The 68,635-nt window shown below is 44.2% G+C and overlaps 3 protein-coding genes and 1 pseudogene across 5 annotated transcripts; 2 read left to right on the forward strand and 2 right to left on the reverse strand.

Moving 5' to 3' along the window:
* The first annotated feature begins 474 nt into the window (after window positions 1-474).
* PLAAT3 (phospholipase A and acyltransferase 3) lies at window positions 475-30,642 on the forward strand. Of its 3 annotated transcripts, none has more exons than XM_064492229.1 (5): window positions 475-532; window positions 1,261-1,326; window positions 15,130-15,232; window positions 18,009-18,277; window positions 30,368-30,642. In XM_064492229.1, exons 2-5 carry the CDS (start codon window positions 1,312-1,314, stop codon window positions 30,467-30,469), a joined length of 489 nt encoding a protein of 162 aa, XP_064348299.1. In that variant the 5' UTR covers window positions 475-532; window positions 1,261-1,311; the 3' UTR covers window positions 30,470-30,642. The 3 variants fall into 3 exon arrangements, with proteins under 3 accessions (XP_064348299.1, XP_064348297.1, XP_064348298.1); XM_064492227.1 differs by lacking the exon at window positions 475-532 and adding an exon at window positions 601-778; XM_064492228.1 differs by lacking the exon at window positions 475-532 and adding an exon at window positions 888-1,030.
* Window positions 28,835-28,944, reverse strand: LOC116155515 (small nucleolar RNA SNORA11; annotated as a pseudogene).
* Window positions 30,643-36,996: 6,354 nt separating the features above from the next.
* Window positions 36,997-47,000, reverse strand: LOC135322635 (phospholipase A and acyltransferase 5-like). Its single transcript, XM_064492226.1, has 4 exons — window positions 46,635-47,000; window positions 45,980-46,073; window positions 45,050-45,158; window positions 36,997-37,245 (listed from the first exon to the last, which is right to left on the reverse strand). Exons 1-4 carry the CDS (start codon window positions 46,885-46,887, stop codon window positions 37,126-37,128), a joined length of 576 nt encoding a protein of 191 aa, XP_064348296.1. The 5' UTR covers window positions 46,888-47,000; the 3' UTR covers window positions 36,997-37,125.
* Window positions 47,001-51,984: 4,984 nt separating this feature from the next.
* LOC135322636 (galectin-12-like) lies at window positions 51,985-62,001 on the forward strand. The gene is made up of 10 exons (XM_064492230.1): window positions 51,985-52,028; window positions 52,695-52,900; window positions 54,603-54,691; window positions 54,823-55,036; window positions 55,792-55,911; window positions 56,499-56,537; window positions 57,151-57,177; window positions 57,407-57,495; window positions 59,620-59,770; window positions 60,221-62,001. Exons 1-10 carry the CDS (start codon window positions 52,004-52,006, stop codon window positions 60,365-60,367), a joined length of 1,107 nt encoding a protein of 368 aa, XP_064348300.1. The 5' UTR covers window positions 51,985-52,003; the 3' UTR covers window positions 60,368-62,001.
* Window positions 62,002-68,635: the final 6,634 nt, after the last annotated feature.

The raw sequence follows: 68,635 nt of genomic DNA on the forward strand, positions 1-68,635 counted from the left end.
GACATAACCACAGAACAAGCAGAAGAATTAAAGCTACATAAGACCTTAAAATATATTCACAATGTGTGTCATTTCAATATTCATTCATTTACAAATTGGCGTATATACTGTTAATTTTCTTTTTCTTTCATTGTTTTATTCAGGCAGGATTCATGCAAGAAAAGGCAACTTAGTTTTTGTGTGTGAGCTTTATTTTTTGCTACATTGGTTAATATAAAAAGTATGAATTAAATGTTTTCTTATCTCCTGCATCCAGGGGTGAAGCCATGAAATTCTCAGATAGTAATCCAGAACAACAGATTCTATTCTTAGAAACAAAGTGAAAAGGGACCAAATTGCCAGTGTGTTTGTGATCTTAAAGGACATCTAGTGGACTTTTAGGTTTCCTAATAAGGACAGTACTGCATTTTGACGAGGTTAGTTAACTTGAGTGGAGGAGACAGACAAACTGACTACACTCCAGTGTGATGTGTATACACGATCTTAAATACTGAGCGCGCTGCAGGACCGGTGTAGACTGGCAGTGGAGGAGGTGGACCTGAGCTGGGTTCGGGGGCGACTCGGGGCAGAGGAGGGTTTGAAGGGAACAGGGGGCATCCTGGCCTGTGTGTCCTAGAGGCTGGAGCAGGCTGTCCCTGTTGCCCGGGACAGGGAGCTCTGGGAGACTCTAATTAGTCACATGGGGAGGGGCCGGGCGACCTCACGCTGGTCTGAACTCTGCGGCCATTTAACCGGTTCCCTTTGCCGTGGAGGTCGCGCTGCCTCCCAAGTCCACAAGGTGGGTGGAGCGGTATTTTTCGGGACTTAAGGAAGGCTTGGGGTGGCTCTCCGGGTCCCCGAGGCTGCGTGGGGGATGGGGAAGCTTGGTGAGGCGGGAGACAAGAAGTTAGGCAGCAGCTGCAAGCAGCGTCGCCTTCAGGGGCCCGGGAGGCAGGGCGGGGCGCGCGGGCGGCTCGGCTGGCTTTCTGGGGCGCCCAGGCGACACCGATCGCTCTCCCCGGCGCTGCGCCGCCCGCCTCTCCGGTGTCGGGTGAGCCTCCCTGCCCCCTTCAAGGGATTCATCCTTTCGAGGCCCAGTGCAGGGATAGGGAGAGGGGCGGAGGAACTCGCAGGGAGTGAGGCAGTTGTTCCCTGAGGGGTCGGAGACCAATCGCGCTCGGTCTGCCCACCAGCAGCCAGTGACCCTGGGGTCTTGGGGACGCTGTTTCCCGTTAATGACATAGCGAATCCCTGCTCCCCCTGCTTCACGCATCTCCGCAGCTGATAAAGCCAACTCCTGCCTGAAATTGAGGATCGACGTCACCCAAGAAGATGCGCGCGCTCATTGTAAGTGTGGGGCTGTCGTGGGCTAGGGGTGGGGACCGTGTTTCAGTAGGCACTCGCTCCGGAGCCCGAGTTATCACTTCAGAGAGAGGATCCTTGAGGATGTAGGGGCCACCCCTTGGTCAGCCGCTGGGCATCAGGTGTCAGATGTGGGTCAGCTGGAGCCCTTTGGCGTTGTCTCAGTATCAGTACTTGTGTGGGCAGGTTTGGAGGCCACCCTTCCTGAAACAGGCCCACGGGAGGGCAGGACCTACAGGAACAGGGAGGCAGCAAGGGGAGACTCGCTCCTCCAAGACCCTGTGCTGCCTTCCAGAGTCAGACCAACACCTTCATGGGCTGCACTGGTCTGACCGCAGGTGCCTTTTCTGGTCTCAGCTGAGGTACCTCCTGACCAGCCCTGCCAGCAACTTTCCAGCTCCCACTTTTCCTATTTCTAACCTGTGATGTGGTTCAGAAATCAGAAAGGGGCTTAGTCAATGTGCCCTTTCAACCCAGCAGGACCCGCTGCAAAGAGGTTCTGAGCCCTTGCTTTTGAGGTTGACCCACCTGGGATTGTGTTCCTGCTGAGCCAATAGCTGTTGTAGTTTGATCAAATTTCAGATCCATTCTGCTCCCCAGAGTGAGGGTCATATGACTTAATACTTACGAAGTGTGCAGAACAGTGCTTCATACACATATTAAGTGCTCAGCTGTAACTCATTATTATTATTATTTCTGTATTATTATTATCTCAATTCATGTAAAGGGCTTCACACAGTGCCTGGCATTAGGGTGTTCTTGGCATATTTGATGCCTGGATATGTCATTTAAACATATCCTTCTCTTTTATCTAACAGCAATATTTTCAGTAATAATCATGCAATGAATTGTAACAATGGCCAGAAAAGAAAGTAAGTTTCTTCTACTAAGCCTTGTACATGAAATTATGCCAGTGAAAAAGTAAAAAAATGAAAAAAAAGTCAATGTTAAAATAAACAGAAAAAGAGAAAATAGTCATGGATTTATATTTTTTAATTGCATTAATGTATTTTGGAAGAAAACTTATTCTTACATATATATAGGTTGGTCACAGTAATGAATAATAAAAAAATTACAGTTTTTGTTTTGGAATTTAACTTCTGAAGTTGTCCTTGACTTTGGAAAAATTCATCTTCTTTGCATGTTCATTTTCAACATTCAGTCAAGCTGGATCTGTCAGTCCATGTTTGCTCACAATTGATTGAAGAATACCTTTTATTAATTTTAACTTCAAAAGCTTCTCTCATATGAAACAACAGATATACAAATAGAAAAAGCCTTAACCATTAGGATAAGTTTGTCAGAAACCCATAAAAATCCCTTTTCATAATAAATTCCTGGAAATGCAATAGTGCCTATGTCTTTAGAAAAAAAAAACACTGGTTTTTTAAATGACTCCACATTTGAAACATTTTCATTAAAACATCTTCGCCAGAAAATTCATCATAACTTTTTATCTCATTTGACAAAATGCTTTCAAGTTTTTCTTCTGCAAAAATCAGAGAAAGTGACTGATTGATGGTGAACTTTGACATTTACTTAATCCATTGCTTTGGAATGAGAGTCTAGTTCTTGGTGAAGCTGATCCAGACTTTTCAACCGTTTTCTTTTGGTTTCTTCTGGCCCTGGGCGAGCAGACTCTCTTCTGTTTAAACACAGGAAAATGTAGGACCACAGGGGTTGGTGGCCCAAGCCCTGTGGAAAGTGAACTTGAACCATTCTGGGCCGTTCAGAACTTACTGTTGGAACAGACACATGTAGCTGAGTCTGTGTGTGATGGAGGTTGACCATATCACTGAGTGTTCTCTGATTAAGCTTCCAGGTAGAAGACTAAGTTTATCAAAGAATGAGAAATGAAAATGTGCTAATTTAAAGCTCACTTATATATTATTATTATTGTTGTTGTTGTTGTTGTTGTTGGTATATATATATTAATTGAAGTATAGTCAGTTTACAATGTTGTATCAATTTCTGGTGTACAGCATAATGCTTCAGTCATACATGAACATACATATATATTCATTTTCATATTCTTTTTCACCATAAGTTACTACAAGATATTGAATATAGTTCCCTGTGCTATACAGTATAAACTTGTTGTTTATCTCACTTATATATTATTAAATCTCAACACTAACTGCATCTGTTAGAACTTAGACGGATACCACTAATATTGTTTAAAAGTGTTGGCACATGGTGATGAGAACAGCAGACTGACTTTTGATGTCTTATTATTGTTTTAAAATTCTCTGCGGCAACTCCCCCCTATTTGCCTGCACCCAGGGTATTCAGCCCCCACACCCCTACTCTGGGTGTGCCAATGCTTGGCACTCTGGGCTTGACAAATGTTAGCTGTTGTTAAGGCAGCTCCCCGAACTCCCTGGGATGGAGAGGAAACTGATGGGCCTGCTCTGATCTCTGATTCTAGAGGACTTAAGGACTCCTTAAGGACTCCTTTAGGACCCTCTAAGTTGGCCGGATGTTTTGACAGATCTCTGTGGGGCTGGTTAAGGTGAAAGGACGGGGGAGGAGAAACGGATGGTTCAGGCGGGGCAGGGGTTCAGCCGCACTGTGGAGAGGCCCCAGGCTGGGCGGGGCTGGGGAAGGAAGCAGTGCGCTGGTCGAGGCTGCAAATTTCTGCTGAGAATGTTGCATGCACCGAGCTGGCTGCTCAGTCTGCGGGCTGGGCGTGGAAACCGACCGCTACTTCCCAGGGGTTCAGCTCAACAATCACAGTCACTGGAAAAGCAGGGCGGTGGCCGTGTGGGCAGCGACACTCTCCTGGGACCTCGGGAGGGGACGAGGAGGCATTGAGGAGGTGGAGACGTTGAGGGATGTGTAGGAATTTGCCAATGAAGAGCCAAGGGAATTTGAGGCCAAGAGTACAGTGCTCTAAAGGCAGATCTCACCATGTGGGTCGTTATCAGATGTCAGTACCTTTGTGAATTCCTGGGTGTAGTGTCCTGGCCTTTGGATTCAGGCAGACCTGGAGCATAATCCCAGCACTGCTTCTCGGGCAGTTCTGAGAACTCAGGCAAGTTACTGACTTGGAGCTGTTTTCTGGTTGGTAAAAATGGGGCTGGTGTAAGGATTCCAGATAACTGGGGAAAACCCCGAGGAGTGCTTGGTGACGGAGGTTGGGGTGGGGGTTCCCAGATGAGTTCAGGGGGAGTCCTGGCTCACATGGGGTGAGGTTCAGCATGGAGAACAGATATGGGGCTGGGAGGTCAAGAGCCTGAGAGGGCGGATGAGTTTTGACTCCTTTTTTCAGGATACTCATGATCTTTGGGCCCCTGGGACTGGACCTGGTGCCCACTGAAGCTGTCCCTGTCCCACTCCCACAGGCTGACAAGGGAAGAGGTGATGTGTCAGCCCAACCTCTCCTCTGCCTTCTTGCTGGGCCTGAGGCTGGGGAGTCTGGCCAGTCTGGCCTCCCAGTCATGCTCCCTGCACCCGCCCTGCCTGGGGCATGGGGTCTCAGCTCTCTCATAGGCGTAAGTGATTTTAAGCTTTCACGCCCATCATCTCATTTGTTCCTCACAAAGGCCCTTCTGGATGGGTCTTGACAGCCCTCTTTTACCAGAGAAGCTGAGAGAGGTTAAGTGATTCCTGAAGGTCACACAGCAATATAGCAGAGAGGGCTTCAGACTCAGGTGGACTGGGCTCTGCTTCCGGAAACGCAGCCTCTGACAGTGGGCTCCTTAGAGGGTTTCTTTTCTTCCTAAAACCTTCACACCAAAATTCTCAACTCTGCTGGGAAAACCCCTTCTGAGCGCTCACCCTGGACTTCAGGTTTTGTTTTTGTTTGTTTTTTTAACCACAAGCTTCTAGATGTTTTCTCCAGAATATCAGAACCGAAGCGGGTAAGGTGAGGGATTTCCACATTTACCACAGCATATAATTTTGGGACAAAGAGAACTTGCTCTCAGGCTGGGTTTTACCACCTCCACGGTGTCTTCCAGCTGGTCCTGGAGCTGTCTGTGACATTTCCAAATCAAAAATAATAAAAACAAAGAGGGGAGGGGAGGGCTTAGCGGTAGAGTGCACGGTAGAGCGCATGCCTAGTATGCACAAGGTCCTGGGTAAAATCCCCAGTACCTTCATTAAAACAAATAAAATAAACCGAAGTACCTACCCCTACAAAAATGAAACAAACCCCACAAAAACCAAAGAACAGTGCTAGCAAAAACTGCATTTACAGAACACTACCCATGTGATTTGCTGAGTGGTAGGTATTAACTTATCTGAGCCTCAGGACAACGTGGTGAATCAGGTACTATAATTATCCTCATTTTAGAGCTGAGGAAACAGGCTGGAAGAAGAGGGGTCACTTGCCCAAGGCTACCCAGTAGCAGAGCCCGAATTCGAATCCAGGCTGTCTGGCTCTGGAGCCCCTAGGCTCTCATCCACATCTTGTTTCTGAAAACTCAGTCCATCCTGATTGAAACACCGAGCAGTCATGCTCATGAGACTCCTTTGTGTATTTTCTGTACGTCTGAAATATTTCATTAAAAAGAATAAAATTGCAAACCTCTGATGATGAGGCCAAGCGAGGCTGAGCGTGGGTGGATTGGAATACTTCCCTAGTGGCCTTGAATTAGAGAAAAACATTCTTTCGTTTTTTGTTTCAACCCTGGGGTTGAAAAATTCTTCTGAATGTGACTTTACTTTCTCCTGTGGTCCCGTCCGGGGCCCACAGCTGAGGATCTCGCCCCAGATCAGAGTTGCAGGAGTGGTGGCTTATCACGCAGGGGCAGATAGCCAACTCTGCTGGCCGGCTGGGCTGTGTCCTTTCTCCCTGTGGTGGGGGACGAGGCTGGGGTTCAAGTTCCTGCTTTGCTACTTCCAGGCTGACCCTGGGTAAGTGACCTCATCCCCCAGCCTCAGTTTCTCCACCTGCAAAATGAGGTGTGACTGCCTCTCTCTGCCTAACTCTCTCCCCGCTCATACCTCCTCTCTTGTGGTTCTCACTCTGGGCTGCACAGTAGAATCACCTGGAAGCTTTAAAAAAAAAAAAAAAAGCCAAGCCTGGAGTCCACCCCGGGGTTCCTGCTCCTAGCACAACCCCAAGAGCACCCAGAGATGCCTCCACCCTGTGCTTTTTCTTCTGTTGCCCTGCGTCCCTGTTTACCTGTCTCCACCTATCCCCCTTCCGGCCACTGCCTCCCTGCCACCTTCACTGATTTCGGTAGAGTGTGACAGTTAAGAGCGAAGGGTCTGGGTTTGAATTCTGTCTCCACGACATACACGTTCCCTCTCATCTTTCAAGACTTCAACAAAAATCTCCAGTGCCGCCTTTCCTAGTCTCATCGCCAGTCCCTCTCCTCCCTAGATGACTTATTTACTAAGGCTTTAAAAAAAAATCCTGTCTCTCTCCCTGATACTGAACAAAAGCTCCATGAAGGCAGAGATCTTTGCTTTGTTCATAGACACAGCCCAGGTGCCTGGGGGCGGTGCCTGGGGTCAGCTCTGTATGCTTCTGTTGAGTGAATGAGCAAATGAATGAGTTCCTTGACCCTCCTAGGCAGAGGTGGGCATTCCCAAGGTGAAGAGATGCTCAAAGTGTGTCGTTGACCACTTACACCACTTCTCTGGGGGCATTTGTAAAGGGCTGCACGCGTGCGCATGCCTCCTGTAATTTGTGCACAGGCTCAAGTCAGAGAACCACAGCTGGGTTCAAGTGTGGAGTCAAGAACCCAGTGAGTTTTAGAACACAGAGTCAGAGCATGTCGCATGCTTAACTGCTGCTGTCATCGGCCTGAACTCCCTCAGTGTTTTGCCTGTGCCTCTCGCAGAAAGAACACTGATCACTTACATTTAGAAGAGCTTAAAGGTACTACACAGGTGGAATGAATAGGTGGACATTATTTGTGATAAAGAAAATACAGTAGCAGAATAGCAGAGTCTAGGTGGTGGGTATACAGATGTTTACTTAAAAATGCTTTCAATTTTGAATGTTTGAAAATTCAAACTGTATGTTTGAAAAACTGTCATAATAAAGTGTTGGCAAGCACATGTTATAAACTTAAAAGTGTTCATTGTAGAAAAGCTGGAAAATGCAGAAAAATAGAAGGAAGCAAAATAATCACAATAACCACCCATAATTCTAGCACCTGGAGGGAATCTCTGTTAGGATGTTGGTGTATAGCTTGCTAGTCTTTTGCTGTGTGTATTCATTTTGTTACATAATAGCAGTTGTATGGATTGCCCCAGATTGAACACACTGATGTTTGTCAAGCCTTACTTTGTTTTTTTTTTGTTTTCGGATTCTCAAACAAATATATGTGTATTTAAAACATTTTGGAAAACTAGAAAAGAATTAAAGAGAGAATTAATACCCCAAATTCCACCACCGAGTAATAAACACTGTTTACGTTTTGATATATTTCCAGTTTTTTAATGCATTGATTTTATTTTTTGAACAAAGCTTAGACAATATACTGTTTTGTGTGATACAAACTACTATATATAAAATAGATAAACAACAAGTTCCTGCTGTAGAGTATAGGAAACTATATTCAATCTCTTGTAATAAACTCTAATGGAAAAGAATCTGAAAAAGAATATATGTATACTCAGTTATAACCGAATCACTTTGCTATACACCAGAAACTAATACAACATCGTAAATCAACTGTACTTCAACACAAAAAAGCACTGTTTTGTGTAAAGCTTTTTAAAAAAATATTTTATTTATTTAATTTATTTTTTGTTTGTTTTGTTTTTTGTTTGTTTCAGGGGGAGGTAATTAGGTTTATTTATCTACTTTTTTTTTTTTTTTTTTGGTGGATGTACTGGGGATTGAACCCAGGACCTCATGCATGCTAAGCAGGCACTCTACCACTGAGCTATACCCTCCCCTACTGTGTAAAGCTCTTTTTTCTTTTTTGTAACTTTAAAAAAATTTGAATTATAGTTGATTGTAAATCTTTTTTATTAAACATTATATTATGGACATTTCTTGTCCTTAAGTACTCTTTTAAAATATAATTTTTGTTTTTTTAATCTCTATTTTATTTATTTCCTCCCTGATCTTTATTATTTCCTTCTAAAATAAAACTTTTAAAACACAACTGTATAGTTTATAAGTACATAAATATGGCAAGATTTAACTAATTCCTTTATGTAGGATATTTAGGTGTCAAATGTTTTGCCATTAGATGTGACTTTGTGATGGACATCTTTAGTAGGCATTTCAGATGATTTCCTTAAGATCTATAAATAGAAATTGAGTCAATGGATATGAATATTTTTAAGGTTAGTGATACAAGTTGCCAAATTGTCTTTCAGAAAAGTAGTACTGATTTATATTCCCATCTGCAGTGAATGAGAGGGTCTTTACCCACATCTTTTCCTATACTTAGTATTTTAATTTTTCCCCAAAACCCTTTTTAAGTTACACTTATTTGATTACTGGTTAGATAGAATATGTTTTCTTGTATTAGTGGTAATATGTATTTCTGCTTTTAAAATTATTTATTATAACCATGTCCATTTTTTTCTATTTTGGTGTTTAAATCTTTTTATTGATTCGTAAAAATTCTTTATATATTAAAGTTGTCATTTTCTTCCAGTTGGTCATGGTAGTTTGTGGCGTTTTTTCCAATGCACAGAATGTTCTGGTCTAGCTCTTTTTGTTATAAGTAACAAGTAGCCCACTTAAGCTAGCTCAAGTAAAGAAGGTTTGGTCTAAGGACACATGTTGGGAGGTAAGGGAATTCTCTTGAAAATTTAAGTACAGGAGCTGTAATAAGGTTAGGCCTCCCAGGGGCTGGAGCTGGGAGGCAGTTCAGGGTCACAGCAGCTCTAGGCACTCAGCAGCTGGAGTTCGTGCATCTCTGTTCCTGTGAGCCATCCTTCTTGTGACTAGGCTGGCTGTTTTTGATGTGCCCGCTTTCTTCTCTGTCAACAGGGGTTTTCTACTTGGTCAGAATGGATGTTCTCTCTTCTCACCATTGGTTTGGTCTGTGATTCACTGAGGTCTCTCTTGCCTCGTCTGTGTCATGACTTTTCAGTATTAGCTCCTACTGCCAAAAAGCTTTTTTTTTTTTTTTCCCCCGTTACTTGGTTCAGATTTTTGAGAGAGAGAGAGAGAGAATTTGATTGGCCAAACTCTATTTACTTTGGAGGATCATAGGATGCTGACCTGCTTGGGGCCCAAGCCCAACTGGCAAATGCGGGGATGCAGTGGTCACATGGTGTAAAAATGGCTGCCTGGGCGCTGGTATTGTAGGTGGTCATTTTCTCTTAAAAGGGAGTATGAACATAACAGGCAATGACAGAAATTTTTAATCATAAGAATTTTAACATTTTTTTCAATTGTAAAAACTTTTAGTCTTTGACTTTTATCTTTAGAATGTCTTTCTCTATTCCAAGACCTGATACATATCCATCTATGTTATTTTAAATTTTATTTTATGGCTTTATGTGTTACATTTAAGTGTTACTGATTTTTAAGCATCATTAACATGGTAATATTTATAGGCTCCAGGTGGGAGATGGTTTCAAGAGGTTTTGGGGACAGATAATGTCCACTTTTTGCAATTAAAAGAAAACTGCAAGCTTATCAATATGAAGGATTTCTTTCCCATCTCAAAATCTTTTAAAAGTAATTTACATTGGTTAAAAAAACCAATAAAATAATGTAGTATAAAATGTAAAATCTCTGAATCCCAACCCCCAGTGTATATAATATACAACAGTTTGGTGTATTCTCCTTAGCTCATTCATAGTGTATAATGCATCGTACACTAATGTTTTTTAAGCAAAAATGGGATAATAATGGGTTCCAACTTACTTTTTCCTATTATTTCTATGTCTGCTCACGTAAATCCATCCTGTTCTCTCTATTGGCTGTACATAGTACAAATATAAGATTATTTATGTAATTGGTCCCTATTAATGTTTTTTAGGTTGTTTTGCCATTATGAATTTCGGAGGCCAGATATTGTTCCCCAGTTTGCTTGCTAAGGAAAATGGCTGTTACACAGCTCTTTGTAGCTCTGCTTTTGTGGAGAGGATAAAGACTTTTTGTTCTGAAATCCCGTGGGTGCAGAGTCCCAGCTTTGCCATTGTGGTAGCCTGTGTGATGTAGGAGAGCCCTGGTTACTGTGCTCTGGAGAGTTTCTGGCTTCCTGCTGGCCCACCTCGTTCCTGGGTGATAAACCACTTGGCAACAAGATACACTCAGATTTCTGGGACTGAGGAGCAAGCTGAGTGAGGGAGAGTTCACTGTTGATCCTTTCATAACAAGAGTTTGGCAATTTTTTTCTGCAAGTGGCCAGAGATAACTTTACTATCTCTGGTCTCTGTTGTAATGACCCAACCCTAGCCCTGTGGAGAGAAACTAGCCTCAGCCACAATGTCAATGATGGGTATGGCTTTGTGCCAATAACACTTAATAGATACTGATGTTTGAATTTCATATAATTTCACGTATCACAAAATATTCTTTGTTTGACTATTCCCCAGCCATTACAGAATATAAAAATCATTCTGTGTTTGCATACAAAAATAAACAGAGTTACAAATTTGGCCCACGGACTGTAGTTCTCATACTTCTAATTTGAAAACATGATTTCTTGAGTTCTTAATTTTGATTCAGCTGAGTTGGCCCTATGTATCATTAAGTAGTTATTTCTCTAGTTCAAGTGTAGTGATAGAGTTTGAATTATTCATATCCTTGGTTCATGGCACCCTGTCCTCACTGGCCCCTGCAAGACCTCTTGTCTTCTGGGTTTTAAAATTTTTTTTATTTAAAAAGTTTATTTTATTTTTTTTTAAATTTCTCTTTTATCATCAACCCTTACTCCATCTTTCCAATGGCTAGCATCCTCATATAATTAATATTTGTGCTTTAGTTTCTAAATTTAATGTGTGTTCTTTAGATTCTTTTCTTGTTGCTTTTTTTATTATTGTTGTCTGTTTATTTTTTTAAATCACTCTGGGTGATTTTTTTTTTTAATGAAGGTACTGGGGATTGAACCCAGGACCTCGTGCATGCTAAGCATGCATTCTACCACTGAGCTATTTCCCTCCCCCTTCTTGTTGCTTTTTTAAAGTTATATTTTCTGGTATGGTTCTTATAAGATATGTATTACTGGTTTGTGTGTGGGTATCGTTAATTTATATAAGTGGTATTTTGCAAAGTTCATCCTCAGTTTTCCACTCAGCACTGTGTCTAAAAGATTATCCGTGTGGTCATGTGAACATTGATTCCTTGCTTCTAACTAGTGCACAGGGCTCTGTGGGCAACTCCGCCACCTTCCACTTCACTTTTTAAAAGAAATTTCCTTGAGCGGTGTCATGCTTTAAGCTAGTGCATATTTGGAAATGTGTGTCTTTTGCCCTTACAAGGGACAGGCAATATGATTCAGTATTAAAAAATTACAGCTTTTTTGCTTTCAAATTATAGATAACCTTAAAAAATTTTTTTCTATTTTCTATTTTACAGAGGTACATACAGACTGAACCCAGGACCTTGTGCATGCTAAGCAGGCACCCTACCCCTGAGCTATCCCTTCCCTCTGTAGATATCCATTTTTTAAAAAAAATTTTAAAAATTTATGTATAAAAAAAACCCTGGTGTTTAAAAAATTAAGGTCTAATTTACCCCTTTTAGTGTTCAGTTCTCTGAATTTTGATACACACATACAATTGTATAACCATCATCACCATCAAATACAGGGCAGTACAGGAAGTGTAATTGCCCTGAAATTCCCTCATGCTCCTTTGGGGTCAACCCCTCTCCTCACTCCCAGCCCCTGACAATCACTGATCACTTTGCTGTCCTATAGCGATGTCTATTCCGGAATGACATATAAATGGAGTCATACAGTACCTAGCTTTTTGGTATGGCTTCTTTAACTTTGCATCAGTATTATAAAGTTGAGTTTCTCTGTCGATAATTTTGTTGACATCTTATTACTGATGTTCAAACTGTCTCCTTTTCTAATCGGTATCTTCCCTGAGGGCTGGGTCTCTGCCTTCCCTTTATGTCCTTGCTTACTCATTGAAATCCTCAGTTAAATTCCCCTTTGCGGAGCCTTGAAGACCCCTAACTCACACCAAACAATTAGTATATATTTTTTCTTTTATTTGAGAAAACAAATGGGATTCATAATTTATGACCATTGTCCGTTGTTCTGAAATAGGTTCTCAGTAATGTCTGGGTGCTTTCTTTTGGGAAGATAAATTATAATTACTGAAATAAGACAACATGGTTTATCTGTAAAATTCCTGTGAAAAGAGTGTTTTCCTGCCACAGGGGATGTTTGTTTGCAGTTTTAATGTTTCTGTAAATAGAAATGAACTGCCATCGACCCTGCTTCATAGCCATTGCAGGGCTGTGATCGGCTAGTCCCACTGCCCGTCATTTTTATCCCAGGGGAGGCCATACACGGGGGAGTCCATGCTCCCTTTGTTACCGGAGATTAGGTTCTTGTCTCACTCAGAAAAGAATTCAAGAGCGAGCCATAGTAAAGTGAAAGTAAATTTACTTAGGGAGAGCCACACTCCTTAGACAGAATGTAGAGCCTCAGAAGGCAAGAGAAGCCACCGAGGTGTGGGAGTGGTTAGCTTTTATGCACTGGGTAATTTCATATGCTAACAAGTGGGAGGCTATTCCAACTGTTTGGGGAAGAGGTGGGGATTTCTAGGAAATGGGCCCAGCCTAATTTTGTCCTTTTCAGGTCAGCCTGGGTACTGTCACGGTGTCTGTGGGTGTGTCATTTAGCATGTTGATGTGTTACAGTGAGCCTATAATGAGGCTTAAGGTCTACTGGAAGTTGAATCTTCTGCAATCTTTGGCCAAGTTGCCTCTAACCAGTGTATGTCCTATCCTCAATTGCTGTGTCATTCTTTTAATGGTTATTCCCTGCCCTGTTCCCTCCTGTCTCACCTCTTCATCTTTGATAGAATCTCTCTGTCAGGCTGACAGAGTTTGGCGGTGGGATGTGGGCAGATCCCTATGAGTCTGTCCCCTAAGAGCAGGTGGGCCAGAGCCCTGGCCCCACCTCTTCACTGTACTGAAGGGTGAGCAGCAAAGGACAGAGGGACTCGAACAACCTCTGATGGGCTCTATCGATAGGTGCTTTAAAGTGGTTTAAGGTTGGCTTGGATGAAAGATGCTCATCACCTCTGATTCTGGTCCAAGTTGGAGTGCCCCTTCAACCTGCAGCATTGGGACCTTATTACATTGAATGAAAGTAATCTTGAACCGCCCCTGACTTTTCTCAAGCTCTGGCCATTCTTCCCGAACAGAGTGGGGCTCTGAGGAGCCTGAGAGCATCCTTCGTACCTTCCCCTGCACATACCCACGTACCGTCACTTCCACACAGGCTCGCTGTGTTATTATTTATATATATATATATAGTCTTTGTCTCAGGTTCCTGCCACAGCATTCCTAAAATCTGAGTAATTTCCTGAGTGGTAGAGGTGAGAGGAATGTCTTTTGTTATTCAGAATAAGCCTTTCCCAACCACATTGGAGTTTATACTAATAAATTGATGGGGGCTCAGAGCCAAAGGAACCAACCAGGTGACCAGAGGGCTGGAGGTTGCCTCAATCACCAATGGCCAATGATTTAATCAGTCATGGCCTATGTAAGAAAGCCTCCATAAAACCCCTAACCCGGGTGTTGGTGAACACTCAGAGGTGCTGGAGAGGGGTGCGCCTGGAAGGGACATGGGAGCTCCGAGTCCCTCCCCCCGTGGCTTGCCCTCTTCGTTTCTTCCATTTGGCTGTTCCTGAGTTGTTTCTTTCTTTTATAATAAACTGGTCATCTAACAAGTAAAATGTTTCCCTGAATTCTATGAGCCATTCCAGCAAACTAAGAAAGGAAGGGGTTGTGGGAATCCCCAATTTATAGCTGGTTGGCAGACACAGATAACCTGAAACTTACAATTGATGTCTGTAGTGTTTGGGGGGGGTGTCAGTCCTGTGGGGTCTGCACCAACTCCCGGCAGTTGGTGTCAGAACTGAGTTAAATTGTGGGACACCCAGTCAGTGCCCACCGAGGACTGAATTGCTTAGTGTGGAAACCTCACACATCCAGGATCCAAGTGTTGGTGTGAACCCAGAGTAGAGTTTTCCCTCACTTGTCTCACACTCATACACACACACACACACACACACACATCCTTGGGATGAGCAGCCTGGCAGTCTGATACCAGTTCTCTGCCAGACAGCCTCCTGATTTGACAGCCTCTGGCAGGGTCCCCAGGTGGGCAGCTTCAGTCAAATAGCCTGTGGTGTCTGCCTGACAGCGAATGTGACGCTCAAGACACTGGGTCTGGGACTCAGGCAGCCTAGTGTCCTGGCCATGTCACTCATGGGCTGTGTGGCTTTGTGAAAATTCTTTTGCATCTCTGAGTCTTGATTTCCTCATTTATAACATGGGGTTCACAGCAGTATCCACCATATAGGGTGGTGGTGTGAATTTATTGAGCTATACCTGTCAAACACGTAGCACAGTGCTTGGCTCAGAGTAAGCGTTCAATAAATAATATTCCTAGAAAAAGTAACAGTGAGGCAGAGGCCCCAGCTAGTGAAGAAGCGTTTTAGGTTCGCACTTTGCCAATTACTACGACAGGTGGACAGACTCATCCCTGAAGGTCTGGGACCTGGGCTTGTGAAGTCGGATTGCCGTTGGATGGGCTGGGCAAGGCTCAGGAATCCGTCTAGATGAGCTGAGAGCTGGAGGCTGCTGAGCTGCACCCTGCTAGCCGAGCCCTGCCCCTGGTTCCAGGTCTCTTACCACCTCTAACAGCCCTGTTCTCCATTTTGCAGCCAGAGCCCCAGCTTGGAGACCTGATTGAGATTTTCCGCCCTTTCTACAGACACTGGGCCATCTACGTTGGCAATGGATATGTGGTCCACCTGGCCCCCCCAAGTAAGGGTGCCTGGGTCCTCTGCTGTGCTGGGGCTGAGAGGAGAGGGAGATGGGGGAGCTGTGGGTGACAGGGGACTCCAAAGTTCTTCTCACTCCCCAACTGGTGGTTGGTTCCTGAGTGCTACAAGAAGACAGCTGGGTGTCGGGTGATGGTTTTCAAACTCTGCTCCTTAGAACCCAGGGGTTTGCAGAGAAACTAAGGCGAGCTTCCAAGAAGGCAGGTCTGCTTTTGTGTATTTTATATGTTATGACTTTGTATAAAACACTTTCAATCCTTAAGCATAAAACTCCTGGGAAGAGCACAGGTGTTTGGGCTGCAGACCTGGCTGTGAATTCAGTTTCACTCTCCAGCCTTGGTTTCCTTATCTGCAAACTGAGGCTAAGAACACTTGACTTGGAGAATTGTGAGAATTCCTCACCCCTTTTCTCAAACTTTTTACTTAAACTGAGATATAATAACACTAATAAAGTGCGCCATATAGTCAAGTGTAAAGTCAGTGGATTAAAAAAAAATGTATCCATCCACGTGACAATGACCCCTAAAAGGCTCCCCGCTCCTGTGCCTCTTCCATGTCGTCTCTCCCACCCCAGAGGCAGCCACTTTTCTAGGTTCTCTCACTGCAGGTTAGTTCTGCCTGCCCTAGAACTTCAGGGAAGAGGACTCACACAGCCTGTGCTCTTTGGTGTCCGGCTCTTTCACTGGGCCTGTGAGAGTCGTCTGTGTTGTGAGTAGCAGTAATTCTTTTTCATTGTGGTGTATCTTCTGTTCTGTGGATACACCTCAGTTTGCTATCCATTCTTCCGCTGATGGACACCCAGATGGCTTCTAGTTGTGGGTTGCTCTGAGTGCCATCCAGTGATTACTGCAGAGAACGTGGATGGATTTGAAGAAGTGCATCCCATCCTTCTTGGAGCAAAGGAAACAAAGCCTCACAGCTGCTCCCAGAGGTGTGACACCAGGGAGGCCCAGTGGGTACACTGGCACAGCCCTGGCCGAAGCTGAGAGGCTGGGAGGGGCAACAAAGTTCCAGAAATGAAACTGCCTTGAAGAAAGGTATTCAAGGGTCAACACAAGGACCAGGATGGTGGGGGAGGGAAAGCTAATGCCAGCACACGGACTGGGCATCTCTCTGGAGCCCAGCCAGCCTGCCCTGTGCAGGGAGGGGCATGCTTTGGGTATGAGGGCTGGAAAAGTGGGTGTGCACTAAAGAGGCAGACCCCAGGGGACATCATGAGGGGAGGCTCACTCTCCCTCAAAGAGCCTCTGTAGCCCTGCTGGGATCGGGAAGCCTCAGGGCTCTTCCCAGCAGGGGAAGCACCCTGTTACCCTGGGCAGGACCCAACTTGGATGTCTTTTGCTGACCAAGAATGGTAGCAAACTAATGACTTCACCTTCTATTTACTGAGAAGTCAGAAGTAACCAGAGGCAGGGGGGAGGGTATAACTCAGTGGTTAGAGTGCATGCTTAGCATACGTGAGGTCCTGGGTTCAATCCCCAGTCCTGCCATTAAAATAAATAAATAAACCTAATTACCCGCCCCACCCTCCCAACACCCACACACAAAAGAAGTAACCAGAGGAGATGTCATCTTCCCCATCCCTGATCAGCCAAACCACCAATATCTGCCCCCACATAATCTGCCTTTTCTTCTGTTAAAATGCAAAAGTACCCCAACCTTTGTTAAAAAGCCAGCCCCTGTGTATGGGCTCTGGCCCCCTCCCCTTACTTTCATAAGCACTTTGCTCCTCAAACTCCCCTCTTTCTTAGGTATTGCTGCTCTTGGCCTAGAGATCACTGTAATATCTCCTGTTAACAAAACAAACAATGCCCTCCTCGATCTCACATCTTCTCTACTTAACTCCCATGGAGCAGATCTCTGGTCTACCACGGCCATTGGCCACCGCTGGTTCCTCACTTCCTTCCTCTCTTCTCTTCCCTCCACCTGGATCTCTTATTTACCCCCTCCCAGAGCAGCGGGTATCCAGGCTCCCATCAATACTACTGATATTCTGTTCACAGCTTCCTTGGCTTTTCTGTAGCATCTGACACGAGTGACCTCTCTCTACTCTTCTTCTGGCCCCTGCCTTTCTTCCTCTCCCACTGGAGACCAAGACTCCTTCTTGGTCTCCTGTGTGGGCTCCTCCTCTCCTGTATCCCCAGTCCTTACTTTCTCCAAGTGACCTCATTGGGTCCCCTGACTTCCAACACCTTCTATTTGTTGATGTCTCCCTAAGACCATAACCTTATCGTAGGCTTCCCTGCTCAGCTTCAGACTTGTATAACTTCTTGACTACTTGGCATCTTCACTTGGGTGTCTCATCGGCATGTTGAACTTGACATGCCCCACATGGAGGGTTCTGGTGGACAACAACATCCAGTTGCTTACGCCAGAAATCTCAGTATCATCCTCGGTCCTTTTCACTCCATGTATAATCCATCAGGAAATCCCATTGGCTTTAGCTCCCAAACCGACCCCCAATCTGGTCACTTCTCAGCGTCTCCGCTGCTGTGCCCTTCGATAAGCTACCATTGTCTCTCTTGCCTGATGCTACTGCAACTTCCGGCTGGTCTCTCTGCCTCCTGCCTACTTACTGTCACTCCTTCCTTCCCTGGGCAGCATGATCATTCTAAAGTATATATCCGGTTATGTCACTCCCCTCCTTAAAATGTCCACAGGCATTTCCATCACACATTGAATAAAATTCAAATCTGTGCTCTAGCCCCTGTGGGCCTGCCCAGGACCCATCCCCCTGCTTCCTCTTGGTGAATCCACAGGTGAAATCCCGGGAGCTGGTGCGGCCAGCGTCATGTCCGCGCTGACCGACAAGGCCATAGTGAAGAAGGAACTGCTGTACGACGTGGCGGGGACAGACCAGTACCGGGTCAACAACAAGCACGATGGCAGGTACCCGCCGCTGCCTCCCAGCAAGATCGTCCAGCGGGCAGAGGAGCTGGTGGGGCAGGAGGTTCTCTACAAGCTGACCAGCGAGAACTGCGAGCACTTTGTGAACGAGCTGCGCTACGGCATAGCCCGCAGTGACCAGGTGTGTCCCCGGTGTGTCCGCCTCCCCAGTAACCGGACCGCCTCCTCAGCTGACCTGGGCATCTGTCGGGGCGGGGCTGGGCTGGGCTGGAGACAGAGGCGCGAGCAAGACCAGATAGCAGAGGCAGAATCCCTGCCCTCGAGGACGACACGGTGGGGTGGGGACGGGGGTGGGGAGCTGGGCGCTGCAGACCAGTGCGGTCCCGGGGCGACGTTCGAGGTTGGGAACACGGCCATCACCGTCAGCCGGCTTGCCGAGCCCTCCCTGGCCGCCTGGCCCTGAGGTTGACCCTTCCCACAGCCCCAGAGGCAGGATTCATTATCCCGCTTTACAGATGGGGAAACTGAGGCTCCCAGAGCTTAAGTAACTTGTTGGTGGCTATTCATTTCATCAAACAAATCTGTGTTCTCTTTTCCTGGGAGTTGTCTGCGACTGTGCTGTCACGTTGCAAAGGTGGGATGTGAAGCCCAGGTCTGCTTGACATGGTTCCGGTGCTTATAGAAAGCACTTGCTCAGCCCTGCTGAGACCCCAGATCAGGCCAGGAGGCCCCAGCCCAGGCAGTTGTTTATTTACTTGCTTGATTTTGGCCATGGCCCCTCTCTTTTTTGAATCTCTTTTTCTCCTGGGTAACTAGTTTCCTTCTCATTTTCTCTCACTTCCTCCCCTGCCTTTCTGCCCCTTTGACACCTTTTTTGTTTTCTTTTTTTTTTTGGTGACAACATAGTCTGGAAAATTTCTTAGCTGTCTGTTGATGCAAAAGAGTGTGACTTTAAAAATTTTTTTTCTTTCAGTGAATGGCAGGCAGTTAATTTTTATTACTTTTAAATTTTTTGAGGTCTGGTCTCTTCTTCCTCGGTCAGTGTCGGGCTCATGAGCATGGGGCCCTGGAGTCAGGGAGACCTGGGCTGGATCTGGGCTCTGCCTTTGCCAGCTTTATGACCTTAGGAGATTTATTCAAGTTCTCTAAACCTTGAGAAAGCACCAGTGATAATACTGATCTTAGAGGGTTACTGCGTGAATTAAATAAGAGCATCTTTAGGCACCCTAAAGGTGCCAGCTCAGAAAATGCACTTAATAAATTATAGTAGTAGCAGTAGTCAAAATTGCCCTCATCTTCATTCTTTTTCTTGGTTCATTCTCTGTTTTGTCCACTGGCCTATCGGGGCCACAGTGACTTGATGGGGAGGACATATCACTTTTCTCTTCCTAAAGCTTTAGTCCGATCCCCCACCCATCCACCCAAAAGAGGCAAAACCATGACAACACAATAAAACAGTATCAACAATTCTATTGGACCCCCTTCACAGTACTCACAGTAAATGAAACCAGAGCACACTACAAAACAAGAAGAGGGGCCATCTATACTGTTTCCCAAGATTTCCTCTCTCATTTCTTGGCCGACATGAGGGTTTCTTAGCCTCAGCACTGTTAATATTTTGAGCCATTGACAAGGTAGATAAGTTCTCTCTGTTATGACTTGCCTTGTGCATTGCAGGATGTATAGTAGCATCTGTGGCCTCAGTGCACTAGATGCCGGTAGCATCCGCACCGCTAGCTGTAAGAACCGAGATGTCTGTAGATAATACCAGATTTCCCCCAAAGGGGAAACCTGTTCCCACGTAGGTGAATCATGATGATAATACACGCTGTGGCCAAACTAAAATGTAGCTTCCATACTTGTCCCGTTCCACTGGAGATGGTGGGTTTAGTGGGTGTTGGACAATGTCTAGCACTAATTTTCTTTGTAATCACCGTCAAAGCAGTGACCTTCTTTTTCATTTAACTCAGGAGGACATTTTTGTGTGTCTTTAAAGAATCTGCTTGGCCATTATGTTTATTTGTGTTTGGCTCTTTGAAGTCGACTAGATTTTCTTTCTTTCTTTCTTTTTTTGTAGCTTAAACAACAGAAATTTATTTTCTCATAACTCTAAGGGATAGGTGTCTGAGATCAAGGGGTTGGCAGAGTTGGATTCTTGGAAGCACACTAGATTTTCCTCCAACAGAAATATTTGTGACTTACCTAACTTTCCAGATAAAAAGGGAGGCAAAGCAATGGATTGAAACTAAAAGGTAGTTTGTGCTTTACATACCTAAAAGTATTCTTAAAAAGTTTCTCCTGTTTTCCACCTACCTAACTAAAAATACTCAGGCTTTGAAAAATATATACTTAGTAAACTTTCGTAAATAAGCCTTCATACTGAATAGTACTTAAAAAAAAAAAAGAAAAGCAACTGGGAGCTACACTCATGCTGAAGTCTACTCTGTTTCAGATAAAATATTAAGATAAATAGAAATTGAAGATGTGGACAATGATGATGTATATATTACACAAACCTGGACGAATTGCAGAGTATTATTTTAAAATGACTGTAAATATTAAAGCCAAATTTCTGTACAAATATTTTATAGCCATTCTTATTTTGTAAACTCTCTTAGGCTAAACTCAATTGCTTTCTGAATAACGTTACTCTTATATTCACTTAGAACATTGCTGAAAGTAAAGAAAGCACCTTAGAATTTCCTTTTCCGCAGAAACAATTCCGGGACTTAACTCAGAGGAGCTGTGTAGCATATGCAACGAATTGTCTGCAGTCTGATATTTTCAGTTTGCCCATGTTAAAAAAAAAAGATGGATTTCTTAGCATTTTTAATGATGGGGAATTTTTCTCTTTTTTAATCTTCTTATTGAAGATCTGGGACACACGCCAGGTAGCCTATTTCCATGATCAGAACTCCTGTAATTTCAGGAGTGGCTGGGCTGACTCATCGGCCTTGCAGCAAGAAAAGTCCTCAATGGCATCTGAAGGTAGCCCTGTCTCTCCTGGGCAGATCATTCTTTCCATAAAATTTGCACTATCAGGGCTAACTATATACTACTTTCTTGGATTCAGTCGCACACTTTGACTCCGTACAAAGCCTGAGCACAAACAATGAGGCTATTGTTGTTTTCCTTGACAAAGTATCTTTTGTATGAACTGGCTGCATCAGCGTTTCTTCTCACACTATGAGGTTCTGTAAAGAACTGGAGGCTTATTGTTCCTACTCCATTATCTGCAAACCATTTCTCCCACCCTGACACATAGCTTAGGAAAGAAAACACTGGCTACAAGTGGTTCTATGCAGGGTCCCTAGCAAGAACGCAACAGAACCATGGTTGCCACAAAGCCAAAACTAATTACCTTTAATTTAAGAGGAAGGTCTAAAGACTGCCTGGCAGTCAAACCTTAGGTCAATAGCTTCATTCAAACCTTTGTTGCCATGCGTTCTGCCGCTAAGGACACCAGTTCTGGGTACCTTGTGATGTTAGTTATGCTGGTGTATTTCCTGGCATTTCACACGACTATGCTGGACACGTTTATGGTTAGAGAGGACTGAGTGGTGCCAAGATATATGTATTTTAACCATTGAAGCTTTCCAAATTCTTCTCTGTGTTGGTCATGTGGGAGTTTTGCAGCCACAGCATATACAACCTAGGCAAGCTTTGCGTTTAGGGTGCCAAGAGCAGCGTTGGTGGTGTCGTGTAAGGATGTGGGTTTTGGGTACCAAGTCCACCTTTTCACCCTTTTTATGCTTGAGATTTTTGATACACTGTCTTCGTTGGATTTCTTGGCATAAAATGATAAAGAATTTTTTCCTTTGCTGTTCTTGATTCTGCTTAACTGCCTGGCTTGGTTTAAGGGTGAGATTTCTTGATCTATGTTCATGACACTCTTAGTGGGAAAAAGTAAAGTTTTGCTGATTTGGGGCACTATGCTTTCATTGGGGACAGTCGCTCTAAGTTGAAGAGAGAGTTTGTTCTCCCTTTGCATTGTCACAGGAGCTGATGTTCCCAGAGTTGGGGCCTGGGTAATGCTAGAAGTAGGAAGAGGCTGAACTTGCTGTTGCTTGCAGATCTGAATCGCTGCCACTCAGTTTTGTTACCTTCAGTGTTGCTGCTACGCCTGATAAGACATGAAGGGCTGAAATAGTGGATGTGGGGACATCGTGGCTAAGGGAGTGGGAAGGAAGCTGGGGAAATGGCCATTGGATACATTGGCCTTTCAGCCAGACTGCAGAGGGGGCAACACAGTCCGTTGGGAATGGTTTCTAAGCTTCGGAATGCATCCTCACCACTCACTAATAGAGGCTCTTTATCTGCACTGAATCTGAAGCTCTCAGTGTTTTTGGAGCTCAAGTCCATGGCTGCCATGTTTCAGTTCCGTGGCAGACTGTCAGGTCTTGGAGTTGTAGATGAACAGTGCTGTGTACCTCAAACGTACTTGAGTGCTGAGGTGAAGGAAGAGCTGGCTGTACCAAATCTAATTCTTAAAAGCTTATTAAAAGTAGACAAATCCCTGAAATCTGAAACACCAATAGCAATGCTAGGTGCACTTTTAGGCACTTGAGATAAACCAGATTGAAGATCAGAGGTCAAAGGCAAAGGGGAATGTTCCAAACAAAGTGGAAGAGGAATCTGAGCTGTGTGTGTGTGTGTGTGTGTGTGTGTGTGTGTGTGTTTGTCCTCTCAAGGCAATTGCCCATCACTGGACAAAGCCAAGCTACCACAACAGTTGCTTCTGTTAGATCTGAGCCAACATAGTTATCTGTATAATAGGTTAGCAGCATTTTCTTGCAGCTGTTTACTAGAATGCTTGTTTGTCTTCCTAAAACTTCCTGTAGTCTATACCCCCAGGATGGGATGGTTTCATCATCACCTTCTTGACTCTCAAGTTTCGTAGACATGGTGTTGATGTTTGAAATTAGTGGGTACAATAAAGTTTTGTATCAGGTTCCCAGGCTTACTATTTCTTTGTCTTTTGTTCTTTCTGGAAAAGTTTTCAAATTTAATTTTTAGTTTTTCAAGGTTATACACGCACACAATTTGCAAAGGCAACCAGCACCAAAGACTTACAATAAAACACAGGATTCCTTACCACACCTCTCTCTACTCCTCCCAGCCCCCATCCCAAGAGGCCACCACTCTTCCGTCTTTTAGTCATTTATTTTGGCATTTACCTATCTCTGATTTTCTAAACAATATGAGGTTATTACTATTATCTTCTTATACAAAAAATTTGGATGTGCTCTTTTGACTTCTTGTAATGGTAACTGAAGATTAAACTGTTTAATACTGTCATCCCCTCCCCCTCCTCATTCAGTATAATTTCATAGTATATATTGTTTATTAAACTGATATTCAGTGTTTGTTTTATGCCTAGGCAAATTTTGCTCACGGCTGAGTGAGTGTTGTGGTGTATTAGGATAGTTTCCTTCTTTTTTGGGTGGCAGGGTTGTTTTTTTCTCTTGAAGATAGCTATACCTCCTTTCATTGCTTAGTTTTCCTTACACCTGTTGTCAGTTCTTCCTACACTGTTCAGTTAGCTCTCAGTACAGTTTTCCACAAGAGAAATCACATCAAATAATCTAGCAGATCTAGTATATTTCCCTTGGACACATCCGTCCCAGAAATGGCCATTCTGCTGTCTACACTGGTTGGCCCTTGAATGACTACATGCTTCACCCTAGGATTTCCCTTTGCTGTCACCCTTGGGATTTCCTTTGCCTTTCTCTTGGATTGGGTTCCCTGGTTCCATGATCTCTTAGTTTCTTATTTCTTCGCTCTTTCTCTTGTGCAGGTGGACCATATCCCCTAGAACTTGCTTTAGGATATACAGGATAATGGTGCCAACAGGTCAACTCAACATGCCAGGCTCTCATCTGTTTTGGTTACTGTATGAGTTTCCTACTGCTGCTTTAACAAGTTACCACAAATTTAGTGGCTTAAAACAACACAAATGTATTGTCTTATAGTTCTGGAGGTTGGAAGTCTGAAGTGGGTCTCACTGGACTAAAATCAAGGTGCCAGGTGGACTGTGTTCTTTCCTGGAGGCTCTAGGGGAGGCTGTTTTCTTGTCTTTTCCAGCTTTTGCTGCCTGCATTCCTTGGTCTGTGGCCCCCTTTCATCTTCAAAGCTTGAAATGGCTGGTTGAGTCTTTCTTACGTTGCATCACTATGACCCTGACTCTTCTGCCTCCTCTTCCATCAGAAACTTGATTATATTGGGCCCACCTGGAAATACAGGATAATCTCCCTATTTTAAGGTAAATTGATTAGCAACCTTGATTCCATCTGCCATCTTGTAATTTCCTCTCACCATGTAGCATAATATACTTACAAGTATTAGGCATTAGGACATATTATGGAATCAAGACATGGATATCTTTGGGGGCTATTATTCTTCCTACCAGTTACTCTCTACACCTGATACAATGTTATTGTTATTGTCCAGGGATGTCCCCTTGTTTTCATTCTAGAAAGAGCCTCTTCTTTTCTCTCCTGTACGGGAGCATCACCTTCTGTATCTCATGTCTTCTTTCTTGGTTTACTCCCTCAATTTGGTAGGACCTTCTTCCATAGCTTCCTGAAAAAGGATGCATGGAAGGTGAATTTTTTGAGTCCCTGTATGTCTGAATTATTTTTCATTTTGTCCTCCCACTTGATTTGATAGTGTGATTTGATCTGATAGAATTCTAGGTTAGAAATTGTTTTACTTTAGGATCTTGGAGGCATCATTCCATTGTTTTCTTGCTTCCAGCATTACCGTTGGGAAGTATGAAGCAATCCTGATTTCTGGTCATTTCTCTGTTTCGTGTTTTTCTCCCCTGCTCTAGCAAGTGTAACATCTTTTGTTTACCCAGTGCTCAAAAATTTCACAATAATGTGCCTTGGCATAGGTCTGCTTTTATCCATTAAGATGGGCCTCGGAGCACCACTTCAATCTGAAAGCATACAGCCTTTGGTCCTAGTAAATTTTCATGAATTATTTCACTCTTGATTCCTCTTCTCTGTGTTTCTTCTATTGTCTCTTTCTGGAATGTCTATTCAGATGTTGGGCTGCTTGGATTATTTTTTCATTTTTATCTTTGGCATCTGTTTTCCATATCTTCATCTTTTTTGCTGTCTTCTGAAAACTTTATTTTCAACCTTTCTATTGAGTTTGTAATTTCCATCATATTTTTATTTTCTAAGAACTGTTTTTCTTCTCTCAAAGTTCCATCATTTTTAGTAGCATTTTGTTCTTTTTTTTTTGACTGTTTTAAAGATCTTTTTGTGTGTGTATGAGAAGGAAGAATTTGGGCTGGGCCAAGACTGGGCCGGTCTAACTCATGGATTTTAAGTTTCACTCTTGCCAGACTAGTTTCAGGTTACTGGAAATGACTTTGCTTCCTCTTTTTGGACACTGCCTAGCTGTACGCACCCTATTGGTTGATGGAACCCTATAAATCCTCATCACACTTCCTGGAGGCGCTCAGAGCTTCGGAGCTTAAGCCCCACTGAGTCCGCCAGCGTAATAAGCCTGAGTACTCCAACCCTCCAAGTGGTGCTTGTTTCTTGGCTGGCCTGCCATTTCTGTAACATGTGTGTGTTTGGGGATATTTAATATTTGCCAAATATACAGCCATAAAGAAATATAAAATAAAACATGTTCAGAAAGTGCATGCAAAGAAGAGGATCATTATAAACGAGCCTACTAATTACCCTTCTCATTTTGTTGCTGAAAGATCGGCCCCTGTCCCTGACGAGTCAAACTGAAACTCAAAGACAGAGTCTTAAGAGTGTGAAGGAAAAACGGGGCTGGTCTAACAATATAACTCACAAGTCTAGGAATGTGAAGGAGATGCTGGACTGGGCTGGCAGGATAACTCACAAATCTGAGTATTGGAATACTGATCTGAGTTCTGCTAGACTAACTTGTAAATCCAGGTTAATTAGTGTTGGTTTGCTGTTCGTGTTTTTTGCTAGCCAGCTGGGTTTTCAAAGATACATATCTGGCTTTAGAATGTTGGTTTGCTGCCTCCCTGCCTCCACTTTTGTGATGATAATGCTGCTAAAGCTGTTCCATGCCTATTGGCCGAATACCCCAAGCTTGTACTTTACCCTATAAAACCTCATGTGCACATCTTGAAGGTGCTCAGAGCTTCGGAGCAGAAGCCCCTCTGAGCCTGCCGGCGTAATACATCTGAGTACTCCAACCCTCCGAGTGGTGCTTGTTTCTTGACTGGCCTGTCATTTCCGTAACAAGAGCATAGAAGAAAATAGACAGCTTTATTGCTTTGCCGGGCAAAGGGGACTCACAGCAGGCTAGTGGCTTCAAAACTGTGAACCCACCTTGGGGATGGGGCAGGGTGATTATGTAGCCATAGATGAAACAATAAAGCACCGATAACAATCAACAGAATTATTTTCTTGTCATAAGACTGAGAGTGGTGTCATGATGTCTCCAGGCGACCAATTCTGTAGAGGCCAGCAGTTGTCACTTTTTCAATCTCTTTATCTCCTAAGTACCTAAGGCGTGGTCTTCTTGGTAATTCAGGCTACTTTCTTAAGTTCCATGACCTTCTCCCTGGATAATAACTCAGGAGCCAAGTATGACTATTACTTTCGATTTACTGGAATAAAGCAGAAACAGTAATAGTAATAGCTTTATTTTTACAACAGGCCTGGAGCTGTGAGTAGCAACCGGTCAGTCGGGTCAGGTGACCGTTTCAAGGGCAAGCATGAGAATGCACAATCAGTTAGCCTAAAGGCGGCCATTTTATTAATCCTCCTTCAGTTTGACCAGTGGTTCACATACAGTTTTCACTTTGAATAACATACATCCATGCCTTACCTTCACCAATACCGAAGCAGCAATAATCAACAATATTTTAGCTCTAAGGTGCATCATCTCACTTCGACCTTATAGCAGCCCTCTTTTACGGATGAGTCAACTGAACCTCAAAAAGGAACCAACCTATCCAAGGTCACACAGCAAACGAGAGCCTGGAAGCCTGCTTTTTAATTCCCTTGTGCCCAGTAGTCTCCTGCCCACAGGCAGAAAAGATCTCGGCATTCTTCTGTTGAGTTCTACCTGCCTTATCTGCTTTTTCAGGCAAGCTTTCCTCAGGCTAAATCTAGCTCCTCCCAAGGCAAGATGAAGTATCTGATGCAGAGGACACAACAGGTCCAAACCAGTCATCTCGGTGGTCACTCTGACCTTTTCTTTGCAAGAGGACTACCCGCTCCCCCTGGTTAAACAGAAACTTCCAGAGCACCCTCCTACAGCGAAGGCCCAGAAGGTCAGCAGCCCTCCCTTTCCTCAGCCCTCCTCCCTCAGATGGCTGACCTTCTCACTGGTACTACTTCTTTATAATATTGCGATATAAAAACCAAACCAAACCTGAGCCTTGGGTATGTCTCATCACCATGGAAACGACTGCAAGCCTGAGTGCCTCCAGGAGATGTGGGTGCTGCTCTTCCAGTGTCCATGGAAATAAGGGTCTGGAAACTGGACAGAGCTAAAACAAGCTCCTGTGGGATTAATGGCAGTTTTGATAATAAACACCATGTTCAGCGTCAGATTATGTCATCAACAGCAGCAACATCAATTTATATTTTCAACTTCTGACACCTTGCTGGCTCGGCATGGAGCATACCAGCCAAATGAATGCCAGCTCATATTGTCCTACCTTTGTGAAGGGATGTTTTAAACTCTATTAAGGTGGCTCAAAGAATGTGGTAGGGAAAAAAAAAAAACATAAACAGTAGTAAATTTCGAGACATTCTGTAGATGCATTTTTGTTTCTGGGAATGGGAAACCAAAATTTTCCTGAGACTCCACTATTAAAGCCATAAATAAAACAGCCCTGATTCAGCTGCTTGGTTGCTGTGCTTACACGGCTGAAGATCGTATTTTATGGTTACTTATGACTACAAATATGTTTTCTACTGTTGAGAATTTTTTGGTTCAAATCATTTGTTAGAAAACCATCACCTTATATCATACTGTTTGAGAGGATGTCCGTTTTGTAGAGCAGGGATCCTACACAGTCAAATCCATTGGGGTCCTTAGAGAACCTTTTATCTTTTAGGGTACTTTTTGCTTTTATTTGCCAGTGTAACTTAACTATAGTGGCTTGCAAATTTTATGACCTAAAAAATACATTTTACATCATAATCCAACAAACACACACACACATATATATGTATATTAACTGAAACCAAAGTTTTGCCAAAAATGTCTACCCTAACCCTGAGTTTTCTGGTTTTTAAGACTTCTTCTTGAGCAGTTTTAGGTTTAGAACAAAACTGACAGGAAGGTACATAATGTCCTGTACACCCTCTCTCCACACACATGCATAGTCATTATTTTTATTTACCAGATTTGTACTTTTTTTTTAAACTAAGGATGAATGTACATTGACACATCATAATCACCGAAGTCCACAGTCCACCTTAGTTTGGACAAAAGTATAATGACATAAGTCTTCATAGTTATGTTATACAAGGAATTTTCACTGCTCTGAAAAACGTCTCTATTCCACAATGGCATATGGAATCTCTTCTTTCCCTTGAAAAGAGGTTCAAAGCCTTCATGTCTTTAAGACCACCCATGGCCCGCCCACCAATGCATGGACCAGACAGGCTCTAGGCAGCAAATCCCGCCACCAAATACTGTGGGTTTTCTTCCAATATTGAGCCTTGTCTCTCTGGTCCTGCCCAGCAGCCATGTGGAGGACACACACACACAGGCGGACACATGTAAGGTATCTGTTCATAGGATGGCCCCAAGTTTTGTGCCCCTTGTCACAATGAACCCAGATTCCTGTTGGGTGTGTTGTAAACGGGAAACTTTTAATCAAATCCCTTTACTGCAGATGAGTTTATGTGATTTACCTGAAATTGAACAGGTAATTAGTCAAGGTGTAGCTCCGTGTTCTCATTTATTGGATGCAATATGTTCTTTTATTCTCTAATGATAATTTTTTCAAAGACGTTTTCTTTTCTTGATCTGGTTTCTGTAACTCCAGATTGCTTTTTCTGGTCTGTTTTGCTGTCTTCTATTTTAGAGGTCTTTCTCAGACATCTGGTACCTTGGTTGTGTGCTCATGATTAAGGGTAGGGGGCTCGCTGAGTGAGCTGGGAGGGGGCAGTAGCTCATTGACTTTAAGATTCACTTCCGGGTGATCTGGGTAGACTGGGAATCCTCAGTATTGGTATCTTTTGTTATTTCCACTTGGGCCAGTCAGATTCCCCAGAAAAGTCTTCCTGACTCTAGCGTGGAGGATAAAGTTCAGGGAGCAGACAGCAATACGACGGCCAAGAGTCTCCAGTTAGCATTGGTATGGCCTCTCCATCACTTGGTGGTGGCGTGACACTCACACCTGCACATGTGCTTCTAGGTTTCCAGACCCCCAAATCTTCGACTTTGTTGTGTGTGAGGGAGGAGTCTGGGGACCCAGCTAAAGCCTCTCTCTCTTTCGCCCACTCCCAGAGGTACCCGGTGATGCCAATATGTGATCTTTTTCAAAGATCCTGTTGGAGAATTAGGATTGATCCTCAGATTCTCCCATGGCTGCTTAGCATTGAGTGTTCTCTGGGTCCTAGTGGAATTATGCCGAAAACGAATGCCCTACTTTACTTGCAGTTGAATTTCAGGAAGGCGTGGACTTTGACACATGTTCAGTTGCGACCCTGAAACTTACTCTTATTTTTGCCACCGTATTCTTTTCCAGTACAAGCCATACAAGTCAGATATCCTAATAATTCAAAGTATAACATCACTACTATTCACAGTTGAGTCCTTTATTTAAGAACATGTAAAGAGCGCCTCTCTGCTCGGCAGGACTGGGCCCTGGGGAGACAGCGAAGATTAAGACAAGTGAGGTCTTTGCTCCCACGGAGGTCATGGTTACTGCGTATTCAATAGCAATTTCTCTTCAGCTTTACACTTGGCTTCAAGAGCTCCCTGTTGGCTAGCCAGGATTTCAACCCTCTGGCTTCATCTCCCTGTCCTTTCTACCCCTACTCTCTGGGGATCTGTGTGCTTTAAATACTCACAGAGTGAAGTGAGTTTCCCTCTTTAGGCCCGTGTCTGTTGCTGGCCAGCTGGCCCCATCCCCCTATTCTTCCCCATCCAACCCTCTTCTCTCCATTTCTCTGTTGGCTCCTGAGTTTGTCAAAGAGGCTAAGGTGCATATGAGGCTCCCTGAGCTGAATGTTCCTATTGAATGTACAGCCTGTACTCAGACTCTGACATGGAGTCTGACCCAGCCTCCTCTCTCTTGCAGGTCAGAGATGCTGTCATGATGGCCGGTGTCGCAGGCGTGGGCCTGGCAGCCTTGGGCTTCATTGGAGTCATGTTCTCAAGAAACAAGCGACAAAAGCAATGAGTTGAAGCGACCGTCTTGTCAGCAGTGATTTTATACATTAAGAGGGTGTCTGGTTCTGCTGGTGGGTGTGAAGTTTGGTTTGTAGGTTTCATTATTTTGTAACAAGTCTTATTTTCGTAGAATAAAATAAAGCCCAATAAGGGAAGATTTTATTGGGGGAAATGCAGCAAGAACTGCCTGGTGTGAAGTCTGTTGAGGGTCCAGCTAGGCTCTGTTCATGGTGATGCTAGGTTCTGCTCTGGAGCTTTGGTGGTTTTCTCGCACTTTCTCTTGGTGGGCTATGTTCTTGTCATGCAGGAAACAGAGTCCAACTCCAGTTATAATAAGTGATGGGCATTTCTGGTTGTGAGGATACAGGAGGGCAGTAAGGGAGACAGACAAACCTGACTGATGCACAAGACCAGGAACCATCGGACACCCGGGACCCTTAGCCTGGAACTAGACCCAGGATGGCTTCTAGGACTCGGCAGCTGGAGTCAGGCGATGTTCAACAGAGTTCAAACCAAACCAAACCAAACTTCAGCGGTAAGGAAACAGTATATGCTCTTGCCAATCTTGTTAAAACCTCCGTATCTCCCCCTGCTCTCCGCAGCTTTCCTCTGCCTTATGGCTTCCACCCCGCTGCGGCGTTCCTGCGGCCTCTCCACTCAGGCTTGTCATGACCCTCACTAGTCACTGACCCCACCCCTGCACCCATGGCTTCCCTCCCCACATCCGCTCAGCTTCCTCCCTCCCCACGGTCTACGGGGTGTGCCCAGGGCAAGTTCCCAAGAGAGAATCTGATTGGCTCAGCTCACCACACATAGCTCAGGCTTCCGATTGACTGGCTGCCTTAGGGTCAGGTGGCACCACTAGGCCAATCAGCTCTGACCATTGGGACCAGGTCACATGGTAGGAGGTTGCCTCAGACCCTGCAGGATGATGATGTGGCTGTTCCCATGACCCACATCCCTGCTGCTTGAGCCCTTGAGGGAGGAGCTAAGGAGGAAGGCACGACCTTCTTGTGGTTGGTCCTTTGAGGTCTGCTGTTACTGCTTGCTAGGCTTGGCAGCATTTCTCTGAAAGAGGCTTTCATGGATTTCTCAGAAATGTACTGCTGGGGCCAGTTGTCTCTGCTCAGGGCAAGGCTTCTCCATCTGCTTGCAAATGTTTCCTTTCTCAGTCCTGATGTCTGGGGACCACCGGTCTGTTGGAATCGTGGACAACTTAACAAATGGCTACCAGCTCCCTCCTGCCTGACTCACATCTGGTCCAAGATAAGCATATGTCCATCCATGCCCCAGGGTTGATATAAGAAAAGCTTTCTCCCGGTGTAGTTTCCTTTCTTTTTGTCTCAGCTCTATTGATGTAACATCTCATGCCAGTTCTCAAGCTCCCCAAACCCAAGAGACACAGGTGAAACTTAAAGGGTGGGTTTCTTGAAGCCCCTCTCTCTCATGTGGCATAAGGCGACGGGGACACACAGAGTATTAACTTCCAAACTAATTACAGAGAAAAAAGGAATGAGGAAAAATAAACACAAGAAAGCAAAACAGAAACACCCATTTTAATTAAAAAATAAAGAAACATTACATACAAAAAGTGGGATGGGTAGAAATAACCTAAGAAAATGGAAGAACTAATTCCAAACATGTAGGTGATGACTGTAAATATGTACAGACTCAGCTTGCTGAGTAAAAGACAAACATCACACTGGATTAGAAAACTAGTCCGGGGAATACTGTTTACAGCAGATACACTTGAAATACAAGGACACAAAGACCGAAGTTAGAAAGTTGGACATTTTACACAATGACATGTCTGATGTCTTAAAAAGTTATTGTTATCAAGGAGAAAAATTGAGGGTGTGTATAAACTGTGTTGAAAGACATGTTGGAGACAAACTCCACTAAATGTGAGGAACAACTATACAAGCAATTTGGGATGATTGGGGAAATTTGAATATGGACTGGGTATTAAAGAATATTAAGGAATTATTAATTTTATTAAGGGTGATAATGGTATTGGGTTTATATAAAGCCACATGACCTAATTAAAAGAAAGATGCAGATAAGGCAAATATGACAAAACAGTAAGCTGTTACTAGATTAACAAACCTAAGCAGTGGGCATATGGGTGGCCATTGTACTAGTTTTTCTAGTACTTTCCATACCTTAAAAAATTTACATAGTAAACATCTTAAAAATAGCTGAAATTTGAACTTGAAAATTTAAATAAAATAAAACTTTTGAAACTACTTCAATAGATTATAGAATAATTTTTTAAATTAAAAGAAAAAAGGTACACTAGGCAAATATTAACTAAAAACTTACAGTATACTTGTTAACTAAAAACACGTGTAACTATATATATATTTTTTAAACTTTTTTTTTTTTTAAATATAGCCAGTCACCATGTGTCAGTCTCTGGTGTACAGCATAATGTCCCAGTCATTTTATAACTATATTGATATCAGAACATATAGGCTTCAAGCCAGAAATTATTACTAGATAGAAGGAGGATTAATAATGTGGCATAATATGAAATACATGTGGTCTTTGTCCTTGGTTCTTGGTCGGAGCTCCTAAAATCCTTGGAATTTCCTGAGTGACAGGAGTGTCTTTTGCTGTCCCTAACTGAGCTCCTTTGGATCAACCTGAGTTTGTGCTAAGGAGGTGACTGGGGGACCTTAAGATAGCCTTAGGGTGGGGCCGGTTATCAGAAAGATCAAGTGATTAGAGGGTTCAAGTTCAGCCTACTGATCTCTAAGAAGGGGAGGTGGGGGTGGGGCAGGCAGCTGAAGCTTAATCTCCATAAAAACTCTTGAGCAAGAAGACTTGCCGAGCTTCCTGGGAGGTGAACCTATGGCGGTGCTGGGGGAGTGGCTGCCAGAAGAGGGCATGGAAGCTCTTGCATCCCTCTCCCCCGACACCTTGCCCTGTGCATCTCTTCTCTCTGTTCCTGAGCTGTATCCATTATAATAAACCGATAGACATAATTGAAGTGCTTCCCCAAGTTCTGTGAGCTGTTCTAGTGAATTATTGAATCTTAGGAGGGGTTGTGGGAACCCCTGATTTTTTTAGCCTGTCAACAGAAGTACAGGTGGCCTGGGACTTGCAAATGGTGAAAGACGTCTAAAGGTGGGGGGAGGGCAGTCTTGGGGGGCTGAGCACTTCAGCTGTGAGACCTGGCCCAACTCCTGGTAGTTAATGTCAAAACTGAATTGAATTGTTGAACACCCAGTTAGTGTCTGGAAAATCAGATAATTGGTTGCTTGGTGTTGGAAAATGCTCCAAAAAGGTTCTGATAAAAGTTTCATCTCACTAGGAAGATACAAAAATTCTAAAACTGTTTGCATCTAATAAGAGTCTTAAAAGAGATACTGAAAATTTGGCCAATTGCAAGGAGAAAATGACAAATTCACCATCATAGTGGGAGAGCTAGATATGCCTCTCTCGGGAACTAATAAATCGAGGAGACACAAAAGTCAGTGAAGATACAGAAAATTTGAAAAACTTACCGACAAGCTGCTTTCATGGACATGTATAGTAAAATTGTGAAATACAGATTCTTTTTGACCACACACAAAGGAATGCTCTTAAAAACTGAACATATCCTTGGCCTTGAAGCAAGTCTCAACAAATTTCAAGGGACTGGTAACACAGAGATCATCTTTTCTGACCATAAATGCAATTAAGTTAGAAGTCAATAACAAAGAGATAGCTAGAAAAACCCTATGCTTTTAGACATTTTAGAACACACATTGTCAAATAAATAATGAGTCAAAGATGAAAATATAATGGAAACTAGAAAATATTTAGAACTGGATGATAATAAGAATACTAGATACTGTATTTAGGTCATGCAGATAAAGGGATGCCTAGAAAGAAATTTGTAGCATGAATTCTTACACTAAGAAAGAAAAAGGTACAGACTAATGAGTTGATCATCCAATTTGAGAAGATAGAAAGAAAACATACAGATGGCCAACAGTTACATGAAAAGATGCTCAACATGAATAATCTTCAGGCAAATGCAAATCAAACTACAATGAGATATCACCTCACCACTATTATCAAAAAGACAAGAAATAACAAGTGTTGGTGAGGATGTAAAGAAAAGAGAACCCCTGTCCACGGTCAATGGGAATGTAAATTGGTGCAGCCACTGTGGAAAGCAGCATGAAGTTTCCTCAAAATATTAGAAATAGAACTACCATACGATCCAGCAATTCCCTTTCTGGGTATCTATCCAAAGAAAATGAAAAGATAAACTGAAAAGATATCTGCACCCGCCATGTTCATCACAGCATTATTCACAATAGCCAAGATATGGAAACAACCTAAGTGTCCACCACTGGAGAAATGGATAAAGAAATTGTGGTACATATATACAATGGAATATTACCTAGCCACAAAAAGAAATGAAATCTTGCCATTTGCAGCAGCATGAGTGGACCTTGAGGGCAATATGCTAAGTGAAATAAGTCAGACAGAGAAATAACAAATACTGTATAAGCTTACTTATATGTAGACTCTTTAAAAAAATCATGCTCATAGATACAGAAAACAGTTTGGTGGTTGCTGGAGGTGGGGGTTGGGGGCAGATAAAGGGAGTCAAAAGATACAAACTTTCAGTTATAAAATAAATTGTGGGGATGTAATGCACAACATGACTATAGTTAATAATAAGTGTATTGCATATTTGAAAGTTGCTAGGAGAATAGATCTTAAAAGTTCTCATCACAAGGAAAAAAGTTTTTAATTATGTATGATGACAGATGTTAACTAGACTTATTGTGGTGATCATTTTGCAATATAAGCAAATATCAAATCACTACGTTGTACATGATACTAATGTAATGTTATATGTTAATTATACCTAAAAAAAAGACTGTAAAAAAAGAAGATAGAAAGAGATAAAAGAAAAGAAAGTAAAAATATATGAACAAAAAGTGGGGAGGGTATAGCTCAGTGGTAGAGTGCATGCTTAGCATGCATGAGTTCCTGGGTTCAAGCCCCAGTACCTCCATTAAAAATAGAGAAACAAACAAACCTAACCACCCCTCCAAAAAAAGATACAAACAAAAACAAATGAAGCAAAATAAGCATATAAGAGAAAATGCACAAATCAATCTTTTTAGGAATAAAAAAGGCAATATGACTACAGATGCTAAGGAGATCAAACAATAAGAAATATCAATAAATAACTTTATGACAATAAACTAGAAGATTTGGATGGAATTGATACATTCCAAGAAAAACATGTTATCAAAATTGAACCAAGAATAAGTAAAAACATTTAAGCAGTCCTATTACCTTTAAAGGGCAATAAATAAATCAATAAATCATTAAAGGAATTAAATCAGTAGTCAGACATTTTCCCACAAAGAACCGGCATGCCAGGATGGTTTTATAAGTGAGTTTTACCAAACATTCAAGCAATACATGAATGAGCTCTCTATGGAGAAAATATTGAAGGACACTGAAGGAAACCTAATTGGGGAGAGATACATTATTCATGGATAGGAAACCTTATCATAAACATGTCAATTTCTTCTAAAATACATCTATAGATTTAATACAATTCCAAACCAAATCCCAACAGGGTCTTTCCTGAAATTTGCACCGAGATTCTAAGATGGATATGGAAAAAGTAAAGAGGCAGAGTTGGTTAGCTTTTTCATTATCAAGAAGAAACACCAGGCTATCAAGTATCATGATTTATTATGTTATTATTGTGATCATGAGAGTGCATTTTTGATGCAGGCATAGTTGAGCTGACTGTTGAACTGACTATTCCATTGAATAGAGAAGAACCTCTAAAACAGACCCACAAGTACATGAAACTTTAATTTACAACAGAGGTGGCACTGCAGATCAGTGGGGAAGGATGAACTACTCAGGGCTGGCAAACTGTTTTTGTGAAGGTTCAGGTACTCGATATTTTCGGCTTTGTAGGCTTCACAGCAACATAACTATTCAACTCTTCTGTTGTAGCCTGAAAGCCACCATCTACAATACAAGTCTGTGTATTGTAATACATTGTTGTGTATCTAATAAAACTTCATTTATAAAAGGGATAACTTTATGTACGCTGAGATTTAAATTTCATGTGCTTTTCATGGGTCATGAAATATTAGTCTTCTTTTGATTTTTTTTCAACCATCTAAAAATTCAAAAACCAGTCTTACCTATTGGACTGTGTGAAAACAGGTCAAGGACTGGATTTGGCCTTTGGGCCATTGTTTGCTGATCCTCAACCAATGAATGGTACTCAAGCAACTGCATAATCATGTGGACTTTGCACTGCACAGAAAACAGCAGGTTGGGAAGGATTTTGGACTTAAACGTGAAAGGCAATGTATTTGTTGTGGTTCTCCAGGAGAACAGAACCAACAGGACATAGATAGATAGATGATAAATAGGCATAAAGGAGGTTTATTATAGGAATTGGCTCATGTGGTTATAGAGGCTGAGAACTCCTACCATCTGTCATCTGTAAGCAGAGAACAGAAAACTCATGATATAATTCAGTCCAAGACCGAAAGCCACAGAACCAAGCAGGCCCATGGTCTAAGTCCTAGTCCATCCATGGCTGAAGGTCGTTGAATGCGGTGGGAGGGGCCCTGGTCTAAGTTCTGGGGTCTAAAGGCCAGAGAACCAGGAGCTCTGATGTCAGAGAGCAGGAAAAGATGGACCTCCCAGCTCGAGAAGAGAGAGATTGTTCTTTCTTGACCTTCTTTGCTCTATTTGGGCCCTCAGCAGATGGGATAATGCTCGCCAACCTAAATAAACCTAGGAGACAATAGGCAGAAAGCATTTATTTAGGATAAAAAAATTTGCAATTTGGTGCACACAGATTCTGGTAGCAGCCTAAACAGTATCCAGCTAGAGAGTAAAAGTCAGGGGTTTTTAAAGGCAAAGAAGGGAGGTGCCGAACGTGATTGATTGCTAAGGTTATTACTAGAGTGAGGTCAAGTCCGTTGCTATGACAAATTGCACATGTTCTTGAAGAGTTATTGAAATATTTGTGGTTTGGCTCAGTTCAAAAGTTCATGGTTCCACCTTGGGAGGATGTGAGTAAGGTTCACTTCCTTAATGGCCTCCTGATTCAATTAAAAAACCCCTTGACAGACACAACATTGTAAAATGATTATAAATCAATAAAAAATGTTAAAAAAAAAAACCCTTGACATAAGTGACTCTATTTTGTTTTACATTTCGCACTACTCACTTTGACGAGATCAAACATTTACTCAGTCTACTAATTCAAATGCTTAATCTCTTCTGGAAACACCTTTACAGACACACCCAGGAATAATATTACACCAGCTATCTGAGCATACCTTAACCCAGTCAAACTGACTTGAAATTAACCACCACAGGCAAAAGTACAAAATTTTTAGAAAGAAATGCAGCAGAGTGTCTCTGTTCCCTTTCTGTAGTTCATAAGCACAAAAAAATACAGAAAAAAAAAGTAAAGCACAAAAAGATAAATTTGGCTCCATCAAATAAGAGCCATAAATAAATGAAAAGGCAGGCCAACACTTGAGAGAAGATATTTGTAACACAAAAACTGAAAAAGGATTAGTATTCAGAATATATATAAAAAAAAAAACTCATATAAATCAGTAAGGAAAAGGCAACCCCACAGAAAAGTGGACAAAAATATTAATGAGCCTTTCACAGAGAAGTGAATATGTTGTCAGAGAATAGATTCTTGCCTTGCACAGGAAAGAATTCAAGAGTGAGCCATAGTAAAGTGAAAGTAGGTTTATTCAGGGAGATCCACACTCCACAGACAGAGTGCAGGCTGTGTCACAAGGCAAGAGAGGTGGCCCCAGGGTATGGAATTGTTAGTTTTTAAGGACTGGGTAATTTCATATACTAACAAGTGGGAGGATTATTCCAGCTGTTTGGGGGAAGGGATGGGGATTTTCTGGAACTGGGCCCCATCCACTTTTGGCCTCTAATGGGCAGCCTGGAAACAGTCATGGTGCCTGCGGGTGTGTCATTTAGCATGTTAATATAATACAATGAGCGTACAATGAGAATCAAGGTCTGCTGGAAGTTGAATCTTCTGCCATCTTGGCCTTAGTTGGTTCTAATCCATTTATGTTGTATCCTCAATGGCTATGTCATTCTTTTTTAAATTTTTAAATTTTTTGTTGGGGGTAGTTAGCGTTTATTTGTTTATTATTTTTTAATGGAGGTACTGGGGATTGAACCTAGGACCTTGTGAATGCTAAGCAGGCACTCTACCGCTGAGCTATACCCTCCTCCCTATGTCATTCTTTTAATGGTTGTGCCCTGCCCCCTTCCCTCCTGTCTCAAATACAGGCGTTCAATAAACACATGAAAAAGTGGGGCACTTCATAAGTAATTACAGAAATGTGAATTAAAGGATCCTGTGGTACAGATACCATGCTGACAAATATTTAAATGTTGGGCAATTGCAACTCTGGTATACTGCCAGTGGGAAGCCTATTTTTGCATTCTTTTTCTAGTAAAGCTGAAGGTCATACCCTGCAACCCAGCAAGTCTGGTTTGTGACCCTTTAGTGAGTGAGAACTTCCATTTAGTGGGTCACAGTCAATGTTGTAAAAATCATTCAAAGAGACAGGATAATAGAGAATAGGATTTTTTAGATCCTCATCTGGTTTATTGGTAAATCTTTTGGTAAGACTTATTGACCTACCTCAAATCTGTATATATCCTGATACATTGTAAAGTGTATTTCTTCCTGTGGGTCTTGGTCAAAAAGATGTGAAGAGAAGAGGCTCCGGGAGGCTTGTGTGAGGATGCTCACAGCAGTTTTGTCAGTAACAGCAACGTCCTGGGAACAGCCCCAATGTCCATTGACAGGAGACAGGGTAATTAACTGTGCTACATTCTACACCGGGAATACTGTGAACGTGACTGAACAGTGGCTACAGTGCATCAGCCTGGAACCTGATCCTGAGCCAAAACAATCAAGTTAGAATGTACGGTGTTTGAGTCTGTTTTTCCGAAATTAAAAAATGTATTGTCGAAGGATACTTCTTTATGTGTAAAGGTTTTAAAAAAACAAGACATTAATAGGCACAAAATCCAGGAGAGTGGCTACAACAGGATTAGGAGGGAGAGGAACATGGGGGTTAATTTTTCTCATAACAGCTTTATTAAAATATAATTCACATACCATACTGTTCACCCATTGAAAGTGTACAATTCAGTGGTTTTTAGTATATTCACAGAGTTGGGAAAGCATCATCATAATTTTAGAACACTTTCAACCACTTCAAAAAGAAGTACCACAGCCTTTAGCTATCATCCCCAAGTGCTGCCTACATCCTTCGTCCTAAACAATCACTAATCTACTTTTTGTCTCTATATATTTGTCTATTCTGGACATTACATTTGAATAGAATCTTATAATATGTGGCATTTGTGAAAAATATGTGCAATATATAGTATATATGTATTTACATGTAATATACTGTATACGTGCAGTCAAACTATAATAATTCTACCTAATAAAAATGAAACAGGAAAAAAGGGGACTCTATTTCTGGCACCAATCAGCGTGGAAAGGGTGGTGATGATGGTAATGTCGTGGGGCAGGGTTTGCTGAGTCAGTCCAGAGGGGCACCCAGAGGACACTTAGGTTACCCTTGAGCCAACTCCCGACTGCATCTCACTCTATTAAGCACAAACTCAAATACCTAGAGTCCGGACCAATGGCATGTAAACACCAACCAGAGCATCTCGTGGAAGGCAGGTCTCTCAAAGTCTGCTGAGCCCAGCAGACAGTCATATACATCCTTCCTAGGAGCAAGCAGTCCCCGCTGTGTGCCCACTCCCCACCAACAAAATAGCCAATTACATCCCACTCCACCTGGCTGGGTCATACCTATCGACAAGAACAATATTCAATCAATCAATCAATCAATCAATATTCCTGCTGTAATTTTCTGGAATAACTGCCAGTAGGAAGACGATATGATTCATGGTGATGCTAGTCTCAGCCAGAAAAAAACAATCAAAAGAAAACAAGTGCTGATCATTGAGGATATTGAATAAGCTTTGAGACAGAAGGTTCTGGGATTGGAGGGGTGGATTTTAGGATTCTAAGGAGTTTTCTTTGTTTCTTTAATACTCTTAATGTGCAGTATTGCCACTGGATGGGGTGTAAAGTGAAAAACTGCATGAGATTCACAACAGACTTTATAGTCACCTAGAGTTACTTGCTCTCTTGTTGAAGTTTCTCCCACTGTAAACTGATTGTATTGAGCTTTGGGTCTCAACCTTGATTGCAGATGGAAATTGCTTGCAGAGCTTTTAAAAATTGAGATTGATCTGGAGTGTGGCCAGGGAACCAGAGCTTTGAGACCTCCCGGGGCGACTCTATGGGCAGCCAAGGTTGCAGCCATGCTGGAGGCTTTCCCCAGGTCCCATCCTTCCTTTTGCCTTGACTTCACCCTCTCCCCAGCATTTCATGAACTTCAAGGAACCTGTCTGCATCCTCCAGGGTGACCTCCAGTCCCAGCTGATGCTCCAGTCTTCAAATCCAGATTAAAGTTTCTCTGCCCTTTTTCTCTCTTTGGAATAAGATGTTACTTCACAATCCTCCATCCATCAGCTATTTATTTCCTTTGCACAGGCTGGCAGCCCAACTCTGGCCCTTCTCCCAGAAATAGGCACCTGTTTAGAAAAACCAGGCTTTCAGAAGGTCCCTGGATAATAACAGCTTCTGAAAGTCTTATAACCCTGACAGATGTGGTGCAGGGAAGTGGGTGGAGGGCTTGTTCCTGCCTGTGGCATGTGGCAGGGAGGCAGGAGCAAAAAAAAGTAAGAGCATTATTTTGAATTCCACAAGTCCCTAGGCTTGTGTTGTGTGTTGAACACACAGACTGTTGGGTCAATCCCTGACCAGGCATTGGAACGGATGTGGAAAGCTAGCAGCAGAAGAGAATCACCACGATACAGGTATTAGGAACTTCACTTCCAGCTCTGACCCCAACCCAGATGATGCCTCAGAAATTAAACCCAGAGCCTCAAACGATGACACAACACAAAAGAAAGACTATGGGTTAGAATGGCAGACAGCTACCGAGTCATGGCAAGAAGACAGGGTTTGCTGCCAGGAGACCTGGTTCAAATCCCAACTCTGTCACTTACTGGCTGTTCAATGGGTCCTTAGTAGAACTTCTAAGAGAGCAACGATGTTGTCTTTACAAAAGAACATTTTACAAATGTCAAAAGATTATTATGTGCCCCAGTGGAGCGCACCACTCCTAATTACTCTGTTATGAATCTGTCATGGTGAATTTATTGTCTAACCTTTTGCAATGAACATGATGCTTTTATCCCACCTAATACTTTGCAGTGGATATGATGGTTTTATTCCAAATGTACTCAATCAACAAATATTTATCAAGAACTTACTATTTGAAGCACTGGAAATACAGCAATGAGTCAGGTTGACAAGTGCTCTGCCCACTTTTGCAAAGAGACAGATAATCAATAAGCAAAACGACTATATAATTAAGGCAATAAATGGGGTGACACAATGGTGCTGGGTTGGGGCAGACTACTTTATGGGTAGTGTGTGCAGATGGTAGATGACACAAACTATCAAAGCTCACACAGGAAGAGATACATAATGTGACTATCCCTATGTCTATGAAGGAAACTGATTTTGTAGTTAAAACCCTTTCCACAAAGAAAACTCCAGGCCCAGATGGCTTTGCTGGTAAATTCTACCAAACATTAAAGGAAAGATTATTACCAGTTTTACACAAGAATACTATAGAGTAAGAATACTTTCAAATCCATTCTACGATGCTTGCATTACCTTAATACCAAACCAGACAACTACAAGAAGTATCCTTTATGAACATAAATGCAAAACGTCACAGCACAATATTGTAAATTGCATCAAACAATATATAAAAAGGGTCATACATCATGCCCACATGTGGTTTTCCCCCCAGGACTGCAAGATTGTTATAATATCTGAACGCCAATCAATACAATTCAAACTGAAAAAGAAAAACCACATGGTCATCTCAATAGGCATAGAAAAAGCATTTGCTAAACTTTAATGGCTAGTGCTAGTTTTTTTTTTTCAGAACAAAACACTCTCAACAAACTGAGAAAAGAAGGGAACTTTCCTAACTTAACAAAACTGTCTATGAAAAACCTACAGTGTACATTATACTAAACAGTAAAGACTGAATACTTTCCCTCTAAGTTAAGGAATTAGAGGAAATGTCTGCTGCCACCAATTCTATTAAACATTGTACTGAAGATTCGGGCTAGTACTGCTTAAGACAAAAATAAATGAAGGCATCAGATTGGAAAGGAAAAAGTGAAACTATCTGTATAGATGATATGATATGTCAAAAGCTCGATGGAATCTACCCCGAAAAGTTACAAAAGTAAATGTCAGGAAATAAGGTTGAAGGGAAGCATACAAGATAAGTACACAAAAGCCAATTGTATTTCCAATTACTAGCAACAGACAATTAGAAATTGGAATTTTTTTCATTTAAAATTTTCAAAATTGTCAATATTCATTTCATTTAAAAATGTTTAAATACCATGTCAATAGTATCAAAAAATATGAAATACTTTCAAAAAAGATGTGCAAGATCTGTAAGCTGAAACTTACAAAGCTTTGCTGAGAGAAATTAAGACCTAAATAAATAAAACACCTGATCATGGATCAGAAGATTCAGTATTGTGAAGATGCCTAATCTCTAAAAGATTTGATGTGATTCCAATCAAAATCTCAGCAGGCTTTTTGTAGAATCTCGGATAGCCAAAAGAACTTTGAAAAAGAACAAAGCTGGAGGGCCAACATTCTTGATTTCAAGAGTTACTGTAAACTATAGTAATCAGGATAGTGTGATATTGGCCTCACATTAGACAAATAGGATCAATGGAACAAAATAGCCCAGAAAAGGACCCACAGGTACCATGGATAACTGGTTTTTTACAAGGTTCAAAGGCAACTCAGTGGGAAAAGGATAGTTTTTTCAACAAGTCATTTTGGAACAGGATATCCACAAGGGGGAAAAAACAAGCCAACATCGACCTACTCATTGTACCATATACAAAAATTAACTCAAGATGTATCAAAGATGTAAATGTAAAATGTAAAAGCTAAAACTTTATAATATCTAGTAGAAAACAGTAGGAAATCTTTGTGACCTTGGTTTAGGCAAAGAGATCTCAGATACAGCACCAAAAGAATAATTCATAGAAGAAAAACATAAACTGGACTTCATCAAAGTTAACAGTTTTTTATTCTTCAAAAGATATTATTGCTAAGTAAATGAAAACACAAACCACAGACTGAGAGATAAAAATTACAAGTACTGTTGAACTACTGTATACAACTACTGATGAAGTACTTGTATACAGAATTTCTGAAGAACTCTCAAACATGTAAACCAAGAGAAAAAATGAGAAAAAATTTAGACACTTCATTAAAGAATATATATATGTGTGTGTGTATATATATGTGTGTGTGTGTACATATGTGTGTGTGTTTGTGTATATATAAATATAAGGAAGGCAAGTAATGTTCAACATTGTTAGGGAAATGCAAAGTGAAACCACAATGAGGTAACGACATATCTATTAAGATAGCTAAAATTAAAGAGATCAACCATACCAGATGCTGATGAAGACGTGGAGGAACTGGAACTCTCCCACACTGCTGGTGGGAATGTAAAATGGCACAACCGCTTTGGAAAACAGTAAGTTAAACACACATCTACTATATGATCTAGCCACTATATTCCTAGGTATTTACCCAAAAGAAATGTATGTCTCTACAAAGGCTTGTACACAAATGTTCACAGCAGCTTTATTTGTAACAGCCAGACAGTGGAAACAACCCAAATGCCCATCAACAGGTGAATGGCTAAACAAATAGTAGCATATCCGGATATACAGTGGAATACTGCTCAGTAACAAAAAGGAATAAATTGTTGATAACATGCAACAATGTGCATATAACTCAAAATAATTATGTGAAATTATGTGAAAGGAGACCCACCAAAAAGCACATACAGGAGTTGGGGGAGGTATGGCTCAGTGGCAGCATGCATGCTTGACGTGCACAAGGTCCTCGGTTCAATCCCCAGTGCCTCTGTTAGGTGGGGGGAAATTTGTTTAAAAAAACGAGTTCGTACAACATGATTCCATGTGTATAACTCTCTAGTAAGCACAAACTAACACATAATGACAGAAGGCAGATCAAGTCATTGCTTGGGGATGGAAGTGGAAAGAGGGAGGGATTTACAGAGGGGAAAAAAGAAAGCTTCAAGAATGATGGAGGTGTTCATTATCTTGACTGGTGTTTTCATGGGTGTACACGTATGTCAAAACATATCCTACTGTACATTCTGAATATAATGCGATTTATTGTACGTCAGTTATACCTCAGTAAAGCTCAATAAACAGCTCTATAAATCTGTGTTTAAACAATTAAAAAGGCGTAAGCAACATCCCAAATCAGTGTACAATTCGACCCGCCACATTGTACGTAGGTAAGTCACCAGGAAACTGACGGTGTTCCCGGTCTGAGAATTCTCGCGATACCCACCTCCGCGGCTTGCTTTGTTAATCTGCCTGCACTGCCAGGCTTTGGGGTCGAGTTCCACTCTGCTCTCGTCTGCTTGGGCGTGGGCTCCAAGTTAACCATAGGCGTCTCCCTACATAAAGTTTGGGATCATATAGTTAAAATACTTTTAAAATGCTTTTTAATTGAAGTATAGTTGATTTAAAATGTTGCATTAGCTTCTGGTGTATAGCATGGATGGACTTGGAGGGCATTATGCTAAGTGAAATAAGTCACATAAAGACAAGTACTGTAAGATAGCACTTACATGTGGAATCTAAAAAAATACAGCAAACTAGTGAGTATAACAGAAAGGAAACAGACTCAAAGATGTAGAGAAGGAACTAGTGGTTACCAGTGGGGAGAGGGAAAGGGGCGGGGCAGGATGGAGGTGGAAGATTAAGAGGTACAAACTATCAGGTATAAAATAAGCTACAAGGATGTATTGCACAACATGGGAGTATAGCTAATATTTCATGATAACTAGAAATGGAGTATAACCTTTAAAAATTGCGAATTACTGTATTGTATACCTATAACATAATATTATACATCAAATACACTTCAATTTTTAAAAAATGATATTGTAAACTAAATACATAAATAAATTTTAAAAATAAAAATATACATCTTGTAAGCACCCTTGTAAAGTGATTCTGTTCTGAGGATCTGGACAATGGCCCTGTGGCTAGAAAATGCTACAAGGCAGCCTCCCACCAGCCCTTCCCAGGCTTGGTCTCCAGCTGTTATTACCAGGAGGAGCACACCAGCTTTCTGCCGACTGGTTAGTAGTAGGCTGGCTCACATAGAAACTAACTCAGGATTTGTTTTACAGAATTGCCATCAAAGTTGGTTCTTCAGAAGGCTTCTAACCACCCCAAAGCTCAGTCCTTCCATACAAAGAAAGAATCTTACCCTTGCTGGACGCTGCTTCTGCTCTGTTCTAACGTGCCCGGCTGTGGCTGCTTGGGCATGAGCTGGACCAACGCGTGAGAGCCCACAGAGTCTTCTAATTCAAGAGAAAAAAAAATTTCTTTAAACCACAATTGCCTTCTCTGGAGCGTGAACCCTGTGAAAGGAGAGTTGGAGCGAGCACCTCAACAGCTCTGCGAAGGTGGGAGCTCCTGTCTAGAACCGAACCTGGCTCCTGATCAGCCCTCAATAAACTTTTGGATGAAGGGGGGCTATGGGGGTGCGACCATCCTGGAGGGGGCCCATTTCCTCTGGGAAAGAGAGACTCTGGAATTCCCAGAGACAGAACAGGGGAGGGGACGAAGTGTGAGTTGCCACTACCGAAGATGGCAGAACCCTGGGGCTACACCCAACTGCAGAAGCTTCTGCCAAGCTAGAGCTGTTGTGGAGCCTACCTGCCCGGCAGCTGCCACGTCTGCCCCATGTCCACCCGAAATACACTAGGAAGGCAAATACCCGAGAGAGACACTGGATGCCTGGCTCCCTTCAGTTAAATTAATAACGAAAGATCATTCCGAAATCGTCACTCATTTCGGCTACAGGCATTTCGCACAATGCCCAAGTATCTGCAAGGAGGGTTGAAAGAAACTGTGGTGACCTTGCTGGGGGTCCGATGGCCGGCTGGGACAGGGGGAACGATCCAGGGGGGTTCCAGGCCGGGGCGTGGTGGCTCGGTGGAGGGGAGCCTCATTCCTGTGGCGACCCGACTGGGGCACAGCTGAATGTCCCGGAGCAGGCTGACTGTCATTCGGCCGTATACTCGCGGTTCTCGACGCGGCTTTGAGGCGGGGCCGGGGGAACCTAGGGAAGCGGCGCCCGCAATCGCCCCCGGCGGCGGGGCTCAGGCCCATCCCGCTGCTGCCGCCCCGCGGGTCCCAGGGCCTCCCAGAGGGCGACGCCCCAGGCCAGCTCCCCCGAGTCGGCGGAGCCACGGAGTCCGGGGCGCTGGGCGCAGCGCGGTGAGGAACTGCGCCCCCGAAGGGCGGAGGGGCGCGCAGCAAACGGCGGGGGCGCGCGGGGCGCGGGGAGCGCGTGCCCGAACGCCGCGGGAGCGGTCCCGGCGCTTGAAGGCCCAGGAACCTGCGGGGTTTTGAGAGGAAAGGCAGAGAAAAGCCATAGAGGAGGGTACTGGTGAGGTGGAAAGGAACAGAATAGTTTGCTTAAGGCTCGGAGGTGGCATCTGATGTAGCTGGAGAAGACAGAGGAGCGACATCTGCCCACAGGTCCATGGAGCCGACAGAGGAGCAACACAGGGAGACAGGGCTTGAGGCCAGGTTCGGAGGGCCTGGGGATCACACTCGGGAGTTAAAATTTGGGAGTATGCAGACTTTCAGGCAGATTGATAGGTAGATAGATCTTCTATATGTTTTATTTAAATTATGTATAATATGTTTAATATATACAAAAGAATACATGGACCACATGTAGTTATGAAACATGATGAAAATTACCACCCACGAATACACCATCCTGCGTTAAGAACCAGCACAGGTGATCCTCCCACGTGTGTTCTTCCCTTGTGCCGTCTTCCCGACTCCTCCCTCCCCACCCCACCCCCTCCCCGCGAACGTCACCTCTCTCCTGAGGTTTTGTCTATCATGGCGTTGCTTTTTAAAAGTTTTTAAAAAATCTCTTCTTTGTACTCCTAGCACGTGTTTCGTTTTGCTTATTTGAAGCTTACAGAAATATCGCGCTCTATGTCATCTTCTACAATCTGCTTCTTTCCAAGTTGTCTCTATAATACATGCACATTGCCTGTACGCATAGACCTGTAATTTGTTTTCCCTGCTGGAAAATATTCCATGATAGGAACTGCCTAGGATATTATGGGGTCTGCAACCCAGCAGGGAAGGGTCAACATAATGTGGTCAACAGCAATGTTTGGGGGGGAAAAATCAAGTTTCAGGTTTTGAGCTGAGATTCTGCAATAAACCTATGATCCAGAGGGGAGGGAAGAAGCTTGGTGGGATACACAGCAAAATAACCAGAAGTGCTGTGTCAGCCTATCGAGGTTATGGGTGATGCCTGTTCTTTTCCCCATTTTACAATATTTCTACCTAAATGGTAAAAGAGGTAAATAAAAGAGAGGGAAAAGAGGTAAATAAAAAGCAACTGGCTTTGTCCTACTGGTTCTCCCCTCCAAGTGTTTGTCTTCTCTCTCCAATTAGACTGGAAGCTCCCTGAGAGCAAGATTGATCACTGCCCCCTGTAACGACCCCAGCGCCCAGTATGAAAAATGGCTGCAGCCACTAAAGCTCACTTATGGGACAGAACAGCACTGAACGAAATCGAAACTGGTGGGGAGGGTGATAGCTCAGTGGCAGAGTGCGTGCTTAGCATGCATGACGTCCTGGGTTCAAACCCCAGTAATAGTGAAAAAATATATATGTATATGTATACCTAATTGCCTTTCCCCCTTGAAGAATGAAACTGTTTTCTCAAGAGAATGTTAACTTTCTTTCAGGCGACAGCACCTTCATTCCTTCAAAACCACGGATTAACCTTCTGGTGTCCAGGCTCCATCCAGATTGATTTCTGCACCCCCACCTCCTCCAGAATGGTCTTGACTGGAATGAGCCAGCTTGCCACGCTTCCAGATTATCTCCTATGTTTTTCTAGAACCTTCCCAATCATTTGGTTCAAGATGTTGGAGTCACTTTTCTTGGTCCTTTTTCCTTCATCTCCCTTATCCAGCCAGCTGTCAGATTCTATCAGTTCTTCTCGCCTAGTAGTTCCCCTAATTATCCCGCCCTCTGTTCCACGATGATGCAAAACTGGTCCCGAGAGAATGAGGGTCCATGAGAGTCTCCAGTGACCTGGGGGAACCAGATAGAAGGAAAGGGTGGAGATGTAGACCTATGCGCTAGTCCCTCCCTAGGCCCAGAGAGTGGTGCCTGTGCAGGAGCAGGGATTGTGAAAGAGGCTGCTGGATCACAGAATGGGGGAGAGTGGGGCACCTTGAGAGCTCCGACCAGGGATTATGCTTCCCAGGCTATTAACCAGTAATTGACAGGTATCAATAAAATTGCCTCAGTTGCAATCTGTGGCCAGCTAGCAGTGTATGTGAGTATTTTGTGCTTGGGCCACAGTACCATTCCTGCTGGGGGAGAGACAGATGAGGCAGAGGAGCCAAAAACCGTCACCACCTCTTACAGGCACTCACTCCCTAAATATATTTTGAGCACTTCCTCTGTGTCAGGCATTGCTCATTACGGAGAGCATAAGAATAAATGTGCTCTCGTGGAACTTACAGGTGGGGGAGAGGGGGAATAGGAGACAAACCTTCAACAATTCTTTAATGCGTAACAACAGGTTATGATAAGTGGTCTCAGGGAAAATCACAGGGTGTAGGGAGCTGGGGGGTGCCAGCCTGGGACAGGGGAAACCCCCTGCCAGTGTCACAGTCATCCTCAGCCTCTTCCTGGACCTCTCCCACAAGCTCCCCTTCACTCTGGCTCAGGAGGAGGAATTTACCCTCCCCCACTCCTGGATAGACCAACAGACACTAAGGCCCTGTCTTATCCTGGAGCCACTCAGACTCAACCAGCTCTAGACGTGTGTTTTAAGACCAACCAGGCCCCTCCCACCTGTCAAAACCTGGGGTCACCTGAAAAGAAACATGAAACACACCATCCGCTTCCTTCTGCTGCCTCCCCTCCCCACTGCAGACCCTCAGCACTCCCCTCTCCTTACTGTTGCAAAACCCTGGGGTTTCAGAAAGAGAACAGTTATGGCTGCTCCTCTGTTATGGGCTGAATTGCATCGAGTCCTAATCCCCTGCAACTAGAATGTGACTGTATTTGGAGATAAGGCCTTTAAAAAGGTAATTAAAGTAAAATGAGGTCATATGGGCAGGCCCCAGTCCAATATGGCTGGGCTCCTTATAAGAAGAGAATAGGACACAAATGCCAGCAAGCCTGGAGCCAAGCAGAGCCCTGCCCCCTGCCCCCCGCCCCACCCCCTGCCTCTTGTTTATGGAAAAGCTGAAGCCTCTGGGCCTCCCTGAGTCTCAGGAGAGCAGGCTCAAGCAGTTGATGCTTAGGACAACAGAGTCACAGGCTCACTGTCTGACACACATTCCTGAGTTGTTTTACAGGTACCATAACTGGCACCAGAGAGAGGGAGTAAACGCTAACTGCATGATGACCAGACTGCAGCCATGACACAAGCTGCTCCATCTAGAGCAGGACTGAGTCTACGGCTAGCACAATGCCAAGAACTGGCCTTAAAGAGAATGAGCCTAGCACTACTGCTCATAATCATCTGTATCTTTGTGGGCATCAAAATAACTCTAGTTTGTTCTGCCCCTGTATGTAAGCAGGCAACTAAAACTGTCAGCAAAGAGATGCTTCAACCAACCCCAGGTTGATATCTTTTACCCTAAGACATCAACGCCTTTTTTATCAGCGTGAAGCAGTTACAGAAGACAGACCTTCACCCATAATCCATACAAATGGAATGACATCTGGTGTGGGGGCATTTGTAAGCAGCTCCTTGCAGAAAACCCCGTTTGCCTTGTCACTTTAGCAAAGCTACATTGTAATTAACAACGGCATCCCCATGCTTTACAAATCTTTCTACCACACAATGCCTTGCCTCACCTGTTGGTTTTCACCATAGATGGAAGAAATAGAAATGGAGAATCAGTAATTAACAAATGACCAGATCTCTTCCCTAGCTTCCCCTTCAGTAATCTTGTGAACAAACTGTGTGGACAAGAGTGCTTCTGAGGAAAAGGGGGTGGTGACAACTCTGACCCCCGTCTCAATGATCCACTGAGAGTACTTCCTGTTTTCCCTTTAAAACTTTCATGGCTGAGTCGAAATTCAGAAATAGTTTTGGGGGACACTGAGTCCACCATCTTCCTCCCCAGATTTCCGGCATTCTGATTAAAGGCAATTTTTCTATCAACATTGTCTCTTTCGAGCATTGATTTTTGAGCAGCGAGCAGCCAAACCCAAGTTCGGTAACAAGACAAGAGGAGGGGCCCCAGGAAAAAGTGACTCTGCCAATGCCTTGATCTTGGGCTTCTAGCCTCCAGAACTGTGAGAAAATAAACTCCTGGTGTTTAAGGCGCCCAGTCTATGGTATTTGTTATGGCGGCCCTAGCTAACTGAATCCTCTTCCATCCTCAATTCACAGAGGAGGCACTGAGGCTGGGATGGGAGTAGGGGAGGGGCACCATTTAGATGCTGTGAGGATGGGACCAGGACCCATATGTGACTCCCAGTAGCAGGGAGTCCTGCCCAACTGGTTTCTCTACCTTTGGTTTGTACCCCCTGCTGTGTATGTAGATTCTTCTTTCTGAACACACCTCGGATTGAATTTCCCCACACAAAACACCTTCAGCCACCCAGCTCCACATACCCAGTAGGATCTGAACAAACTCCTTGGCTTGTACCCTAAGCCCTGCCAGTTAGAACCTAAGTCAATGTCTGCAACGTTAACATGCATGAGAATCACCAGGAGAGTGTGTAAAATGCTGCCTCCTGGGCCCCGCCACCAAAGGCTCCTGTTCAGTACGTCTGGGGTGGGGACCAAACATTGGCATTTCTAACAGGCTTCCAGGCAATGTGCACGGAGCCCTCGAATAGCTGCTCTGGCTAACAAGCCTCTTTTCCCCAGGGTCACCCACGCACCCGCCCCTCTAACAGAGCAGCTGGTTGCTTTTCCCTCACCACCCCATGCCCTTGAGCCTTTGCCCAGCCTGATCCTGCCAGGATCCCTGCTGCCAACTCTAACACTGTGGTCAGACCCAGGACCTCCCAACTCAGGATAAAGTTGACAGGGTGTGCTGCTTTTTAAAGGGAAAGCGTTACTGGAATTCGAACTAGAACTGGAATGACTCTAGTCCAAAGGATCATAGAGGAGCTTGAAATAGAAACAACACAGACATCTAGACCCACCCCCAGATACAGACCTCCCTTCAAGACACTGTGACCCCGTGGTCACCCTTTCTATGTACAGATGATCAAAGGGAGTCCCAGAGAAGGTAAGTGAGTTGTCCCAGGGCACACAGCACATTAGAGCAGATGCTGAGCAGGACCCCAGGTCTTCAGTGCAGCTGCGTGCTCCCCACTGCCTACCTGTGTGCTCCCCACTGCCTTTTCTAACCCTAAGAGGGTCTCCTGTCTCCCTGCCCTTTCCCACCTCCCCCAACCCACTTTCCTATGACTCCAGATGGGCGCTCGCATTTCCAGCCAGTGCTGAAATGGAGTCCCAGAGGTCTATACAACTTGCCAAAGGGACAAGAGTGGGGAAAAGGGCAGGGAAATGAGGGAGAGACTAAAACCTTTTGTGCAGAACGGAGGCCACTCATTGGCGTCCAGGAAGCTGGAGGCGGGGCTTCTCCCGCGACCCACCCACGTGTTCTACCAGCCCTGCCTCTGACCCAAGGTGGGCTCAGACCACAGCCCTGGGAACCACAAACCCTTGCTGGCCCCAAAGGAGACAGACTCTGGCTTGTCTCGGCAACAGGCTGTATGCTTCATACCCTGAGGCACTGATTAGTTAGTTGGTTAGTTCCTGCAAGCTTTGCACCCCTCAACACAGATTTCTGCTCACACGAGTCCAATCAGTGGGGCTGGAGCTGGGATGAGGCACTGGGGGTGACAGCTGTCCTCCCAGACCTGCTCCAAGTGTCATTTGGACCCTCCAGGTGCAGGTGAGACAAACAGCTGGGAGAGCTGCCCAAGACACTTAGGGTCCTGGCAGAGAAAGGGAAGTCAGTCCAGTGGGCACAGGGTTCCTGGAATCGGGATCTGCAACCCAAGTTGGAGGTGCCCCACCCCCACCATGTCACCGGGAGAAACTCTGGACCCGCTGCCTGACACCCTCATTCTGCAGCCGCCAGTCTTCCACCCGGTAAGCAGCTGCTCGCATCTGGAACCTCCTGGGTCTCAGGGCTCCTCCTTTCCTCCTTCCAGCTGGGCCCAGACTCCCAGGTTGGGGGGTGGAGAGGCCCTCAGTTGTGAGCCCCGCTTCCCCAGCACCCGCGCATGGGCTCTGGAAGACCCTCCTGAGCTTAGCAAAGTGGCTGACCAGCTCATTCTCACTTGAGTGTCAGTTACTGTTGGGCTCATGGGGGTCCTTGCATTTTAAAAGTAATAGAGCCTGGAGACACAGTGTAGTGCCCTCCTGCATGATGGGTGGCCAGGAGGACCTGGGGGAGTGTGTAGTAGGGTAGGAGGGGGACACTGATTACCTAGGAAGGGCAGTCGTATCTCCAGCCTGGAAGGGAGCCAGGTCAAAACCTCCAAGTCAGAGGTGGGGCTGGGGTCTCCTCGATTCCTTCTGTTTCCTCCTTCAGCTCCTGCAGGTTCCTTCGGCTCCTGCAGGTGCCCTGCAGGTTTCCTGAAGCCTAGCAGTGCTTTACAGAAGGCTGAACTCCCAGCAGACTCCCCCCTCCCACTGATGAGCACTAATTACCACTTTCTCTTTACTTGGTCCTCTCCTCCCAGGAGAGCTCCAACAACTCACTTAATTACAGGCCAGGCCGGGAGCCCGGGAAGTGGGAGGGACTGACATGCTGAGCCTGGTTAAGCTGTGGGCGCTCTGACAGCCCGGGGTCTCCTGCAGCCCGTTTGGCAAGCTGTGAGCCCCCGCCTGGAGGGCAGCGCTGCTGGGTCGCAGCTCTTTCTAGGCGGTTTGGGCTTCTGAAGGCTGCTGGGAGCTGGAGAACACCGCATGAGGGCCAGCCTTGTGATACTGCCCAACATGTACCGGCTGCTTGTTCACGTTTATTCTGCAAACACCTCTTCAGAGCCCACGCTGTCCAGGCCAGGCACTGAGCCTAGAGAAGGGAAAGACAGGGCTTCAGCTGTGGGGGGCTCGTGCCTCCCGGCATGAAGAGCCAGCCATACGTCACCCGGTAAGCCGGCCAGCCAAGGACCAAACTAGCCGTGCCTGCAGCGAGCATGCTGAGGGAAGGAATGATTCAGGCACCAAAATGGATGATGCCTGGAGAAGGTGTCAGAGCCCGGAAAGTCAAGTCAGATTTCACAGACTAGAGGGCGAGCAGCAGAAACAGTCCCTGAAAAGGGAGGGAGTTGTATTTTAGGAACGCCAGGGGAAAGCTGAGCTGGGAAGGTAGGCTGGGGACATTGTCAGGTATCTCGCCGACATCTATATGAGGGTCTGCATTCAGGCCCCAACCAGTCCAACTTTCTGCCTCCCAGTTCCCAGACTCTGGCCAATAAGAAGTCCTCAGCAAGCCTCAATGCCAGGCTTCTGAAGGCCAGGGAGGCAGCCCGAGGACAGTAAGCCTCACTAGGGATACCACTGTGCCCTAGGAGCTGGGGAGAGGGTCTGGGCTGGTGCGCCAGGGGGCAGGGGAGCTGAATCCGGCTTCCGCAGTGCCATGTGGCTTTCTGTGTGAAGGTCCAGGAGAGGGGAGTAGATGGAAGAGAACATTTCGGAGAAAGCTAATTTTTCCCCATCGGGACACTTTCTGTCTGGGGTGGGAGAGTTCACTTTTCCTGTTCCTCTTCCTTCCTCACCTCCCTGACATAGGGGTCCCCAGGTCCTTTCTCCAATCCTATATGGACGGGTTTTTCCCCTTCTTCAGGTGGTTCCTTACGTCACGACAATCTTTGGCGGCCTGCGAGCAGGCAAGATGGTCACGCTGCAGGGAGCGGTCCCTCTAGATGCACGCAGGTAAGGGGAGGGCCCCACGGCGGTGCTGGAGCTCAGCCCTGGAGGCAATGAGCCGGGGGTTCCTCTCTGCCTTCGGGGTCCCTGGGGGTCCCTGACTGGAAGGGCCCTTTGAGAGCCTCACCTCCTCCCAGGTTCCAGGTGGACTTCCAGTGCGGCTGCAGCCTGCACCCTCGGCCAGATATCGCCATCCACTTCAACCCCCGCTTCCACACCACCAAGCCCCACGTCATCTGCAACACCCTTCACGGTGGGCAGTGGCAAGCCGAGGCCCGGTGGCCCCGCCTGGCCCTGCAGAGAGGAGCCAGCTTCCTCATCCTCTTTCTCTTTGGAAATGAGGAGATGAAGGTGACTGGAAGGGATGGGCATCAGAGGGTCTAGAACTTGCGTCCTTCTGCCTCCCTTCCTGCAGCTGAATTCCCCATGTCAATGTGTTGAGGGGTACTGGGAGGGGGGCGGAGTCAAGTACACAGAGAACCAAGCTGCTACCACACCCTGTTCCCAGCTGCCCTGGGTCCACATGGCCCTGTACACAGGGGGCATTCAGCAGGCTCTATGGTGCTGGCCCTGGAGAGGGCGCCGCTGAGACAGCCACAGGGAGCATCTGGAAAGCGCCTGCAATACTAGCTGCTCTACGCCCTTAAACATCAGCTTAATGAATCCTCACAACCCACGAGGAGGGTCCTTTCATTCTCCCCATCTCACAGCTGAGAGGGCGGGGACAGCGCGAGAGAATCTGACCTCAGTGTTCTTTTTATCACTGATGTAAACTCCTGCCAGAAGGATCTTGAGGCTTCTCCAGGGAATAGGGAGCTGGAAGAAGCCAGCAGTGGAGGGAGGGGCCTGTGGACAGGGGTCCCCTCTCCCCACCTGTGGCTGGGGACTCTGCTGCTGGGACTGCTGGCAGGTCAGCTGCCAGGCGGAATGGGGCCTGCGTGGGGAAGTGCTGTGTCGGGGGCAGGGGTGGGCAGAGACGGTGCCACCATGTGCCGGCTCTGCGGCCTTGGGGGAAATTCCAGTAAGAGTGCTAGTGGTGCCTGGCACGTTGGCGTGAACTCAGGAACATCAGCAGCTGCCAGGCCAGCCTCCATCTGTCTCTCCAGGTGAGTGTGAACGGACGACACTTTCTCCACTACGGATACCGGCTCCCGCTGTCTCGGGTGGACACCCTGGGCATATATGGTGACATCTTGGTGACGGCTGTTGGGTTTCTGAACATCAATGTAAGTTCCCTGGAGGTTGACGCCTGGATGGCAGAGGCCTCTGACTTCCCCTGATGCCTGGCTAGGCCTGGGACACCCTCCCACTCCAGACGAGCCTTGTCAACGCAATTATAACCAAGGTGGAGGGGCTTTATAGAGGTGGTGGACACGAGGCGGGGTGAGGTGACCACAGAAAGCAGAGCTAAGAGCCTTGGGCAGCAGTCTATACTGGGCGTGGGGTGTGGTCCACATGGAGGAGCCATGGCCAGGAGGCAAATGACTTAGAGGCTTGGAGCGGTGGGACCCAAACCTAGCAGTGGCTGTATGATTCCCGGCTGAGGGGCTTTATTCAAAAGGCAGATTTCCGGGATCTGCCACCAGAGATTCGGATTCAGGAAGTCTGAGGTGGGGCCCAGGAATCAGCATGTTCAAAATGTCGGGTTTCAGAAGCCCTGACGGGGCCTCCGGGGAGATGCGGCGCTCTCAAGGCCAGAGCTCGGCCTCTGCCTGCTTCCCAGGCACAGCAGGGCAGGCGGGAGCCAAATAAATGGCTCCGGGGCTTGCGGTGGTGCTGAGTCCGGCTCGTTGCTTTTTCTCTTTCCCAACAGCCATTTGTGGAGGGCGGGAGCGAGTATCCAGTTGGACACGTGAGTCTCTCGGGAGCTTGGCTGGCGCTCGCGGTCCCAACCACACTGGCTGCCCCGCTGGCTCTCCCTCCTCCCGGGGCCTGACCTGCCCCTCGCTGGCCACTGCTCACGCGGCCCAAGGCCCAGCTGCCACCCACCTCAGTGCGCGGTTGCCATGGATACAACCGGCCCCGCCCCAGTCCCTGGGACCCGGGATTTGCCCCTCCCAGCGCCGGGGCGGTTCGGGAAGACGGATGCGGTGCGCTGGCTGCCCAGAAACGCCGGGGCCCCAGTATTCCCATCAGAAGCCTCGTCTCAGCTGGAGCTCTCAGTTCTCAGCAACCCTGCGAGGCTGCGGGGTTGGCCTGCGGGGCAGAAGGGGAGATGAGGCCCAGGCCCTTGCCTAGAGCCACAGGGTGTGAATGACAGACCCTCCGCCCCGTTCTCCCCCATTATTTCAGAGCTGGTGTCCCTCTAAATTCAAAAGGACCCCTCTGGGGCTCCACTTACCTGCATTATCGCTCAGAGAGGCAAACCCCAAGTATTCCCATTTGTTAAGAATAAAATCCAGAGGTTCCTTTTCATGGAGCAAACAGCACGTGGCCTCCATGACCCCTCTTTCTTTCCTTGACAGCCTTTCCTGCTGGAGAGCCCCAGGCTGGTGAGTGACCTCCCTCCTCGTTCTGGTGGGGGTACAGTCCCTCACCTGCTCCATCAGAGGTGGAAGGGCACCCCCAACTGGTGGGAAATGCCCTCAACATCAGGGTTTCCTTCCTGCTCCAGGGGTCCCTGGCCCCTGAGGGCAGCCCACATAGCGGTTCCTGAGCGCGGGAGCCCTCGCCACGCCCCTCTGTGAGTCCTCGTCTCCGTTATCTCCTGTGTTCCCTCAGGAGGTGCCCTGCTCACGTGCCCTTCCCCGGGGCCTCTGGCCTGGACAGGTCATCATAGTGCGGGGGCTGGTCTTGCCAGAGCCGAAGGAGTAAGTGTCAGAGGGAGGGGTATAAGCATCTTTGGTCTCTTTAAACTTCAGCACGAGCTTTATAAGCATCACCTCTTTAATCTCCAGCACCACTACTTCATCCCCACCTGACAGATGAGAAGTAAATTGCCCAGGGTCGCACAGCTTGTGAAAGTCTGGTCCGATTGGTACAGGGTTCAGGCCGCCTTCGTGGCCCCAGCAGCCCCAAATCTGGGAGTATCTTCCCTGCCTGTACATCTTTTCAGGCCAACCAGCCTCTCCCCGCAGGTCCCAGCGGGAGCCTCGGGAAAAGCCCTGTAAAGGCACAGGCTGAGATCCAGGGAGAGGATGCGACCTCCCACAGTGACACAGTGCCCTGGTTTAGGAAACAGAGCCAGGCAGCCCCGAAGAGGAAGCCCTGTGCTGCAAAGTGGAAACTTGGAGGGACACAATAACCAAGTGGATGCTGCCTAACCTCTCCGACAGAGGGCGCTCCCGCCCCATTTCCCAAACCTGTGGGCTCCAAGTCAAGTGTCTTTTTCTTTCTCTTCTTTCCTTCCTCCCCTCCATCCTTCCTTCTTCCTGGAATTGCATTGGACTTCATGACTTTTCTGAGCCAGATTTCCTGGGTTTGACTTCTGCTGAGGACACTTACTACTTGTGCAACTTCACAGCAGTTCCTTTTCCTTTCTGTGCTTCAGTTTCCTTGTGTGTACAAAGAGGTAAAAATAGTGCCGCCTTCAGGGACGGTATAAATGCGTAGGACTGTGCCCCGCACATAGCATGTGCTCCACAGCTGTGATGGTGCCACAATCCTTGTGGTGGAGGGGCAGGGGAGTAAGAAAAACACCTCGTGTTCTCCTTGCCTGATCCCCTTCCGTTTGTTTTTGTTTTTGAAGTCACTGGCCTCACTCCACCCTTACCCTGCATGATCTTGATCAGATCTGTGAATTCTGAGCAGACATGGAGGCTGTGGAAAGCATGGGCCTCCAAAGTCAGGCAGGACTGGCTGGATTTCTGGTTTTGCCTCTTATAGACTGTAGTCTTGAACAAGTCACTACACCTCTCTGAGTCCGGAGTCCTGAGTTTCCCTATTTGGTGGGGGGAGAGGGGAGATAATCCCAACCCTACGGGGGAAAAAAAAAAGTTCCCAGTAATAGAACCCCCACTCCTCCCAAAATTTGGAGACAGGAGACCAGGTTCAGATCTTTGCTCAGGGTCACATGGCTATGATTAGTGATGCAGCAAGTGATTTTACTGCTCTCTCTCAAGGGCCACGAACTGACATGTCCTCAGGGGCCAGGCAGTTCACAGAAATAGTGAGGCACCAGGCTGGGAAAGCTGGTGTAGTGGAAAGAGTATTTCCATAGACTCACTCATGCCAGATCTTCTGATTATTTTAAAAGAGAAGCTGGAAACCATCTCTTATAAACGTTCTCACTTTTGAAAATGGTATTACTTTAAAGTTGAAGAATACTGCAGATCAGCCAGAACATTTCTACAGGCCCAGTCGGCCCCGGGCCACCAACATCCAGGCTGAGCGCAGTGCCTGGCGCTGAGCCGCCGGCAGTGAATGCCGCCTCTGTACTTCCTGCTGTCTCTGAAAGCAACTGGCTTGAATTGGCCGGGGTGGGGGGCTGGGGGGGTGGTGGAGAGAGTTTGGAGGGTGCCAGGTTCATTTGCATTAAAAGTTTGTCCTTCTCTGTCTACCTCCCCCCTCCCCAAGCGCTGAGTCTGGATGTGGCTGCAGCTTCAAAGGGCTGAAACAAGAGCAGCACCACGCACTGGAGGGAACCCGTACCCAGTGGAGGGCGGTGCTGGACGGGGCTGAGGTGGGGGGCCACTGAGGCCTCCAAGAGTTTTCAGGCCAGTGGGAAGACAAAGCCTGATCTGAGGAGGCAGGTGGGGAAGGGGGTCCCCCAGCTAGTGGGTGGCAACGTGGCAGTTTAATCCCAGGTGCACCTAAGATTCAAGCAGGTGGTTCCTCTGTGAGCTGTTTCCCGAGGCCAGAATCTGGCCAACCTTCCAGCCACTCTCCTGCCTCCATCCCTCCCCTGAGGGCCAGCAGCCACAGCCTGGAAGAGCCAGGGAGCCAGGGACTGGGGGTTAGGAAGGCTGAGCCCCTTCTCCCGCCCCTTCCCGCAGTTTCACGCTCAGCCTGCGGGACGAGGCTGCCCATGTTCCTGTGATGCTAAGGGCTTCCTTCGCAGACAGAACTCTGGCCTGGGTCTCGCGCTGGGGCCAGAAGAAGCTGATCTTGGCCCCCTTTGTCTTCTACCCACAGCGATTCTTTGAGGTGGGTCTTGGAGAGGCGTGGTCCCTTTGGGGTGGAGCACAGAGCTGCATTTGCATCCTGGAGACTGGCCGCATGTCCTGTGGGCCGGGAAGCCAGAGCCCCTAGGGGAGGGAAGGTCTATGCCAGGGCTCCACCCTCCACGCTGGTGCCGGGGTACCGTGCCCAGAAGCCCTGAGGAGATGCTGGCATCGGCATTACTGAAAAGCCCCGCTAGTGACTCCAAAGTGCAGCTGGGGTTGAGACCACACCTCCAGGGGAATCAAGTCCTATTACAGATGGTGAAACTGAGGCCAGGCCTGGTGACAAGCTGGGCCCCTTGTCCTGTTCTCTTCCCCCCCTGGGTGCCTCATGGATCCAGTCTCTGATGGGAGGGGGGGCTGGCTGCCTGGGGCATCAGGCCGGCAAAGGAGGGTCTGGAAGCCAGCAGCACCTCCCGCCCTCCTTTCCCAGGTGCTGCTCCTGTGCCAGGAGGGAGGGCTGAAGCTGGCGCTCAATGGGCAGGGCCTGGGGGCCACCAGCCTGGGCCAGCAGGCCCTGGAGCGGCTGCGGGAGCTGCGCATCAGTGGCAGCGTCCAGCTCTACTGTGTCCACTACTGAGGAGGGATCCAGAGGGCTGGCCAGAGAAGAGGAAGGCCCTCCTACACCCAGGATGGCCCTGCTCTCCTCCTCTCATTACAACATCCACCTGTCACCTGGTGTCAGGCCTGGCTCCCTACTGGAGCCACCAGCCTGAGTCTGCAGGGGCTTTGGACTGTACAGCAGAGGGTAGGCACAAGAGTGTGAGGGTTCAGAAATTCTGCAGCTCCCTCCACCAGGAGGCTGAGATCTGGTTCTGCCTTCCTTCAGGGCCTAGACAAGGAAGCAGGCTTTGTACTCTAACGAAGATATCCCCAAAAAACAGTGGCTAAAAATGTAGAAATTTATTTCCTTCCCATCTAACAGTTCTGGAGAAAATAGTCCGGGTCAGTAGGGCGTCTCTGCTCCATGGACCTTAGGGGTCATGCTAGTCATCATCCCACCATCCCCGGGGCGTCAGCATCACCTGCATGCCAGAAGCTCTAGGTTTCAACCACTGAGAAGACAGATAGAGAATATGGACAAGGTCCACCTGACAAGGTACGCCCCAGGCCTGGGCTTGGCATACAGTGTTACGCTCGCGTCTCAGGGGCCAGCACGCAGATACCCAGCCCCACTATCTGCAAGGGAGGCTGGAAGTGTTCTCCGGCCGGAAGGCCACGTGAGCAGCCGCAGTTATGCTACTGGGCTTCCCGGTACGTTTGGTTTTACTTACACCATCTTATTTTGTGCCATCTATTTACCATTGCTATTTTTTCCTTATAATTTCAGCTTTCTTGCTTGCTGTTGGATTGATGAAGTCTTCTTTATCACCTCCTCTGCCTTTTTTTCTTGCATTGACTTGGAAGTTATGAATTCCATTTTACACTTCCAGTGGTTATCCTTGATCTTTATTTTATTTTCTTATTAACACAATATAATTGACTTTTGGGGGTGGGTAACATTCTGAGTTTTAATATGTATGATGATTTGTGTGACCACTTCCACCATCAGGATATATAACAACTCCATCATCCCCCAAAATTCCCCTGAGTCACTCCTGTGTACTCACACCTCCTCCACTCCTTCCCCTAACCCCCGGCAACCCACTCATCTCTTCATTACCATATTTTGTCTTTTTGAGAATGCCATATAAATAGAATCATATGGGGCATGACCTTTTGAAACTAGTTTATTTGAACCAGTATTATCCTTTTAAGATTCATCTAAGTTGCTGTGTGTATCACCGACCCACTCCTGTTTATTACTCAGTAGTATTCCATTGTACCACCATTTGTTTATCTGTTGACCCACAGAAGAACATTTCAGTGGTTTTCAGTTTTTGATAATTATGAAAAGAGCTGCTAAAAACATTTGTTTGCAAGCCTTTGTATGAACATGACTTTTCATTTCTTTAGGGTTAATTCCTACTAGTGGAATTGATGGGTCATATGGTAAATGTATGTTTTAACTTTATAAGAAACGGCCAAGCTATTTTCCAGAGTTGTTTCGGAATATCTTTGGGAATTTGGCATTCCCACCAGGAATGTATCAGATTTCCAGTTGTCCTGTCTTCTCATCGGTACTTGTTATTGTCAGTGTTTTTATGTTAGCCATCCTCACTGGCGTGTAGAGGTATCCCATTGTGGCTTTGATTTGTGTTTCCCTTATGGCTACCGATGTTGAGCATGTTTTCATGTGCTAATTTCCATCTGTGTATTCTCTGTGGTGTAATGCCTGTTCAGATCTTTTCTCCATTTTTAAATGGAGTTGCTTGCTTTCTTATCATTGACTTTTAAGAGTTCTTTATATAGGCTGGAGAAACGTCCTTTGTCTACAATAGCCAAGAGATGGAAACAACCTAAATGTCCATCACCAGAGGACTGGATAAAGAAGCTGTGATATATTTATACAATGGAATACCACTCAACCATAAAAAAAGAGTATAATAATGCCATTTGCAGCAACATGGATGGATCTGGAGATCATCATTCTAAGTGAAGTAAACCAGAAAGAGAAAGAAAAATACCATATAATATCACTTATAGTGGGAATCTAAAAAGGAAAAAGAAGACACTAATGAACTTATCTACAAATCATAAACAGACTCACAGACATAGTAAACAATCTTATGGTTACTCGGGGGAGAGTGGGTGGGAAGGTATAAATTGGGAGTTTGAGATTTGCAAATATTAACTGCTAAATATAAAATAGATAAAAACAAATGTCTTGTGTATAGCACAGGGAACTATATTCAATATCTTGTAGTAACCTATAATGAAAAAGAATATGAAAACAAATATACGGATGTGTATGTATGACTGAAACATTATGTTGTACACCAGAAATTGACACATTGTAACTGACTATACTTCCATTAAAAAAAAAAAAAACTAAGACATCTATATCCAATGCTAAAAAAAAAGTCAGTTGGCCATATTTGGGCAAGCTTATTTTTGGACTCTATTCTGTTCCATTAGTCCGTCTCTTTGCCAATACCACACTGTCTTGACTACTGTATCTTTATAGTAAATCTTGATATTGGGTAATATAATTTCTCCAACCTTATTCTTCTTTTTCAAAATTATTTTGGCTCTTACTGTCCTTTTGCCTTTTTGTATAAATTTTAGAATCAGCTTGTCCATACGTGCAAGATATCCTGCCGGGATTTTGATTGGAATTGCATTAAATTTATAGAACAACTTGGGAAGAACTGGCCTCTTTATTATGTTGAATCTTTCAATCCATTAGCATAATATGTCTTACCACTTATTTAGGTCTTTGATTTATTTCATCAGCATCTTGTAGTTTTCAGCATACAGATCCTGTACCTGAGTTGTTAGATTTATAGCTAAGCATTTAATTTTTAGGGTTATTGTCAATGGTATTTTTTAAACTTCAGTTTGCAATTATTTATTACAATTATATAGAAACATAATTGATTTATCTGTGATGACTTTGTATCCTGGTACCTTGTGAAACTCAGTATTTCTAGAAGTGTTTTGTCTATTCCATAGAATCTTTTACATAAAGCAATTGTTTACATGTTGTCTATGGAAGGGGACAATTTTACTTCTTCCTTTCCAATCTATAAGGCTTTTTAAAAAACTTTTCTTGCCTTATTATGCTGGCTAAGAATTCTAGTGCAATGTTGAATGGGAGGAGTGAGAGTAAACTTCTTTTTCTTTTTCCCAATATTAGGGAGGAAGCCTTATGATAGTAACTGTAGATTTTTTGTAGATGCCCCTTATAAAGTTGAGGACACGCCTTTCTGTTTTTAGTCTACTGAGAGTTTTTTTTTATTATTATTACCATTATTATGAATTTATTACAAATTATTATGAAAAGATGTTGAATTTTGTCAACGGCTTTTTCTGCATGAAATGATATAACCATGTGTTTTTTATTCTTTAGCCTATAAATATGGTGTATTACATAATTGGTAATCAAATATGGAACCAAACTTGCTTCCCTATGATAAGCTCTACTTGGCCATGATGTATTATTCATTTTGAGAGTACAAGCACACCTCGTTTTGTTGCACTTCACTTTATTGTACACCCCAGATATTGCACTTTTTACAGATTGAAGTTTCATGGCAATCCTACTTTGAGCAAGTCTATTGGTGCCATTTTTCGAATAGCATAATTTCTTTTTTTTTTTTTGCATTTTAAGTAAACTTTTTATTTGAGATCATTGCAGATTCATGTGCAGTTACAGGAGATAATACTGAGAGATCCTATGTACTCTTTACCCAGTTTCCCCCAATGGTAACATCTTACAAAACTATAATACAATATCACAACCGGGATGCTGACATTCATCCAGTTCTGTCAAGAGACAGAACATTTCCATAGCCACAAGGACCCCTCATGTGGCCCTTTTGTAGCTAAATCCACCTCCCTTCCATGAGAACCCCTTCATTAACCCCTGCCAACCACTGTGTTTTCCATTTGCATAATTTTGTCATTTCCAAATGTCATATAAATGAAATCATACAGTATGTAACATTTGAGGATTGGCTTTTTTCACTCAGAATAATTTCCTAGCGATTCATCCAGGTTGTTGCATGTATCAATAGTTTGTCCTTTTTTAATTGTTGAGTGGTGTTCCACGGTATGGTTATACCAGTGTTTGTTCATCTATTTACCTGTAGAAGGACATCTGAGTTACTTCCAGTTTGGGGTTTTTATAAATGAAGCTGCTATAAACATTTATGTACAGGTTTTTATGCAAACACAAGTTCTCATTTCTCTGGATAAATTCCCCAAAGTGTAATTGCTGGGTCATGTGGTACTCCCAGCAATTGAGAAACACTTTGTAGAATAAAATTATATTTCAAAATGGATGGATCTAAAGGTTGTCTCTGGAATTGTTCTTCTACTTACTAGAGGTAAGGTTTTGTTTCTCTTGGGCTCTTCTCAAGGTCCAATAGCAAAATTTCTAAACTAAGGTATATACATTATTTTTTAGACATACTGCTATTGTATACTTAATAGACTACAATATAGTATAAAACAGAACTTTTATATGCACTGGAAAACCAAAAGATTCACGTGACTCTCTTTATTGTGATATTCACTTTATTTTGGTCTAGAACCAAACCTGCAATATCTCTGAAGTATGTGTGTAGCTGGATTTGATTTGCTAAAATATTTTTGAGGATTTTAACATGTGTGTTCATGAAGGATAATGGTCTCTAATTTTGCTTTCTTGTGCTATCAGTCATTGTCTTGTTTTGTTATCAGGATAATGCTATCCCCTCCTCTGTTTTCTGGAAGTTTGTGATGATTGGGGATATTTCTTTAAATCTTTTTTTTTTTTTTTAGCGTTTTCCAAGGACACCATCTAGACCTGGATATTTCCATTTGGAAGATTTTTAATTAAAATTTAATTCCTTTGGTAAGACATAGAAACAGACTGTGTATCTATTTCATCCTGGGTGAGTTTTGATAGTTTGTGTTTTTCATGAATTTGGTGCATTTAATCTTAGTCATCAAATGTGTATACATATATATACATATATATATATATATGTATGTAGAGTGCATAGTATTATTTTCTCATCATTTTAATGTCTGTATGGTCTTTACAGAAAGCCCTTCTCTCATTTCTGAAACTGGTAATTTGCACCTTTTTCCTTTTTTTCTTTGTCAGGTTCACTAGACTTTTATCTATTTTATTGATCATTTTTTTTAAAACAGCTTTGACCTTGTTGATTTTCTCTATTGTTTTCTGTTTCAATTTTTATAGATTTCTGCTCTTACCTTTATTATTTCCTTCTTTCTGCTTGCTTTGGTTTATTTTGCTCTTTTTTTTTTTCCTAATTTCTTCACTTGGAAAAAGAATATTGACTTTAGACTCTTCTTCTTTTCTAATAAACGTGTGGGAAATAATAAATTTCTTCTCAGCACTTCAGCTCTAGCCCACAAATCTTGATGTTTTATATTTTCATTTTTGTTCATTTAAAAATATTTGTTAATATCCACTGAGCCTTCCTCTTTGACCCATGGTTTATTGGGAAGTGTGTTATTTAATTCCACGTGTTATGGATCATTTTGCCATCTTTCTGTTAGTGAGTTGTAGTTTAACTCCATTATGGTCAGAGAATATACTTTGTATGATTTCAATTATTTAAAAATTTTAAGATTTTCTCATGATCCAGAATATAAGCTTTAGTGAATGTTCTATGGACACTTGAAAAGAATGTGTATTCTGATGTTGAGTTGAGTCTTCAGTAAGTGTCGGTTAGATCGTGTTTGTTGATGGTGTTGGTTCAGTTTTTCTATATTCTTGCTGATTTTCATCCTACAAGTTCTGTCAATTATTCACAGAGGAATATTAAACTGTTATTGTATGTTTGTCTGTTTCTCCTTTCAGTTCTGTCTGATTTTGTTTCATTTACTTTGAAGCCTTTTTGGGTGTATATAATTTTGGATTGTTATGTTGTGCAGAAAAAAGTTTACCATACTAGACCCGAGACATCTATTCTTAGGAAGGCCTGCTTGCAAGGCTGGCTCTTGGCTAGTGTCTGGGAATTTGACTAGCAAATAATTCCCTGTACTAATATTAAACATTCCCTAAATATTAAGAGTAGCTCATGTGCACAAACCATTTGTATTGTTTTTTAATGTAGTTTATGCTAAATACCTCCTTTCCTTCTGGGAGTCTAGAATTTTGGTACATGCTAGGCAGAGGGTGCCTATATGACTCACTCTTGATTTAAAAAGCCTGAACTTTTAGGCTCAAAAGAAGTTTCCTGGTAGACAACACTCCACATGTATTGTCACAAGTCATCAGTGGAGGCATTAAGCACTTGTGTGAATCCACTGGAGAGGGCCCTGGGAAGTTTGCCCTTGGTTTTTTCTGGGCATCACCCCATGTGCCTTTTCCCTTTGCTGATTTCACTTTGTATCCATTGCTGTAATGTCCTAGCTGTGAGTATGACTGTATGATAAGTCCTGTGAGTCCTACTAGTGAATCACTGAACCTGGGGGTCATCTTGGGGATCCCCAACACACATGTCTTCTTCTTGATGAATTGACTCTTTAACATTTTGTAAAGTCCCTTGTTATCTCTTTACTGTGAGTCCACTTTGTCTGATATTAATATAGCCACTCCAGCTTTCTTTCATTCATATTTGTGTGTTGTATCTTTTTTCATCCTTTTACTTTTAACCTATCTGTCTCATTCTATTTGAACTGAGTTTTGTGTATGTAGTATGTAGTTTGGTTATGGTTTAGTTATTGTTTGTCAGTTGGTTTGGTTTGTTTGTGTGTTTTTAATCCATTCTGACAATCTCTTTCTTTTAATTGGTGTGTTTAGACCATTTACATTTAACGCAGTCATTGGTGCGTTTGGATGTAGGTGTACCATTTTATTGTTTGTTTTCTATTTATTTGCTGTATTTTCTAATCCTGTTGTCCCTTTTCTGCCTCCTTTGAGACTATGAACATTATTAACATTAAGTTTTAATTAACCTTTGGTGTTTTTTACTATATCTGTTTGCAAAATCATTTTAGTGTTGTCTCTAGGGATTATAATACACATACTCAACCTCTTTTTTAATATGAAATGGCTTCCACTCCTTTATTTTCTTTTTTTAACATTTTTTATTGTGTTATATTCATTTTACAATGTTGTGTCAAATTCCAGTGTAGAGCAAAATTTTTCAGTTATACATGAACATACATATATTCATTGTCACATTTTTTTCACTGTGAGCTAACATAAAATCTTGTATATATTTCCCTATGCTATACAGTATAATTTTATCTATTCTGCATATGTCTGTCAGTATCAACAAATTTTGAAATCCCAGTCTGTTCTTTCCACCTCCCGCCCCCTTGGCAAACACAAGTTTGTATTCTATGTCTATGAGTCTATTTCTGTTTTGTATTTATGCTTTGTTTTTTTCAGATTCCACATATGAGCTATCTCATATGGTATTTTTCTTTCTCTTTCTGGCTTACTTCACTTAGAATGACATTCGCCAGGAACATCCATATATCTACAAATGGCATTATGTTGTTGGGTTTGTTTTTTTTTTTTTTAACATTTTTTATTGATTTGTAATCATTTTACAATGTTGTATCAAATTCCAGTGTAGAGCACAATTTTTCAGTTATACATGAACATATACATTCATTGTCACATTTTTTTCTCCATGAGCTACCATAAGATCTTGTATATATTTCCCTGTGCTATACAGTATAATCTTGTTTATCTATTCTACAATTTTGAAACCCCAGTCTATCCCTTCCCATCCTCTGCCCCCTTGGCAACCACAAATTCGTATTCTATGTCTATGAGTCTATTTCTGTTTTGTATTTATGCTTTGTTTGTGTGTGTGGTTTTTTTTTTTTTTTTTTTTTTAGATTCCACATATAAATGATCTCATATGGTGTTTTTCTTTCTCTTTCTGCCTTACTTCACTTAGAATGACATTCTCCAGGAGCATCCATGTTGCTGCAAATGGTGTTATGTTGTCGGGTTTTGTGGCTGCATAGTATTCCATTGTATAAATATACCACTTCTTCTTTATCCAGTCATCTGTTGATGGACATTTAGGCTGTTTCCATGTCTTGGCTATTGTAAATAGTGCTGCTATGAACATTGGGGTGCAGGTGTCATTTTGAAGTAGGGTTCCTTCTGGATATATGCCCAGGAGTGGGATTCCTGGGTCATATGGTAAGTCTATCCCTAGTCTTTTGAGGAATCTCCATACTGTTTTCCATAGTGGCTGCACCAAACTGCATTCCCACCCGCAGTGTAGGAGGGTTCCCTTTTCTCCACAGCCTCTCCAGCATT

This window comes from Camelus dromedarius, chromosome 12, assembly GCF_036321535.1.
Source record: "Camelus dromedarius isolate mCamDro1 chromosome 12, mCamDro1.pat, whole genome shotgun sequence".
Classification (NCBI taxonomy): domain Eukaryota; kingdom Metazoa; phylum Chordata; class Mammalia; order Artiodactyla; family Camelidae; genus Camelus; species Camelus dromedarius.

What these genes read in the sequence shown, in the direction of transcription:
- PLAAT3 (XM_064492229.1), top strand. An exon ending in GGTCCACCTGGCCCCCCCAA is followed by an intron (nt 15,233 to 18,008) that starts GTAAGGGTGCCT and finishes GTGAATCCACAG; the next exon opens with GTGAAATCCCGGGAGCTGGT. An exon ending in GCATAGCCCGCAGTGACCAG is followed by an intron (nt 18,278 to 30,367) that starts GTGTGTCCCCGG and finishes TCTCTCTTGCAG; the next exon opens with GTCAGAGATGCTGTCATGAT.
- LOC135322635 (XM_064492226.1), bottom strand. Translation starts at nt 46,887, where the DNA reads ATGGGCCTGAGCCCCGCCGCCGGGGGCGATTGCGGGCGCCGCTTCCCT. An exon ending in GCCATCGGACCCCCAGCAAG is followed by an intron (nt 46,074 to 46,634) that starts GTCACCACAGTT and finishes CTCTTGAATTAG; the next exon opens with AAGACTCTGTGGGCTCTCAC. An exon ending in TAACAAAGCAAGCCGCGGAG is followed by an intron (nt 37,246 to 45,049) that starts GTGGGTATCGCG and finishes ATTGTCTCCTAG; the next exon opens with GTTTATTTAGGTTGGCGAGC.
- LOC135322636 (XM_064492230.1), top strand. Translation starts at nt 52,004, where the DNA reads ATGATCAAAGGGAGTCCCAGAGAAG. An exon ending in AGCCGCCAGTCTTCCACCCG is followed by an intron (nt 52,901 to 54,602) that starts GTAAGCAGCTGC and finishes CCCCTTCTTCAG; the next exon opens with GTGGTTCCTTACGTCACGAC. An exon ending in GTCCCTCTAGATGCACGCAG is followed by an intron (nt 54,692 to 54,822) that starts GTAAGGGGAGGG and finishes ACCTCCTCCCAG; the next exon opens with GTTCCAGGTGGACTTCCAGT.